Source organism: Erigeron canadensis, chromosome 3 (genome assembly GCF_010389155.1).
Source record: "Erigeron canadensis isolate Cc75 chromosome 3, C_canadensis_v1, whole genome shotgun sequence".
Lineage (NCBI taxonomy): Eukaryota > Viridiplantae > Streptophyta > Magnoliopsida > Asterales > Asteraceae > Erigeron > Erigeron canadensis.
In genome coordinates this window covers 45,895,493-45,967,581 of record NC_057763.1, presented here as the reverse complement: position 1 = coordinate 45,967,581, position 72,089 = coordinate 45,895,493, and the positions used below count along the sequence as shown (strand labels likewise).

General features: G+C 33.1%; 6 protein-coding genes and 1 long non-coding RNA gene across 9 annotated transcripts; 3 read left to right on the top strand and 4 right to left on the bottom strand.

Moving 5' to 3' along the window:
* The first annotated feature begins 16,251 nt into the window (after positions 1-16,251).
* LOC122592873 (ethylene-responsive transcription factor 4-like) lies at positions 16,252-17,360 on the top strand. The gene has a single exon (XM_043765192.1). The coding sequence runs from the start codon at positions 16,319-16,321 to the stop codon at positions 17,063-17,065; it is 747 nt and encodes a 248-aa protein (XP_043621127.1). The 5' UTR covers positions 16,252-16,318; the 3' UTR covers positions 17,066-17,360.
* A 12,043-nt stretch (positions 17,361-29,403) lies between these two features.
* LOC122594394 (MACPF domain-containing protein NSL1) lies at positions 29,404-33,628 on the top strand. Its single transcript, XM_043766859.1, has 7 exons — positions 29,404-29,896; positions 30,026-30,264; positions 30,782-30,983; positions 31,052-31,135; positions 31,524-31,707; positions 31,969-32,135; positions 32,798-33,628. Exons 1-7 carry the CDS (start codon positions 29,624-29,626, stop codon positions 33,482-33,484), a joined length of 1,836 nt encoding a protein of 611 aa, XP_043622794.1. The 5' UTR covers positions 29,404-29,623; the 3' UTR covers positions 33,485-33,628.
* Positions 33,629-34,880: 1,252 nt separating this feature from the next.
* Positions 34,881-38,123, bottom strand: LOC122594393 (pentatricopeptide repeat-containing protein At4g14850-like). Its single transcript, XM_043766858.1, has one exon. It carries the CDS (start codon positions 38,121-38,123, stop codon positions 35,313-35,315), a length of 2,811 nt encoding a protein of 936 aa, XP_043622793.1. The 3' UTR covers positions 34,881-35,312.
* Positions 38,124-47,167: 9,044 nt separating this feature from the next.
* LOC122592242 (AT-hook motif nuclear-localized protein 16-like) lies at positions 47,168-47,512 on the top strand. Its single transcript, XM_043764434.1, has one exon. It carries the CDS (start codon positions 47,168-47,170, stop codon positions 47,510-47,512), a length of 345 nt encoding a protein of 114 aa, XP_043620369.1.
* Positions 47,513-47,591: 79 nt separating this feature from the next.
* On the bottom strand, positions 47,592-51,098 carry LOC122594395 (replication protein A 70 kDa DNA-binding subunit D-like). 3 transcript variants are annotated; one of them, XM_043766860.1, is made up of 7 exons: positions 50,824-51,098; positions 50,457-50,517; positions 49,115-49,293; positions 48,446-48,750; positions 48,280-48,328; positions 47,979-48,112; positions 47,592-47,894 (listed from the first exon to the last, which is right to left on the bottom strand). In XM_043766860.1, exons 4-7 carry the CDS (start codon positions 48,467-48,469, stop codon positions 47,757-47,759), a joined length of 345 nt encoding a protein of 114 aa, XP_043622795.1. In that variant the 5' UTR covers positions 48,470-48,750; positions 49,115-49,293; positions 50,457-50,517; positions 50,824-51,098; the 3' UTR covers positions 47,592-47,756. The 3 variants fall into 3 exon arrangements, with proteins under 3 accessions (XP_043622795.1, XP_043622796.1, XP_043622797.1); XM_043766861.1 differs by having other exon boundaries at positions 48,446-48,697; XM_043766862.1 differs by having other exon boundaries at positions 48,446-48,697; positions 49,164-49,293.
* Positions 51,099-54,056: 2,958 nt separating this feature from the next.
* Positions 54,057-55,017, bottom strand: LOC122594396. Its single transcript, XR_006322979.1, has 2 exons — positions 54,786-55,017; positions 54,057-54,396 (listed from the first exon to the last, which is right to left on the bottom strand). It is a non-coding gene; the product is annotated as an uncharacterized LOC122594396 (long non-coding RNA).
* Positions 55,018-60,116: 5,099 nt separating this feature from the next.
* LOC122593697 lies at positions 60,117-62,157 on the bottom strand. The gene is made up of 3 exons (XM_043766142.1): positions 62,002-62,157; positions 61,150-61,293; positions 60,117-60,632 (listed from the first exon to the last, which is right to left on the bottom strand). Exons 1-3 carry the CDS (start codon positions 62,011-62,013, stop codon positions 60,393-60,395), a joined length of 396 nt encoding a protein of 131 aa, XP_043622077.1. The 5' UTR covers positions 62,014-62,157; the 3' UTR covers positions 60,117-60,392.
* Positions 62,158-72,089: the final 9,932 nt, after the last annotated feature.

Genomic DNA, 72,089 nt, shown 5'->3' with positions numbered 1-72,089 from the left:
ATTTTCTAACCATAGTTGATGATTTCACAAGAGCAGTGTAGACATTTATGATGAAAAATAAAACTGAAGTTTTTCAATTGGTAGACTATTTTATTAATTTACTTGATACTTAGTTTTCTGTCAAAGTAAAAATTGTTAGAAGTGACAATAGTACAGAGTTTGTAAATCATAACTTTCATTCTTTATTTCACTCTAAAGGAATTGTGCATCAAACTACTATTGCTTATACACCTCAACAAAATGGGGTGGCTGAAAGGAAACATAGACACCTTCTTAATGTGGCTAGGTCTCTTATGTTTCAGGGGGGAATTCCTTTGTATTTCTGGTCTGATTGTGTGCTTACTGCTACTTATTTGATTAATAGAACTCCTTCCTCTGTTCTTAAGGGTAAAACTTCTTATGAAATGGTGTATGGTATTGAACCTGATTTAAAACATTTGAGAGTATTTGGTTGTTTGTGTTTTGCTACTAAATTGAATGTAACTGACAAGTTTGAATCTAGGGCTGATAAATGTGTGTTTGTGGGATATTCTAATTCTAAAAAAGGTTATAAATTGTTTTGTATAGAGTCAAGATCTTATGTTTTTTCTAGAGATGTTAAGTTTTATGAAAATTTATTTCCTTATGTTATGAATAATGAAGAGGTTTTAAAATCTATCCAAAATTCCACAAATGAGGATAATTCTTATATAAGTCCCAATGATGAAGAGGAAGACAAAGTAAACAAGATAGAAGTTGGCAGTCAGTCTCATTCATCACTTGGCAGATCTTCAAAATCTACCAGTAATCATTCTCCTTGTAGTACACCTAAATCTACCAGTGTTAATTCACTTGGCAGTACACCTAGGTCTACAGATGATGATATACTTGGCAGTATACCTAGATTTACCAGTGGTAATGAGCAATCTACCACTTCTAGTATGATGCAAAATAATTCTGAGGGCACTTATACTAAACCTTCTAGAAATGCTAAGCTTCCTCAAAGATTAAAAGATTTTCAAATTGAGGGAAAAGTTAAATTTCCTTTAAATAGAGTGGTTAATTATGCTCATTTACCTACTGAATTTTATTGCTTTGCTACTAGTCTTAATAAAACTATTGAACCTACTTCTTATTTTGAGGCTGCAAAGGATTTAAATTGGGCCAATGCTATGAATGAGGAGATGAATGCTTTGAATGAAAATAACACTTGGACTATTACTAGTCTTCCTTCTGATAGGCAACCAATTGATTGCAAATGGATTTATAAAATAAAATATAAGTCTAATGGTGAGATTGAAAGATATAAAGCTAGACTTGTTGCAAAAGGTTTTAGTCAAAGAGCTGGCATTGATTATGATGAGACTTTCTCTCCTGTTGTGAAAATGGTAACTGTTAGGTGTTTATTATCTGTTGCAGTTTCTAATAACTGGTCTTTGTATCAAATGGATGTTAATAATGCATTTTTGTATGGAGATCTTATTGAAGATGTTTATATGAAACTGCTTGAAGGATATTTTAACAAAGATGATAAAATGGTTTGTAAATTAAATAAGTCTTTGTATGGTTTAAAACAAGCACCAAGACAATGGAATGCTAAGTTGTGTAGTTCTTTAATTGAGTTTGGTTTTGTACAAAGTAAATCTGATTATTCTCTTTTCATAAGGAGTAAAAATGATACTTTTGTAGCTATGTTAGTGTATGTGGATGATATTGTTTTAACAGGAAAAATGAAAGTGAGATTGAAAAAGTTAAAGTTTTAATGAATTCTAAATATAAAATTAAGGATTTGGGCAGATTGAAATACTTTCTTGGAATAGAAGTTATAAATTGTGAAAATGGAATTTGTTTATCTCAAAGAAAGTATTGTTTGGAATTATTGAATGAGTTTGGACTTCTTGGTTGTAAGCCTATTAATACTCCTTTAGAACAAAATTTAACTTTCAAAAATGATAGCTCAAAACCTCTTGAAAATATTTCTGCATATCAAAAATTGATTGGTAAATTGATATATTTAACTTTAACAAGACCAGATATTTGCTATACTGTTCAGTGTTTATCTCAGTTTATGCATGCTCCATCTCAGCAACATCTTATTGCTGGTTTCAGAATTTTAAGGTATATTAAGTCTTCCCCACGTAATGGTTTATATATTGTGAAATCTGAAACTCTTAATCTTAGAGGGTATTCTGATGCTGATTGGGCTAGATGTCTTATGACAAGGAGATATGTTTCTGGTTATTCTGTATTCCTTGGGAACTCTTTAATATCTTGGAAATCTAAGAAACAATACACAGTAGCCAAGTCCTCAGCAGAAGCTGAATATAGGGCTTTAGCTGCTGTAACTTGTGAAATTATATGGCTTATGAATCTTTTAAATGATCTTGGTGTCAAAGTTGATTTACCGGTTGATGTTTTTTGTGATAGTAAAGCTGCTTTACAGATTGCAGCCAATCCTGTATATCATGAAAGAACCAAACATTTTGAACTTGATCTTCATTTTATTAGAGAAAAAATCTGTTCAGGAGTTTTAAAAGCTAATAAGATCAAATCTGAGCATAACTTGGCAGATTTGTTTACTAAGAGTCTTGGTTCTAAGCAACATGCTTTTCTAAGTTCACAATTGGGAATGATTGACATGTTTAAACCATAAACTTAAGGGGGGATGTTAAATAAGTTAGTTTATGGTTTATAAAATATTTTTTATAAAGTTCTTATTTTTGGGTTAAGATGTTATTTGTAGGTAAAATGTTTATCAAGAGGATCAAGGACTATGGATATCAAGTTCTAAAGATAAAGAGGCTAAAGATGTAAAGAAGGAAAGAAGAGGGACTAGAAGTATAAAAGTGAAGAGGCTATATAAACGATACATGATCGTGTTTTTAGGGTTAAGAACCCATTCGATCAAATCATTCTGCAGTCATATTATTCTCTTATATTTCTCTCAAATATATCTTTTTGTATTCATATATATATCAATTTGATATATATAATTTATGTTCTTTAATCATCATATTGATGATTAATATTGTGTAATAAAAACTCTATAAACTCTAAATAATAATAATACACTTTCTGATTATTAGATTGAAAATTTGGTGATTTTTACTTTAGATTGTGAAGTTTTTACATAAAGAACGGTAAAATATCAAAAGTAATTATCAGAAGTGGGGGCGGCTATCTTCGTATCAATCGAAAAAAAAAAGAGTAATCCACTTTTTTATATTTATTTTATTATTATAAGTAACTACATTATAACTAGAGTAAAATGCGGGAAAACTATATAAAAATAACTAATTTTGTACCTATAAAAAACTCACAAAAAAAATATATATATATTAAAAGTATAAAAAATAGAAAGAACAAAAAATAAAAATAAGAAAAGTTATTAAAAAAATTATCAAATGGGAGAAAAAAGATTTATGATTATCTTCTTGAATCTTGTATTTTTAGATTTATGTTATATTTTAAATATCTTGTATTTTAGAATTAAAAATAATACATATTAGAGTAAATGACGGAGCAAATTACACAGTAACATATATGAATTTCTCGACAACTTTTATACACTTTTCAAAAAACAGTTTTGCTAATACAAAATAAGAAATTATGAAATTCGTTTTTAGAATGAATTCATAGGGTTTTGTAAATCACTATATGCATGTGGGAAAAAAAAATCATATTAAACAACTTTTTATAAATCACTAATACAAATCAAGTCCTTTGAACTTTAAAAATTCATTTGTTAGATTGTCAGCAATTTTTAATATCTAAATCACTATATACATATATATTACCAAACAATTTTCAAGTGAAAAAATAGTGAAAAATATAATTTTGTACCGGATGGATCTAATTATTATTAAAGATTAGATTTGTAGATAAGATTGTGGAGGCATAAAGGAAAAAAAAAACTATTAAATTATTAAGGATGCATGTAGTTAAGAGTATGTAATTAATATTGTGTTGAAGTTGAAGAGCTTAAAATCGTCTTTGACTAAACTTTAGTCAAAGGTGATGTCAGCATTATGATCCAAGGGTAGAAAATAAAAGATGATATTTAATGGAGGGTCAGGATTTTCTTATTTTTTTATTTAAAGTTTCTGTTTTAATATATATCAAAGATACAAATTTGCAGAGTATAACAATGATTTGCGCTTTGGCCCTTTTTTTTCCGTTTGACTTTTCTGTCCTTCCTGTTTATTTTTTATTATTTCAACCCCCTAAATCTATATACTTTATGGTTTTTTAAACTTTTGTAATATTTTGGTTTTTAACCTTTATTACATTTAACATTTGTTTTTCTTATAACTTCGTCATTTTGGTTTCGTATTCTTTTTTTTTTTTTTTGTCTTTTTGTTTTTTTTTTTTTAATTATTTTGCTCAGTACATTCTTTTTGTGTTTTAACATTTAGTTTTCAAAATTTTTTTGTCGCTCATAAATTTGTTGTTTGTTTTACCATACCAATAAACATAAACGTTTAAAAAACTTACGCCGCCCATCGAGAGACATGTAATTTTCCTAGTTAATTATATTACACCCATCTCATCTTAATCCCAATAACTAATTAATTAACAATAACTAGATGTCAAATAATATAGTTGTCATCTTATTATTATTATTATTATTATTTTTATTATTATTATTTAAATGGTGATTTAGTCAACTTAGTCACCGTTTGGATCACAAAGGTATTTCATTAGTTAATTACATTCCTCTAAGTTGTCAAATACACGACAGTCACAAAAATGTCAAATTTATATATGATAGATATCTGATAATTTAAATTAATTCTAATGGTAACTGTTAGATATATCAAGAAATAATAATAATAACAATATAACTACAACCATTTTTGTTTAAGCTTTATTCAATTAAACTGAACTCCCCTTTATGTTTATTTTTTATGCATTTAAAAACTATATTTTATATAAAATTATTATTACTTTGATAAGTAGGAGTTAGATATTGTAAAATAAGTATTAAATAAAAATAAATATGATAATATCTTGATTCTTATATCAAAGTTAAGTTGATACACGAATATTCACGAGGCAATTGATACATAATAATTTTCATAATGCGCGGTAACTATTGGTGAATATAGACCTATTGTTTTATTTTGTTTTACTTTATTTATAGTTTTATTTTAACTAAAACCTTAATAAGTAATTATACATACGCATACATCATATATGATGTTATAATATATTATTATCTCAATAAACCAAATTTGATAAATACCTTTTTTTTTTATATGACTATAAATGTGACTTGTCTATTTATAATTATCTTTTATCATATACAAATTGCAACTTTTACATATTATTATGTTTCGCGAGACAATGTTCGTGTTAAAAAAAAAACTAGTTATATACGTACTACAGTTTCAATACATTAATTTATTCATATAAGTATTTTGTAAATGTATTTATAAGTCTTTAAATTATTTATTTTTTCTGATGAAAGATAATGATGTATTCTCCTAATAATAAAATTATAATATTTATCATATGATTAATGTAATTCATTCATGTGTTTTTTTAAAACTTTTTATTATGTCAAATGTTATGATTACATTGTTTAATTAAGTTGATTTATTAAGTTTATTTATTAATATATTTTCATTTGATTGTGAGTTTCCCAAAGAAGTGACGTAAAGGTTGAACAGAAGTGGGGGAGTGAAGAAGGATGGTGGCGTGTAAGGTGGGGTTTGGATTGGACTATGGCCTGTGGGCTTTGGTGGTAGGGCCCCTTCTTTTCGCAATACACCGCAGCCACCACTTTTAGTTGTAATCCTCTTGTATCTCATACTCCTACACGTCATCTCCTTCCACGGCCGCTCCTCACATGCCCCACGTCCATTCTCTTATTTTTAATTTTATCTATCTTTTATTATACTAAAATACAGTTGTTCTAAAAACTTATCGATTAATCATAATTTTTGATTTTTTAATATTGACTTTTATTTTTAATTTTGACTTTAATTTAAATTTTTTAGTTTTTCATTACAAATTTACACTATTTACCAATAATTTTAATATAATAAATAAATAATAATAATTAATATATATCCTAATAACTAATGTTTATCCAATATAATAATAACTAATATATATCCAATAATATATTTTATCATATAAATATAAAACTAATTAATTAATAATAAATAAAATTAAATGTAATTATATTAAGATTCTTATTCTTAATATTTTATTATACTAAAACACAGTTGCTCTAATAACTTATCGATCAATCATAGCTCTCGATTTCTTAATGTTGACTTTTGTTTTCAATTTTGACTTTAATTTACACTTTTTTGTTTTCCAACACAAATTTACACTCTTTACCCAATAATTTCGATAAAATAAATATATAATAATATCTAATATATATCCGATAGAATAATAGCTAATATTTATCCAATAAAATAATAACTAATATATATCCAATAACATGTTTAATCTATATATTCTAATAAAATAATAGTCAACATATTTTAATTGAAATATTTGAGATATGTTTCATTTAAAATATATAGATCAACTTTCTATAAAAATAGTAAGCTACTCTCTCCGTCCCATCAAAAGTGCCCACTTTTAAATTTTTAAAGTTTTGTCTCGCAACTTTGACCTTAAATATTTTTATTTCTAATGTATAATATTTGATGAAAGTTATATGAGTTGATAGAGATTTCCATATGTTTTCATTGAGTATAACTTATCAAATATTATATAATGCAATAAAGAATATTTGTAGTCAAAAATACAAAAGAAAGACTTTGACAAAATAAAAGTGGACACTTTTAATAGGATGGAGGGGGTATATTTTAAACCATGAAAAGGTAAAATTGAATATTCATAATGTTGTAACACCCTATATCTACAATATTATATTACACATACATATATATAATGTCTGGTTTAGTCAAATTATCAACGGCAGTGTTTAGAAGGCCGAGTTTAGCTTAGGTGAGTGACAACTTTGAGAACATTAACTTTTAACATTGATCTGCAATTTTGGAGCATGTGGTGATAGAGAAGTTGCACTATATTAAACAAAATAAAATAAATTATCGAAATTAATGATATATAATTTAGCTTGTAAATATGCGTGACCATTGTGATTAATATTATAAAAGAATTTGAAAAAAAATATAACGTTTTTATATACAAATATATCATCAATGTACTGTACATTCACCGGAAAAAAAAACAATTTTCCAACCTGTTTTTTTTTCTTATTCTAATAAAAATCAAAACAACTTAAAAATTTTGTTGGTTTATCTCAAGACTATTGTTTCCAACCAAGTGATGTACTTTTAAAGAAGAGACTTATCACAACAAAGTCAACGTTTGTATGTATTCTTTATTTATTAATATTTTGCCGGAACAAAATTACAAATATACCCTTAAAAAAGTTTACATTGTACAAAAATTGGAGTCAGACTCCATCCATGGTTATATTTCATAAATTTTACAAAGTTATTATACAATAAAATCTAAACTCAATACTAATGCGTTGTTTATGATGGATTCTAACTCGGCAATTCAAAATATATATGATATATTATTTTTCTTTATTTTGATTGATAAAGACCACAATTTCAATTTTTTTTTTGTGGAAGGGGTATGGGAGGAGGGGGAGGGGGGGTCGAACTCGGAAAATGAAATGTAATGGATCTACTGGAAGACAATTGTCAGGTTAAAAAGTGGGTGGCTTAGGTTTTGGTGGTTTAGATACTCTTAATTTAGCATTGATATGTACAAATTGATATATGACATGTGGTTCAAAATATAAATTATGTTAGGTTTAAAATCATCAATGAAATGGTAATAATATATGGGCAAATATATGTTCCTCATTCTTTGAGACACACTCGATTGCTAGCCCCCTTAGGATGTTATTAAAAAACAGTTGGGAGTGAAAATAAGACAAGATTCACCAAATTGGAGTGGGACTCCATCCAAGGTTATATTTCAAAAATTTTGCAAAGTTATTATAGAATAAAATCTAAACTCAATACTAATGCGTTGTCTATGATATATATTCTAACTCGGTAATTCAAAGTATTTAGGATATATTATTTTTCTCTTTTTCGATTGATAAAGATCACAACTTCATTTTTTTTTATGGAAGGGGTAAGGGAGGAGGGGGGGGGGGTCGAACTCGGAAAAGGTAATGGATCTACTAGAAGATAATTGTCAGGTAAAAAAGTGGGTGGTTTAGGCTTTGGTGGTCTGGACACTCTCAATTTAGCATTGATATGTATAAATGAATATGACATGTGGTTTAAAATCTGAATTACGTGAGGTTTAAAATCATCAATGTGATTCGATGTTCTGAGTCTGCGTTCCCGTGTAAACAAATGGTAATAATATATGAAAAATATATGTTCCTCATTCTCTGAGACATACCCGATTGCTAGCCCCCTTAGGATGTTATTAAAGAACAGTTGGGAGTGAAAATAAAACAAGATTTTGGAATGTTCATTGGCTTGATGGTGGCAATCTTGCAATTCGGTTTAGAAGGTTGTATGCCTTGGCACCATCTAAAGAATGTGTCATGTGTGATATTTTTTATGATTTGAAATGAAAATTCGAATGACATTGAGATATTTGTGATGACATGGATAAGCAATAACTTTTGGCATTAAATAATTTATTTAATCAGTAAGACTTAATAAGCAACAAGTGTTTGTGAAATTATCAAGGTAAAAAAAACAAATGTTAATAAAGTAAAATTGAATATTTTAATTTGTTAACTATTAATTAAGAAAATAGTATTTTAGATATATATATAAGTATAAAAATATATTTACCCGCGTATTACGCGGGACAATAATCTAGTATATATATATAACGAGGTCCTAAATTCATTCATAAACAAATAGAAACCCTTGGATAAATTACAACTTTAATTTAGAACCCTTAAATCAAATTTAATTATTTAAACTTTTATTAATGACAATACTAATACTTATATTTTATATGATTTATCAAAATATACCCTTCCTAATTATTAAATACCATAATTAATTAATTAATATATAAATAACATATAATATAATAATAACATATTGTTATTCGAACTCCTTGATGTTTAACGTATTCCACTAGAACATTGTGATGCTATTACAAAATTATCAGAATTATGTTATTTTTATGCTTTTTCTAATTGAGGATTTAGTAATTCAATGAAGATTTTTTATTAATTTTTTTTATTTACACATTTTAAGTATTTATTTAGTTTTTGTTTACAACAATTATAATAATTACTCAGTTAAGTTGGGTGAAAAAATCTTTCACAAACTTTTTTTAAATCATAAAAATCACGGGGGCCAAACATTTATTCAAAATATTAAAATATTAGGATGTGACGGGTTTCTCACCCAAGTTAGGTGCATAACAACCCATACTCACTTTTCTATATATGTATATACTAGTCGTAATACCCGTACGATGTACGGTAGTTATATAGATTGTATCATAAAGAAATTCGAAAGTGTCACATACATGATTCGTGAGTATGAAATAAATTTTAGTTAAACTAAAGTGATGATCAAAGCTAAATTATACGAGTAATAAACAATAATGATAAATATAATATATGTTTAAATTGAATCATAAAGAAATTCGAATGTGCCATATAGTGGATGACGACAAATAGCCTTGTGATTTCAGATGGTAAATTCAAAATTTTGAAGTTTTCATCTTAATAACTTATTGTAAGTAATATAAGTAATACGAGTTGAAGTATTGATAAAGAAAAAGAGACAATTTTATTAATAAGAACACGATCAATCAAATAAGGTTGTAATGCGTTTTGTATCTATAAGTCTAAATTTATAGTTTAATTATAAGTCTAATAAGAAAAATGAATCTATAAACAATTAAAAAAAACTATATTAATAAAATAAATTAATTAATTAAAAAGACATGTGTTGGTTAAGGATTACGCCATGTGTCATTTGAAGAACATATCGATCCTATTTTAGTTTATTGATAGATATAAAATAAAGATCAATAACTTTGATTACAACCTTTAACCTTGTTTACAAATGTAATTCAAGATTTCATACTTTCATGTACAACAATACGTTTTAAAAGGAAAAAAAAAACTTAGAGACAAGAATCGTGTCCATCTATTTCACTAGATAGATGATCTTATACATGTGATATTTATAATAAGAGATAAGTATCCTGGAATGTAACAAACTTTGAACGAATGTCTATAGTAAAAAATAGTTACAGTAGTGTGTATTGTATGTAAACAACTTAAAATTATGTTTATTATATGTAAGAAAAAATGTATCCGACCAATCAAAATCTAACAAGTAGCAACTATATATGGTTGTCACGTATGTTTTTTTACATACAATAAACATAATTTCGAGTTGTTAATATACAATACACACAACTTTAGTTATTTCCCACTATAGACATTCGTCTAAATTTTGTTACTATTTAGGATACTAATTCCTTATAATAATATTAAGTTATGTTCATAAAGTCAAATTTTAGTTTTTTTTTTCTATGGGACTACTAACATTATATACAATTTTGATCATTGAATTATTTTTTTTCCAATATAGTTTAATAGATTTTTATCTTTTATATATCATTAAAAAAAAATTTAAATTGTAATCGTGTTTATAAATCAAGTCGGACTGTGACCATGTAATATACGAGATAGATGGTCTTAAATATATGATTATTATCAACTAATAGAACTAAATCTAAATAGTTATTAAATTAAAAACTATGAAATCATGAGTGACTTTTAATAAATAACATTTCAAACAAAAAATTTAATTGGTTAATAATTAGTTACGAAAATTGTATTTTATTAATTATATATAAAGATAAAAATATATTTACTTGGTGTTTCATTGTAGAAACATTGCAACAATATACAGTTTCGGGATAACAATGCAAAAAGCGAGGACCTATTCTATATTGTATTTGTTTCGTTTATTTGGATTAGCATACGTTGTAACTAATTGTTTTCTTGGACTATGTAGTAAATTAGCATGAGTCATTTGGCGTAATTTTCTAACTCTGGCGCCTTGTTAGAATATGTGTAACAAAGTCAGTTGTTTCAACAAAATTTATTTAAATATTGATACCCTTGTCATTTTAACATCTCTTATTTAGATCCGTCAAAATATTAGTTTATCACACATTAACATTTTAGTAGATTCATAAGTATACCTCGCGTATTACGCGGGAAGATAATCTAGTTATTTAAATAATAGATTATTACTATTTTTTATATGTAAAAAATTTATTTTCATTATTACTATTAATTGTTTCTTATATTTTCTTCTACTAATAATTTATTATAATAGTAATAATATATTAATATATATAAAGGTTAGGGTTTATGTGGCTGTTAAATACCCAAATTTGAGTGTGAAACCCCTCACATCTTGTTTTTTTAAATCCATAACAAGTATGGGGGCAAACATTTATAAATATTTTAAAAATTTAGTATGTGAGGGGTTCCACACCTAAGCTTGGATGTCTAACAACCACATACTTCAGTTTTTCATATATTATACAATGACAATCTAAAAAACTACTACTTTAATAACTATACAAATGTCTATGACATAACTACAAAGTTTTTGAAAAACCTCATCAATCCACCTTTAAGAATGTAAAAATAAGAATTAGAAACCAAACTTACGAATATTCTCTCAAAATCAAAGATTATACTTATAATAGCATTGGCAGATTTAGGAATGAAATCACGTATGTCCAAATTTAGTTAATTTGGATAAAAAAAAATTACCCTTCGTATTCAATAACGGGTCGGGTCTTCACAAAACATCATATATATCAAAATAAAATTCTTTCAAAGAGAGACTTCTTTCACAAAGTACCTATTTACAATTAATCTAAATTCTAATTAGATTTTATAGTTCTATTTTGTCATATCGTTAAGTCAAATTCAATTTAGACCACTATCCTAAATACGAAGAAATAGTTTTTATTATCGTAAAATTTTTTACTATAAGAATTTGTTCTTGGTAAATTTTGTTTGGTTCCTCCTTCTTCTCACGACCACTCTAAAATCTTGCAACATTATGTTACATATCTCAACGATATTTTAACATTGTTAAAATTCAAAAGCATAAACGAATTTAAGATATGAAGTTTATTTATATATCTTTAAAACAACCAATTTTGTGAAAAAAACGTCACGTAAAGAAAACTTACATGACCAAAATATATAAAGATGCATCAATGAGATTTTTTTTACTGTCGTACAAAAGATATGAAGTTTTTTTTTCCCTTCGTTTTTTTCATTCTTGATGGAAATTATATAAAAAATGAATATAGATGTAAAGGATATATATAAGATTCCAAATTTTAAGTTGTAACTAATTAAAAGTAGTAAAGTATAATACTGAATATTAACAGAGCAGGGAATTCCATTAAGCGATCCCGATGTATCTCGCTGGCTAGTTGTCAGGATCACCACTCTTGTCAGGCGATACTGGTAGCGGGCAATTTATCTGGCTCGCGTTCCTTGCGTCTAACATTCCCATATTCTAATAAATAAAGCCATTGGATTTGTTATACCATTTAGAATTGAAATGAATTTAAATATCTTGTATGCGTTATTTTCCTATTTTCCGAAAGTGACGAACTACACGAGGAAGATGAACCAAATTCTTTGAGATTTTCGTTTTAGTCCCTATACTATATGCATTCAAATAGATAACACATGCCTTCTATAAACTGTAGTTTAAACCAATGTTTTAAATACTGGGATTTTAATCATACTGGAGTTTCCTCAGGAGGCCGGTATACCGGTATTACACGGTATTTCTTAAATACCGACCGGTATTTTGTATAGCCTGGATACAATATATTTTCCTTGAAATTTAACATAATACCTGTAACAAACCTGTTGTTCTTAACATGAAATACGTCTACGCTTCTTTTGACCATATAAAAAGGTTTAACAAGATTCATAATTTACTTTAATAAACTAACAAATAAGTATATAAAAAGATCAATAAGATATAACTTAATATAGTCTTATATTCCAACAGAAAATATATGAAATACCCTAATAAGTTTTAAAAAATTTGCTCGAGATTCATACTCAATTTAACGAGATTCTAAAGAAATTCATAAAGAATGAGAATTAATAAAGAAAAATTACCTTAATAAGTTGATAATTTAGATGGTGGTCGTTTACAACTCGGAAGAGGTGGTGGTGGCGATTAAAATTTAGGGAATTAAGGGTTGTATGGTGTGTGTTAATTTAGGTGGTGGCTGATGATATTGTTCACAATTAGGTAGGTTTTTTTAGGGTAGGTTTTTGTATGATGTGTGTTAATTTAGATCGGTGGCTGATGATATATTTATATCCCCTTTCTTTAATTTGTTTTTTATTAAGTAAAGATGTTTACCGCCGGTATTTCGTAAATACTGGCCGATATTTATATACGGTGGTATAATCAAAATACCGTGTGGAAAAATACCGGGGTACCACCCGGTATCCGGTATTCCGGGTAATACCGGCCGGTACGTATCGGTATTTAAAACATTGATTTAACCCCATAAATATGTGTAAGTTTTAAACTAAAAACAATATATATGTAAATTAAACTAGTTACCAATAATGAAACAATATTTGAAAATAAAATTAAAAAAAATGGTATATATTTTTTACGTCATTTTTTAAAGATTATTAATATGTAGTGCATTTATGGTTTTTTATATAGGGGAAAATTCATAAGAAGATAAGCTATTTACATAAATTTGCTATTAAAACCTATTTTTTCCCGTCTATTTAAAGGACCTTATTTCTAATTTTTTTTAAATAATAGGTATCTCGTTATTTTTGACAGATGACTCCCGTTAAGTGTCACATCACCGATGCTACGTCATCAGTTTTGCTAACGTAGTAGTTGACTTTGACCTACTTTTATATAGAACAATTTTATATATCAAACTACATAATTTCATTATTCTGATTCTCTCTCCCAACTTCTTTCTTGCCCCTTATAATCCTTCCTGTCGATCAAAGTCAACAAAATATGTTTTTTGATTTATAAAAACTGTTATATACAAAAGTCAGTCAAAGTCAACTGCCTCGTCAACAAAACTGATGATGTGGCATCGGTGATGTGGCACTTAATGTGCGTCGTCTATCAAAAACTAACGAGATACTCTTTATTATAAATTTTTTGAAAATAGGGTCCTTTAACTAGAAGAAAACAAAATATGTTACCTTTAATAAAAAATTTGTGTAAATATGTTACATATATAATATCTATGTTTCAATCATTAGAAGCTAATGTTTTTATTTACTGTGCCAAATGAGAAAATTTCATTTTCATCAATTTTTTCTAGATTTGTTCCTCCGCCGAGTTTCCGGCCGAGTCGGGTCGGACAAGGTCGCCACGGTTTTGACAAGTGAAGAATAGAGCCTCTTAAACTCGAGAACCGAACCCGTCCAAACTCGACCTGAACCGACCCGTCTAAAGATATAATAGAATGGGTCGCACGTATGATTTTGTTGCTTTGTCGGGTTATGGGTTTGCTCAGATCATGCCGGATCGGGTCGAGCCAAGTTTGACCCATGCATATGCGTAGGTCTACAACTATAAAGTACAATTACAAACCCACATTGATTAAACTATGGTTAATGATATATATATATATATACACACACCTAATTTATAAGCCTAAACATATGCCTAATCGATACATTACATCACACTACCATTTTACTTGGGCAATGCGGCGGCGATGGTGGTAGCATCGATGTGGTAATGGCGGCGGTGTGGTAGTAGCGACGGTGGTTGATAGTCGTGGTGGCGTGACGGGTGTTGGCGGTGTGGTTATTATTGTAGATTTATTAATTTAAAAGGGAGAGATGTTATTTTGGGTGTTAATCTTGTAAATTATTTCATTAAGGCTATTATGGGTATTTTATGTAGATGTGTTTATATTAATGAATAAAAAAAGAATTAATTAATTTATTAAGAGTATAATGGTCATTTTGCATAGAGATATTTTTATGAAAAAGATTGTTGCAAAATGTTATGAGAGAGTATGATAAATTTTTAAAGTAATGAAAATATTTATTCAATAAATTTCTTTGATCATCTTTACTTTTGATTTTGTCACATAATTTAATCTCTTTTTTAGATATATTTTTAAACATACCAATTAACCACATTAATTGTTTTCTTAAAACTATTCTCAATTAATTAAGCATAACAATAGTCGTATGAATCACGACACAACCTTGTAGCGCGTAGGTACCAAACACATATTTTTTATTTGAAAGGTGAACTTTACTTGAAACTTCGTGTAATGATAGTATATCTTGTACCTGAACCGGTGGCCTACATTTCTATGTGTCTGCGACACTTCCATATGGAGAAAGATAGGCTTACCATGTGATTCGACAGCGTAAGGTTTAACATACGGCATCTTAACCAGTTCTGTGCTAGGGAGCTCTCTCGAAGTAGAAATGCCTATTTTAAATATCCGATGTGAGAAAAACCTGCTACTAATCTGCCCGAAGGCACGACGTTTAATAGGGGTAAACCCTGCTCTCTTAGACTTAAGTCTGGTTGTACCCAAGTCAAACCTCATAAAGAAACATAATTCCTATATCCTCTCCAAAGCTTGAACTTAAAACCTCATATAAGGAAGATAGTCATACAACTAGGGATGTGCACGGGTTGAAACCCGGCCCGGACCCGCAAAAGCATGAAAACGGAACCGTGACCCGCCCGTGAAGGTCCGAGTCGAGTTACGGGTTTCCTTCATAATTTTTAAGTTTTTTACTTTACCCGATCCGTTCAACCCATAACTTACAAATGCACTAAAAATATGACCCGCGACCCGTTTGTTAGTGTTTCAGGCAGGTCGGGTTACGTATTACAGTCCAAATGCTCATTCATTCGTACACACATTGAGGTAAAACTCTAGGATATACCAAACACGTATCTGGTCTTACATTTCTTAATTCAGCCGCTTCAGACAGCAGAAATAATATAATAATTAGTATTAATTTATTAATAAATACGTTTATAAAACAAAAAAAAAGTAATATAATATATCGAGAAACACAATGCCGCCATGCCACGTAACACCCCACTCCTTTATGGGCGGCTGCCCCTGTTTACGCTCCTCTTTTCGTTGACCACTTCTTCCCTCCTCACATCTCTTTCCTTCCCCCCTATATAACCTCACTAACCAACCCATTCATTCATTCTCCCCTTTTATCCCTAAACTGCCGTCCTTTTTTTTTTTTTTTAAATTATTTTTTAATCATTATTATTTATATCATTATATCTAAATGTCTCCTAAAAATATGACATCAACTCATGTTTCCGTTAATAACAATAAACTTAACGGAAACAACAACAACGTAGTAAAAGAAGCTCATTTTAGAGGCGTTAGGAAACGGCCATGGGGAAGATACGCCGCCGAGATTCGTGATCCCGGCAAAAAAAGCCGCGTCTGGTTAGGTACCTTCGACACGGCGGAAGAAGCCGCCAGAGCTTACGACACGGCGGCGCGTGAGTTCCGTGGTGCCAAAGCCAAAACCAATTTCCCTCTCTATCATGATATTAACAACAACAACAACAATAATAATGACCAGAGTTTGTTATTGAAGATGCAAACTCAGAATGTCAACATTAATAAAAGTAGTCAACAAATTAGTACCACCAGTCAAGGAAGCACCGTCGAATCAGCGAGTATTATTGATTACGAATCAATTATTCCTCCGCCTTCATTAGATCTGAAACTCGGCGTAACCACCGCTCCGGCGCTTCCTTTTCATCAGAATAACACGAATATGTACCGGTATCCCACCGGGTTTTTTCCTGCTCAGTCGAACCAGATCTTTTATATCGACGGTGTTTTTTTCTCCGGTCAACCTCAGGCGCCTCATCATTTCAACCGCTGTGCCGCCCCTGTTTTCCGTCAAACAGTTAGCGATGATGATTCGAATTCATCCTCTGTTGTTGACATGAGGCCGGTAGTTACGCCGGCACCGCAACTTTTCGATCTTAATTTTCCGCCGCCAGCTGAAACATGATCTGGATACGTATATAAATATAGATATAAATCTCTATCTATATGAGAAATAGTATATAGATGATATGATGAGATCGGAGAGTAGGATTAGCTATAATCATGAATTGATTACAAATACATCTTTATTTCGTCGGGTGGGTTGTTCGACTGTAAATACTGAATCGGATCTTTAATTTTTTTTTGTTATAGTTATTTTTAGCAACATTTAGAGAAGTTTTTAATGTGTAATTTCTCTCTGTATTGTTTGGCAAATGTAATCGCATTTTGTAGAATTGTTTTGTTAATTAACCAGAAAATATTGCATCCATCCTTTTACATATTCTGTGGTTAACTTTTTATTTGAAAAGTTTGTTGCTAATTTGGCAATGAAACTGAAGTCCATATCTTTGTCAAAGATCAAATATTTACCGGTATATATTACAGTATATAACGAAGAAAGTTAACTTATATATAATGGCCTCTGGTGGTAAAGTTAACTACTAAAGAACATAAAGGGAAGCAATAATCACCATTTTCGTGTTAAGTCATAAGAACAAAATTTTACGAAGATGGACATCGCATCGATCAGTTGTCGAACAAAGCTAGGCACCCGTTAACTCTAAATATGTGTATGTGGAGGATTAAAACATTGAGAAAGAGGAAGCGAAGGAGGCCGATGTCGACACACATTGAACGTGCCAACATAGTTGTCTATTGATACCCAACTACGAGTAGTGTTAATACAAGAATAAATGGCCAAGATAAAATTTATTGTTAGATATAACCATATATTAGTGGTAAAATACATCATCATAACATAGTTACTCGTATAATTTATAAACATAGCTAGATAATGTAAATCTCAGTTGTTGCAAGTTGCAACATACAAGGGGTTCAAATGTGTAATTGGTTTAGTTTTGTGTTTAATGCTGGTACGAAATATGAAATACTACTATATAGTTGTAACAGATCACGTGTGATACGTGTAAAAGAAAGCGTGTGAAAAATGAAGTTATGGAGGGGTCCAGTGGAGAAGCTGTCGTAGGGTGTGGGCGTTGGAATAGCGAATGAAAATTAAACACGTATTTAAGAAATGGAGATGATGGGGGGCGGACATAAATTAGCATGGAGGACCCCTGTCCGACAGCTTCCCCTAAGGTAGTGAACAAATTTTGGTTGGTCCTACATCTACATTTGTTTATTTATTTGTCTTTAATGTCACGTATTCTGTATTCTTTTATTTGTTTGCCGATATGACTATTACTCGAATCATAATTTAAATTTTGAAATTGATAAACGTTTTTAATTTTTTCTTTTATTATAACACTTTTAGAATAATAAGAAAATATGTTACGAAAATAATATCAATAACAGAATAAGACATGACAATAAAATAATTTTAATATTAGTTACCAGATTTCGATAACGATGTGATAATGCGTTACAAATATGTATACAATAAAAGTTTTGTGTGAAAGTGAAATTAGTTCAAATAAAAGTTTAGTGTTAAAAGTGTAAGAGGCTAAACTGTTGTGGTGAAATTAAAGTTAAATAAAAAAAATATAAAAGTATAACGCTAAACGTGTAAATGGTTAAAATGTAGTGAAAATAATTTTAAAAAAATGTTACTATTATTTCGATTTTCTGTACCTTCATTAGAATAAAAGAAAATCAAAAAGTATAAAAGGTTAATGATTAAAGTGTAAAGAGTTGAAAAATTGTGGTAAAAATATAAGAATTAAAAGTTTGTGGCGAAAATAAAAGAATAAAAGTACAAAAGTTTAGTGCTAAACGTGTTAAAGAATTAAACTATTGTGGTGAAAATAAAAAGACTAAGATGATTACTATTTTTTAATATATATATTAATATGTGATGAATTCATGATTAGAAAAAAAAAATTAATAAAACACACATGACGTTTTGAAGTTTTAAAAGGATTTTACGAGAATTAATCATTTCTTTTCAAATTTGCCAAATATAGTAAAACTAAAATGAAATGAAATGATATCTCTCCCTAAGTTATAATTAATCTTTCTAAATATCTTCTTTAACTATAAAATTATAACAAGTATCAAAATCAAAAAATGAAATATGGGAGAACCATGTTCAAGTCCTAATAGACAAGATTTTCCCTAATATATTGTCGTGCATTTGTGCAGATTATTAGAGGTTTTTATTTTGTATTAAGTATTAGGTGAGTGGCTATCTAACGTATATTCAGTTAAAACAACATAGTTTAGACAATTCGTTGTGATATTCTATTTGTATCTTAAAAAATAAATTAAGATTACGAAACCGGCTAATAAAATTTCAGACATTATATTTTAATAGCTTTAAAGAATATTTAGGACTAATCTAAAAAGGTTCCTCTCATATCTTATGCTAAACTTGTTATGATAGATTGATGCCAAAATGACTATTATGGTAGAATTTTTCTTATTCATTTATTTTACATTGATCGTAGTGGCCATCTAAGAAGAACACCGATGATATATCAATTACTTGATGTCATATTATACATTTTTATTTTAACTACCTTATAAAAATTTGACTTTTTTTATTTTTTTCAAAATAGAACTTGAGAAATTACCCTCCCATTTATACACTAATTTAAATATCTGTACCTAATATATTTATAATACCATCAATAGAATTATTTATAACATACATTCCTTAACATTACCTTTTTTTTTATATCAATACTTTTATATTTATAACCACGACACTACCGGCGCCGCCACCATCACCATATCGTCGCATCGCACGAGCATACGACTAGTACAAACCTATGTTTATGGGCTATGGTCGAGGACTCGAGGCCAGACGCCGGTTGTTGAACGCTCCTTTTTGACCAATATCATGTTAATGAACCATCCCATTTAAATGTGCCATACATATACAATCTTCCCGTTGGTCGACATCTTATATCTTTTTCGGAAGTTGACTTGTAAGTTTGTGAGTGAATATTGCTTGAATTGTCATTTATATTAATATATATCATAATAATATTTTTCTTTTCCAGAAAATCTTATAGCTTACGTAAGTTTGAAACCCAAATCGAAAGGTTAGTGCTCTGTCTAATACTATCTTTTTTTTTTTTTTTTTGTGTGCAACTGTACCATGGGTTGAACTTTTTATACATTCAGCTACACCATCTATAACATTCATAACATGATGCTTTTTAGTTTTACTTTTAGTAGGTGACCTTTTAACATCAAAATGTTGGGTAAGAGCTAAGAAGTAAGATATTTCTTTTCGAGTTTTTATGTAAAATTGTGAGGCCCAACTTAATGTGTATCCGTTATTCTGGATTATATCCTTAAAGCCCAACTTAACGGGCCTAATTAATTGTAGGGACATCTACCACTACCAATATAACAAAACATGATTGTGTATTTATTTAATCAACACTTAGCGTATTTCTTACCCGACATGTCTCACTTTTGATGTTATTAGAAAAAGATTTTTAATTCATAATGACATAATTGTAATCAAATACTAATTATAGTTTTAATATAAAAATGTTTTTCATCGACACTTGACGCATTCTTTATACGACATGTGTCACTTTAGTGTAACTTAAAAATGTTTCCTAATTCATAATTACCTAATTATAATCAAATACTATGTATTATTATTATTATTATTATTATAGTTTCCATATATATGATTTATAAAAAAAATTAATAATGTTAATTACTAATATATCAATACGGAATACAACTATCTTAAAAAATAAGATATATGATAAGTTTTAAACATCGAATTAAATAAATATATTATATAATTCACGAGGTTTAATATATAATATGTGAAGGGAAATATATCCAAATTTAGGTATTTAGCAACCACATATTCTCTATTCTCTATTCTCTATATAAGTATAACTTTATCATCATATATTAAATAATCCGTACATCGTACGCGCATTGAGACTAGTTATATATATATATATATATATATAACAATTCACATTCTCTTTGACTACAGTACCACCCTTAGCTACAACTGACGTAAGCAATTTTTTCTTTTTCTTGATTATTTTTATTTATTTTTATTTTTTACCATAGTATACTTTTAAAGTTTCTTATTTTTATTACTTAACTTTTAGTTTTTTTAACTTTAGTCTGACATTTTTATACAAACTTAAGTAACAAAGTTTTTAATTTTTGCCAAATGACTTTTGGGTTTTTAACTTTAATCATCAAATCTTTATTTTTTTACGTTTTATCTCTTATTATAAGGTTTCTAACTTTTACCATCGAACTCTCGGTTTTTTCAACTTTAGCTATCCATTACTTTCTACTTCTTATATTAAACTTTAAGTGTTTAAACTTTTGGGTAATGTTAGATGTATGTTTGCATGATGCGGCGACAATATGTCTCTCGTGACAACCCCGGGTTAAAATTCCTGTTTTAAAATAAAGTAAAAAATAAGATATGTAACAGAATGACAAGTCGAAAGAAACGTTCTTACACCGGAAGGCCTCATACTTGTAATGTGAAAGACAGCCATGAACCATTAAGGCTAACCAACACAAACCTTAAACACTCAAATACGAACAAAATCGATCATTAATTATAATCAAAACTGTCAAGTCTTAAATGAACAGAATGTTTTTGGCATTATTTTAACCAAAGCAAATTTTAACTGCCCAAGTTAAAAGGTTTGAAACTGGAATCATATCTTGAGTAACGGCGATATTATTAAGTCGTATGATCTTGGAAGAAGATGATTCAAAAAAGTAAAACATATGATGGATTATTTTTTGTATGAACAATTTTTTTTATTGAAATTTATAACTTTTTATAAGAGATATATGTAACACCCCGCTAAAGCGGAATATACGGGATGCACAGATGAGCACAAGCACGCACAGTACAAGTTCAAACACAGCCAATAACATTAAAAGATAGTAAGTATCATAAGTTATTACAGAACATGGGATATACCCCAGAATAGTCAATATCAAGAAAGACAGAACAATTGTCTTCACAGACCCGAGTCTTGAACTGAAATGAGCAAAAGGAAGTCTTCACAGCTACTGATCTTGAACGTACGGACAATCACCAAAGGAATGAGCTGAGAGAAGGAAGACTCCTATGCTAAAGGATCTAATAGCCTAGCCTGAAAAACATGTAAGTTCAAAAGGGTCAACTACGAAAGTAGTTGGTGAGATTCACATGAAGTACTTAACAGGAATACATGATAATAATAATATGTATAATAAGAACGAGTCGTAAGATCAGTACGTTTATCAAAAGTACTTTGTAAGTGTAAGAACAGTTTAAGAACAGGTATTGCACTTTGTATGTATGTATATAATCACTGCTAACCCGATTGGCCAATGATGAACAATAAGATACCAGTAAGCTCACTTAATCAAGTAAGCTAAATATGATCTAGATCAGAACAAGTACAGATAATATACATTCTCCAGAACTGTAGAGAATGAGGGTGGACCTACCCTAACAGCACTGTCCATAATTACCTACGGTTCATTCCCTGAACTGTGGGGCATGAATTGATAGAAGTAAAAATAGAACTCATACATTGAACAGTAAGTACATAATAACGACATGTAAATCAATATGAATGTATTCTAGATCCTGCCCATTCAAGATCTAAAAACACTTTAGAAGATAATTCAGAATCATTTCATAAGTATTTTCATACGATCATATAATAGTACGTAGAACAGTTCATGAACGTATTTATATATATTTATATATATATATATAAGTACAAAATAGTTTTCATGCTTTTCAGTCCCCGATAAAGAACTTTGAACAAAATGTACGAAAAGGGAATAAGTGAACTCACAGTGATCTGGTATACGCACAGTTATCGAGCACAGAGAACAAGCACAGAGATAGATAAGATATATCTATCGAGATCCAAGCACACCTTGACAGAATCCTAAGTACACGTTGTTGATCACATAATACGTACATATATTAGTCTTGGTGATTATTTAATCACAGAAATGTTCTTGATGATCCGATGATTTGGTCTTAAATGAACTGAAGACGTTTTGACTCGAACCGAACTGTAAGTACTCGAATTGAACTCGTTTTGTACGCCTTGGAACACACACAATCATGATTATAACCAATCAATTGTTCACAACTTTGTTAGAGAACTCAATTAGGGTTGTACAATGGACGTTGTCTTAGATCGTTTCGATAACCAGTTCTAATACTCATGAACAGTCTAGATTGAAGAATATTTTAAGTTAGGGACCCCCTTCATAAGTTGTGTACAATATTATGTCGATTTTTTAGGGATCGAATACAAGAGTAGGTTGTTTATAAGTCGAAACATGACGAGTTATGGATCAAGGTCGTCTTCAAGTTAGGCTCAGATTAACATAGCTGCTTGAATCAAAGTCGTTTCTAGGTTCCAAGATTGTTCTAAGTTTAATATATATCCAAGGTTGTTTTCAAGATGTTGTAATTCAGGTTGTTTCGAGATCCAGGCAAAAGGTTATTTTACATTTCCTAGGATGAGATCGTTCCGCCTCATGCTATTTAAATCGTTTTGGTACCATGCCAATTAGATCGTTTCCTGTGAACTCCATTCAAATCGTTTCAAGTGAGCTTCATTTAGGTCGTTTCAAGTGAGCTTCATTTAGATCGTTTCATGTGAGCTTCATTTAGATCGTTTCACTTCTAGCTTCAAAGGGATCGTCTTACTATCCTTCCATTCAGATCGTTTTGGTGCTTACTAAATAGATCGTTTTACATTTTAAATCGTCCTAGCCTCTTTGAACAAAGCAGATTATCTTGGTTCCAAGGTTAATGGTCGTTCTATAACCTTAACAGTTTAGGTAGTTCTAGGGACTTAGAAATTTTAGACCGTTCCATCATTCTGATCGTTCTAGCATTCCATAATCATGACTAAAGTCGATTCAACATTAGATTGAGTGAAACCGATTGTATGATCAGTTGCCTAGAATGTGAATCAACGTCAAGCTAACACAAACACGATTCAATCTTCCAATCCCACGTTCTAGTGAAGAATAACAGCAACTCAAGAACTTTACATGAACCCAACAGCCATGGTTTCAATCCATGATGGCCTAGGTCGATTTCGGGATGAGTTAGAACGTTGTACTAGTACTTTATTAACACAATAACACTTTTTCTTAACACCTTAACAGTTTTCAGGATCAAAATATCACATGAGCCCTTGGTGGCCTCAAGAACAAGTTATGTTCATATTTGAAAATGGGTTTTGTAAATTAAATCATGTTATGACCCAAATTTGTTCACCAAAATGATGTTAAACACATTTAGACACAAACCCATTGATTATAAACATGATTTTCAAACAAAAATCGGACCAAATCATCAAGAACAAGAACATAAAAAAGTACACTTTTGTTTTGATCAAATTCTCAAAAGATGTTGTTATTACCTGTGATTTGTTGTTAGAAACGTGTTTTGATCGTCACAAGGAACCCGAAAGTACAAATGATTTCAATCAAACAACCCAAAATCAAGATGGTGATTTTTAGTGTGTGAAAATGGTGGTGGAGATGTTCCTGACTATGTGTTTTTTAGAGAGAGAGAGAGGTGTTTGGAGGTGATGAATGAATAGTGAATTTTCTCACACTACAACATTCTCTTTATACCTTTTCCAAATGGATGCACTAGGTATTTCCAAGGGACTATTTGTGAACATTTTGCACTAGAACAATTATGGACATGAACATTTATGAACCGAACCTTCATATTTTATCGAATTAATTCATAATCCGTCACATAAATCAAGATTTAAGATCTAATTGACCTTCAAATAAGCACATATTTTACGTCTAAAGTACGTCAAGAACTTAATCAAATTGAACTGTCTGGCTGTTCAATTTGCGAAAGTACGATTTAAGAAACTTAATTAGAATATTTATAAGGCGGTTGTTACAATATATATATGAGAAAATGGAGTATGTGGCTGTTAGAGAGAACAAAGTTGGGCATCTAACAGCCACATACTCTATACCCTCTATATATATATATACTAGGTCTTTTACCCGCACGATGTGCGGTTATTTAAAAATGTTGTTTTAGTTATATGAATATTTATAATAACTTTTAACAACTATACATTATTTAGGCATGTACATATAAATCTATATTATCATTAAATGGAAACTTTTACATTTATTGAAATAGATAAATTCAAAATATAACTCTTATTACTTATGAAAATCTTTGCATTTATATAAAAACATACGTTATCAAATATTCATATTAACTATCACATATTATACTTCATGCAATACTAATGAACATAAAATGAAGTTAAAATGTAAATATAATGTAAAATCATAACGATTTTTTATTTTTTGCAAAGTGATATGTGACTTATTAGAATTTCATCACACTCTTTCAAAGAAAATAGTTTCATAAAAGTTACTTCATCAAATAATAAAATTCGTAAAAGTTGAAAAGCTTTAATTAGATATAGTTAGAAACCAAATTCAAATTATAATTAGATTACAAAGAACAAACCTATGATTCAAATTACGTTGAATTCACCTAGTAATTGATAATAGTTTTTATAAAACGTAAAATCACCACCACGAAAAGGATAAAAAACTATATTACAATGTGATATATAATATTGGTTATATTGGATAGTAAAATTAAGAATTAAATAATTTGAAAACCAAATATTTTCCAATTTTAAAATTAGATTTTAAATTCATACGGTTTCTATTATAATATGGAATGTGATTTTTTACATTTATTTTTGTAAGATTTTGTTTATATATAGATTTTATTTTTATTTAATTTAATAGTTTTAGATAATATAATTTTGTAGCTTTATATATTGTAAAAAAAATATAGAGATGCCACATAGGATAAAGATCTATGTGACAATTTTTAAAAATAGCTTTAAATTATAGAAGGCTTTAAAATGCTAAAATAACTATTGTTTTAATATTTATATAGATATATATATATATATATATTAAAGTTATTTTGAGAACCCTTTTTTTGGAAGAACCTTTGAGAACTTTTCAAATCAAGCACAACCGATGATTGTTCTTTACATGAAAATTATTTTTTTTGATTGTTTTCCGAATAACTTATGTGTAATTTTGAAGTTTATAATTGTGTGGAGTCATGAATTATCATCCGTTATACAATTATGTGGAGATTTGGATTCTTGATCACATGTGCACGAATATTGCTATGATCACATGTATGCAAGTCGATCACATGTAATCATAGCAATATTCGTGCACATGTGATCAAGAATCCAAATCTCCACATAATTGTATAACGAATGATAATCCATGCTTCCACACAATTATAAACTTCAAAATTATAAATAAGTTATTCAGAAAAACAATCAAAAAACAATTTTCATGTAAATAATAAGCACCAGTTGGGCTTGATTTAAAAAGTTCTAAAAGGTCTCGCAAAAAAAAAGGTTCTCAAAATAACTTCTCAATATATATATATATATATATAGGGGTTAGGTATTGTAAAACAACTATTAAAGTAAAACAAATAAGATAAGATCTTGACCCTTAGATCATAGTTAAATTGATGCACGAAGATTCACGAAGCAATTGATGTACGATGATATTTATGATGCACGGTGATTTCTACTAATGTAAAGCCTATTGTTTTATTTGTTTTACTTTAATATTTGTTTTATTTTATTTAAAACCTATATATATATATATATATATATAAAAGTAGAGAGAACAAAACATGGTTTGTTGTACCAGTGTATCCAATTAGTTGTAACCAAATGTCATTTAGTTTCACAAGCTAGAAGACTCTCGTTAGCTAAAATATTGAAAAGAACACTCATTAAATAACATGAGACGATAATAGAATCGTTGATCTAAGTTTCGTGTCAAAGGCATAGCAAATCTAGATATATTGGGTTTAATCTGGTGAACTCGATACGAGTTAACTAAATAACTAAAAAGACAATGATATTTGTATAAACCTATATATATACGAGTTTTTTTTTGATGGCTAGAACCCTCCCTGTTCCCTTCATAATTCCACTATTAACTAAAAATGACACCTTTCTTATCAAGGAGAGGAGCTTCCCCCTTGATTGGACCCCAATGTGCTTTGGAAATGTTTGTACATCCGATTAGGTTATGTGAGGAGAAGGGGTGTTGAGTAATTTGACGGCGATTCCCAGTTGGTAGGAGTTTTTATCTTTTGCACGCCGATTGATATGTGTTTTAGATATTTAGGGTTTTCCCCATGATATGTGTTTAGGGTTTCCCCCAAGATGATGATGTTGATGATAATCCTCCTCTCTCCTTTTTTCCTTCTCCGTTTATAGTGTAGATATGACTTGGAAGAGAGGAAATAGGATGAGAACGAATCTCCTATTGCTGGTGGAGATTTCCTTTAATTTAGGAAGTGATATGACAACCTTTATTCGTGCTTATCCTTTCAGCTAAGGCTCTGTGCAATCTGGGTGCAGTCTGCGTGTGGTACCCTGCGTGTAGTCTGCGTCTTGACGTCTTCCTGGGTACTGATGGTCTAGGTGGATTCGTCATTAGGAAACATTAGTATATATATACCCAAAACAACTGTATGCAACTTAGCGTTTGTTATCCATGCCGTTTTGAGTGTTGTTTGAACCAAACATTAATAAACAAGGATTTTAGTGCTAAATTAAGCTCTCTGTTGTTTTTATAATTATGTTTCTTTTAATTAGATCAAACAAGAGTACATGAGGTTTCCTTGGGTTTTGGTCTAAGGTAAGCAGGAAGCAAAAGGGCATCATTTGGATCTCACTAAATAATCAAGTGCATGTATACTTGGTTCGGGTTCTAGGTAAAGTCTGACTTCTTGACATAATTATGAAAACTAACAAGGTTCAACTTAGTCTAGGGAGAAGATTTCGATCAACCAAAGATGATGTTTGGTTTCTTATCATCTTCGACATTTTCATTCAAGGAGATGGGGCTGAAACTTGATATGGTTTTGGTGTATATTGAAAGAGTTCAAGTAAACCACGGAGGTTAAAATTCTAACAATAACAAATGAATGAATCATATCTAAAGACCAAAGCAATGTAACCTAAAAATGAAAGCATCATTATATTATAACATTAAATGGTTTATTGACTTGGACGCCAGTTAAAAATTTTTGGCGCCATCTAACCGAGTACAATTAGAGGTCCACAAATTCGATACATGATTCGAAGTACACCACCAGTTCAGGAGGCTAGAAAATACCCAACCCGATTTTTTCAGGGTCGGACAATCGGTTCTAGTTGAGTTAAGTATTGACAACCCTAGTAACAATACATCGGTTCATGTTGGTTTCCTCAAAAGTAACTCAAAGATCTAGTTTTCATATCTTTTTCATCCTATTCAAGCATTAAGATGGTTTTCAAGGTCATGATGTGGATTCACTTTCAAATGTGTTACAATTTACTTATAAATGCAATAAAAACCGCTTTAATGTGTTAATGTAACTCCCACAGTAGTCTAGTAGACGTATAGTTCAGAGTTACGTTATGAACCATACAAGGGTTTAGAGTGTGGGATGGCTAGGCAAAAAAGGTAACCACCCGTAATCAACCTTTTGCCACAAATTAAATCACTCCTAAATGAGTTGGCTATGACCTTCATTTGATGGTTGCTAAAGCAGGTATAAAAACAAGAAGTTAAAATTAGACATTCATAAATAAGGCATGGATATAATAGCCTATAGGACATCATGAGACAAAACAGTTGATATAAAGCCATAAAAGAAACGATGACGAGATTCAATGGAACAATGAAAAGGAAGCTAATAAGAAACATGATAGTATTGGAAGTCAAATGTGTAAAGACTTTGTAAACCCGTATCACCGAAGCAATTCAATTCGAACACAAAATATTAACTGTCATTCATAAAGCTAGTTGCATTATTTTAGACAAGTAAACAACAACCAAAGTAGCTTTCATTGATCAATTCAAACTTAAAAGACACTCATCAAAGTCAACTCTTTCAAGTTTCAACCAAATAACAAAATTTTCCACGTGGCACCAACCCATTTCACCCATTTGGCCGCCATTGTTCACCACCTCCATTCACACTGTCCAAACCAACGAACTAAAGCAACCCCACAATCCACTAAATTTCCAATTCCCTAAATACAAGTATTTCCCTAATTTTTATTTGACCAATCCAACTGTCAAAATTTCATTCTCTTTTTTGTCGAAAATCTTGTTATTTTCATCATCAAGATTCATCCTTTCTCAAATCTCATTAAAAACCCATTATTAATTCATACTCATTTTGAAACCCCATTAAGCAATTTTGTCAAAACATAGTTTTTTCTACTTTCTAGCTGTATCAGCTTCACCTTTATAACCCAGTCAAAGGTTCAATTTGTAGTCATATTCCTCGTAATGTTAGTTTAGTTAGAACGAGTAGAAAAAAATATCTTGATTATCAAAAAATATCCTTTTTGCAGATTCATTAACAACCTTATTGTTTTTCATCAAGATTCAATCTTTTTCAAGATTTATCAAAAACCCATTACTAATCTATACTTGGTTTTAAATCCCAGAAGCAGAATTCTACTTAAAAGAATAGATGTCAATTTACAAGACAAATTTCTTTGATCCCCAATCAGCTGCTGAAAAAGCTGTATCTGTGATTGGGTATGGATATGATCTCACTTGTGATATCCGGTTAACCGGGTGTAAACCCGGTCCATCCGGGTCATCCTTGATCGAGCTTGATGGAACTTTAACTAAGGATCTGGTGGTTCCTGGTGGTGTAGTTGTTCCCAATGTTTCTCCGGCGATTAAGTGCGATAAAGGCGAACGCACCAGGTTTCATTCAGATGTTCTTTCTTTTAATCAAGTAAGTTAATTAATTCCATAGTTTAGCTTTAAATTCTTACAGAGTTGACTTTATTAGCCAATGCCAAGTAGATAGTTATTTAGTTACTGCTACTTACATTTGTTTTATGTGTATGTGTGTTTATATCAGATGTCTGAACAATTTAATCAAGACTTATCTTTATCGGGTAAGATACCTTCAGGGTATTTCAATTCGATGTTTGGTTATAAAGGCTGTTGGCAAAAAGACGCGCCTAGCACGAAGAATCTAGCTTTTGATGGTTGGTTTATTACATTATACAATATTGAGTTAGCTAAAGCACATATTGAATTATCCGAGAAGGTGAAGCAAGAAGTGCCGGCTTCCTGGGATCCTACTGCTCTTGCTGAGTATGACCCTTTACTCATCCTGCAAAAGTTATTTATCTAATGTCTTATAAAGAATGTGTTGCTAAAAAGACATGAAAATGTACCAAGACCATGTATAACATGAGATCATAGAAACGTGGATAACTAACTTACGCTATTATGCTAGTGTACTAATATTGTTAGGGCAAGCTACACAATCCAAATTTACTCTTTTACTATTGTATGTATTGAACAAAAAATGTCCTTTGTATATGTTTCAAACTTTGAAATGGAGTATTGCTGTTGTATGTATCTAATATCCAGTTACATAAACTGGTGATGTGGCACCTTTTATGATGACATGGTAATGACATGACAATTTATGTGGCCGTATATATCGCTGCCACTTTGTTAAACAATGAAGAGGTCACCAGGTTTAAACAATAGCTTTTGGAAGTTTAACACGTACTAAAGGACCCTAATACAATACAACGGTAAAAGGTCATTGTTGTATGGCTAATTATGCAAATTCTAAAACCATGTATCCTTGTTTTACCAGGTTTATAGATAAATATGGTACTCATATCGTCGTGGGAGTTAAGATGGGGGGTAAGGATGTAATATACCTAAAGCAGCTACAAAGTTCAAATCTTGACTCAACAGAAGTGCAGAATTTGTTAAAGCAATTAGCAGATGAAGAATTGTCTGAACATGTAGCAGAAGCTTCTGTTTCGGGCTCTGATAAATCACTAAAGCAAAAGGTATGGATTCCAGTCAGAGTATAAACATTAGAACAGTGTGTTCTTACCGCATTCATGGTGTCATACAGGATGAACGATCTGTCGCTTGGGATCTCCCTCCAATGCTAGCAAATCCTCTACGCCCCACTGTTGTTTCCCGATCTAAGAAGGATGTAAGCTCCTTTTTTGTAACTTTCTTTCTTCTTTTCTATGTATATGAGAACGAATGGTATAGCTGGAACGTTTTGGCTCGTTTACTTATGGTGAGTCGACTTTCAGTCATATTTATTTGTAATGAAAATTATAGCTAAAAATTCAACATGTTAAATGGGTAATGTACTTGGTTGTAAAACCTTATAAATCACCTTATTCAAAATATCACTTTTGTAATCTTTTTTGATACAGTAATTATTTATAGAATGAAATCACACTCTCAATGGACCGTGTTTTGGGTCAAACCAAACGTGTTTTGATTTCTCACCCAACCTACCAGCCCCACACCTTTTTAACCGATAGCAAATAGGTATTCTAATTTATAGGCTTTTGACTGTTGTCCTTCAGGATCTACTAAGCATTCATGTTCGTCGGGGAGGTATTGATAAAGGTCAAAGCCACAAAAGTTGGATTTCAACGGTATCACAAGCACCAAATGTCATTTCTATGGCCTTTGTTCCAATCGTTGCGCTTTTAAGTGGTGTTCGTGGTAGCGGATTTCTGAGCCACGCAATCAATTTGTACCTTCGATGTGAGTATGCTTCTTGTAACAATCCTTTTTACATTGGTAGAAGACTAATACTCTTAAGTGGGCCTCCATCCAACATTGGTAGAAGATAGAAATTTGGATATTGGGCTACTATATGTGTTTGTGCATTTTGGTTTTGAGGTGTTATACTTGACTTTTCTATATATATGGATGTAGATTGTAGAAAGTGCAGTCGTTTGTCAAAGATGTAGACTGAATTTGTTGAAACCTGATTTATTCTTTGATCTGCTTTACATATTGCAGATAAACCACCAATCGAGGAACTTGACCAATTTCTTGAGTTCCAATTGCCACGACAGTGGGCACCAGCATATGGCGATCTTCCACTTGCTGCACGTCGAAAGAAAAATCCTACTCCATCACTCCAGTTCACATTCTTGGGTCCCCGGCTTTATGTCAACACTGTCAAGGTAATACCTTGTCAATTTTCTCCAATAAAGCTAGAAGGGGCACTTTCGACCCAATTACCTGTATGGGCTGTTATGGGCTATGACTACGTATTTATATCTGACTGGTCAAACTGGTAAAGCATAAAATAGCTTATAGGGAACATATCAAAAGGTTTAAATGGGCCCAATGATGTCCATAACACTATTGATATGTATAGACAAATGGATTGAAAGTGTCGGGTCAACCTAAAATGACACATAGATGCCCTATATTGCCCACTGCCCCATTTTGCCACCTATGTTATAAAGGAAGCTGATACTGAATTGAGAATGTGCTACAAAAGTTTTAAAAGTATTGATGGTTGTGTATATGGATTGGCATGGGCTATGACTACATTTTTATATCTGATTGGTCAAACTGGTAAAGCATAAAATAGCTCATAGGGAACATATCAAAAGGTTTAAATGGGTCGATGATGTCCTTAATTAGTATAACACTATTGATATGTATACTGTATAGATAAATGGACTGAAAGTGTCGGGTCAACCTGAAATGACACATCCAAAGATACCCTATATTGACCCACTGCCCCATTTTACCACCTATGTTATAAAGGAAGCTGATACTGAATTGAGAATGTGCTACAGAAGTTTTGAAAGTATTGATGGTTGTGTTCTTACAGGTTGATTCTGAGCACAGGCCTGTCACAGGGGTACGTTTGTACTTAGAAGGACGAAAGAGTGATCGGCTAGCCATCCACCTGCAGCACCTGTCTTCGGTTCCTAAGATGCTTGAACTCTCGGACGATTCTAGCTACAAACCTAATGAAGAGCCAATTGGAAAAGGTTATCTCGAGCCCGTCAAGTGGAGCATATTCTCTCATGTATGCACAGTGCCAGTAGAGTATAATGAGACTCGAATCGATGACTCAGCTTCCATCGTCACCAAGGCATGGTTTGATGTCAAAGGCGTAGGTATGAAAAAGGTCCTCTTCCTTCGATTAGGTTACTCAATGGTCGGATCTGCAAAGATACGGCGGTCAGAATGGGACGGGCCCTCCATGCATTCTCGGAAATCGGGATTAATGTCAACATTGATGAGCACACCCTTTAGCATGGGTCTTGCTACGCCAGAACAAAAGCCTGTGAAAGTGGATTTGAATTCCGCCGTCTATCCTGATGGTCCACCTTTAAGAGTGCCAAAAATGTCCCATTTTGTTGACACTAGGGAAATGGTGAGGGGGCCAGAAGACCCGCCGGGATATTGGGTGGTCACTGGAGCAAAGCTATGTGTGGAGGGTGGTAGAATCAGGGTGAAGGTCAAGTATTCTCTGTTGACAATAATGTCAGAGGACTCTATGTTTATGTAAAAAAGTTGTATAGCAGTTCAAGGATTAGGTCATTTTGTATTATCAATCATCCTTTGTACATGCTGCATAACCAATTGTACATCTTATATCTCACCTATGATCACAGAGCATCAATTCATAAGGTACATGTTTTTCCTGCAAAAACGCTGCAAGTCTGAACTCTTTAAAAGAAACCCAAAGTGTATTTTGATACATATAATACGACATTTAAAAAAAAATGAATTCCTAATTCATTTTATAACATATTACGATTCATAGGAAATTAACTACGTTTTGCCAGGTCTTTCCAAGATCTGCCATCCAAAACTTACAAAACATACAAATGTAGAGCTCTATATATCTTTTTTTGAAAAACTTGGATTGAAACTGAGATGTTCTGGTTTTAGTTTCCATAAGAAAACCCCCAAGGCTGTAAAGTATTTCAAAAAAGAGCCATATCTATGAGCAAATCTTTACTACAACCCAACTTTACTCCAACTACCATAGTAACAACGGGTGACTTGTTTAGTTGATATGACAACCAAAAAGATTTGAAGGAAACTAGTCAGCGGCTCACCCGGAGAGTGCAGCAAAGTGAAAACTGTTGAAAAGCACTCAATCCTCCCTTGCCCATCTTCCTAAAAGAACTTCAAAAACCCCTAAACTTAACAAGAAAAGCAGGAAACAAAAAACAAACAAAAACAAAGTTACAACAGAAGATCTCACGATGATAAAAATCAAAGTGCAGGGAAAGAATAGTACATTAGTTAAAAGTTAAAACTCACAGTAAGTGTAAACATATTACCAGAAGAAAAACAGGTCATGATTTAATACTTATGGCCTTTAATGAGAGAACAAGGACAGCCTATTCGTTACTAATGGTATCTAAACCCAGAAGAGCCAGTTTTGAGAAAACAAGAACAGCATGTTCATCATGTACACTTTATAGAACCTTCCATAAAAGAAAAAAGAAAATATCGAACCCATGACTGCAACAAAACACATGTACGAATAAGGCCAGGAAAAGGTATAAAAAGAACCAAGCAATGGTGAAGATGATGCTACTCAAACTGAAGAACAATTTGTTCAATTTTAAGCTCACATGCCATTTAGAAATATCAACTAAAAAAAAACTTGCCTTACTTCACCACTGCAACAATAAAAGCAAAAAATAGCTGTAAGTAAAAGCACAGAATCATACAATGTAGTGTGACAGTTACTAATAGAGTAATAGGCATTAGAAATTAGAAGATCTGAACCTACAGACGCATAAATTGTTCGTAGACGGGATGCTTTTCGGTATGTTTTTATCTGTAATGGACCACACAGGTAAAAGTAAAATTTTAACTCAAAGAGAAACGTATAAAATTGGTCAAACAGTTCAAAAGATGAATATAAGATAATTTACTAAATTATGTTTGACACAATAATGATTTATTAAATACCTTCAAAAAAATGCAGACAAAAGTGTTAGGGGCCAATCTAGCCAATACATAATTTACAAGTTAGATCTGACTATCCAAATACATTTTGATTTGTTACCTGAGCTGCCCATATGGCAACTTTCAACTACCATGGAAAACTTGCACTTCTCATCAAATAGAGATTTGCATCATCATTGTGTACCATAAGTAGATAAAAAGAGGTCACCCTCAAACAACCATCCCAGGATGTCACATCGTCAACTCCCCTCTACTTGGAATGATCACCTGATATATAAGAATAGAAAATAAAATAAGCAAACCCCTGCACAACCATATCCAGGGGATGTGTTTTTTCCTGATCCGTAATTAACCATTAGCGGAGGGGGCCAGATTCTCTTAAGAAATAGGTAAGGTTTGTGAAAAATTTACCAATAATCCCCACAAGAACAAGATCCATCTCTGAAATGATGGAATCTCATGATGTCTCTGATAATTATCTCTCTTTTGACAACTTTACTAACATATTTGAAAAATTTATGGCAGTCTTTGCAGATTCGAAGATTTTTTTTCACCCTTATAGGAGCTTTTGGAGGCGTGGATATAAGCCCAAAAGCAACTGCAAGTTTCTCACTATGAAAGGACAAAAGACGCTCCTTTTCACTTCTTTCAACGTTGTGGAAATCATTGTCTAAATCAGGAACATACCCTTCTTCACCAACTAACTCCAATAATTCGTTCAGTTTTGTATATATTTCCTTGGTCATCGAATGACTTCTATCTTCTACTATGAACGTGTATACCTTATCTTTAATTTCAAGCCAACTCATACCAGGCTCCTTCTTTACCTTACCATGTTTCATAAACCTCCTTATGTCTATAACGTTTTCCCACAAACCAACAGAGGCATATATATTTGCAAGAAGAACATGAGTTCCTGATTTCTCTGGTTGAATAAGCATCAACTCATGGAAAGCTCTTTGACCAAGGTCAACATTTTTATGTGTTTTGGCAGCACCAAGAAGTGCCCCCCAAACAGAAGCATTAGCCTCAAATGGCATCTTATTTACAAGATCCATTGCCTCGTCTAATTTCCCAGCACGGCCAAGAATATCAACCATGCAAGCATAATGCTCTTGTGTCCGTTTAATTCCATATACACCCTCCATTAATTCAAAGTATCTTTTTGCTTGAGTCACCAGCCCGGCATGGTTACATGCACATAGGACACTAACTAGAGTGACATTGTTAGGAGTGACACCGTCTTTTAGCATATCATCAAACAAAGAAAGGGCTTCTTTCCCATGCCCATGTTGAGCAAGTCCTCCAATCATTGCTGACCACGACACTATACTCTTTTCTGGAAGCTCAGCGAATGCACGACTTGCATCATCTATACTTCCGCACCTTGCATACATGTTGACAAGAGAATTGGCAGTAAAAGTGTCGGACAAAAGTCCAAACTTTAAGGTATGAACGTGGATTTGCTTACCTTGTTCGTAAGCAGATAGACTGGCTGAAGTATTTAGAAGAGAACTACAGATGAATGAATCTGGTTTAAGCTCCAAATTTTGCATTTTTAAGTAAAGTTTTATAGCTTCTTCACCATGACCTGATTGAGCATAAGCGGATATCAAAGATGTAAAAGTTGCTAAATCCCCAACAGGTGATTCATCAAAAACCGCTGTTGCTTTCTCAACATAACCACATTTTGCATATGAATCCACGAGACTGTTTATGACAAAAGGGTCAGACTGGTATCCTGTTTTTAAAGAAAGCCCATGAATCTGTTCACTAACATTAATATCTTGCAAACTGGCTGCAGCATTGAGTATTGCAAGTAAAGTGGTCTCATTAAATCCAATTCCATCCCTATATTTCTCTGTGAAAATTGATAGAGCTTCAATGTCATTATTGTTCTGTGTGTGTCCACATAACAGAGCATTTAGTGCAATCAACTCTTTTTCTGGCATCAGATTATATACCTTTGTAGCATCATCCATTTCACCACATTTGGAATATATGTCTATAAGTCCACAACAAAGATATGCATCCAATTCTATGTCAGACTTTATCAAAACGGAATGAAACTGTTGGCCTAAATCTTGGCGAACTAATCCAGAGCAAGCTTTAAGAACACTAGAAAATGTAAACATATTTGGTGTTATCCCTGACCGTCTCATCTTTAGCATCAAGTCCAAAGCCATATCGTTGTATTCATGAAGAACACAACCAGAAATCACAGCATTCCAAGAAACAATATCAGGTTTTGGGATATGCTCAAACACTACTTTAGCATCTTCAAACTCTCCACCTTTTGAGTACATATCAACAAGTGCATTACACGAGAATGGATCAGAACCATACCCAAGTTTCATCAAATACCCATGAATCTTCCTCCCTTGGTTTATATCATGTAAACCTGTACAAGCATTAATAATAGTCGACAAACTAAACTCATCTGGCCTCATCCCACTACCAACCATATCTTGAAACAACCCAATCGCTTCTTCAAACAAATCACCTTGCGTGTAACAAGAAAACAAAGCATTCCACGAAACTATATTCCGCTCAGGAATCTCATCAAAAAGCCTCCTCGAATCAACAAACTCACCACATTTTGCATACACAACCACCAAAGTATTCGCCACAAAAACATCTGATTCAAAACCAGTCATAACCACAATCTTATGTATCTGCTTCCCACCAACAATATCCTTTTTCATCGAGCAAGCCTTAAGCACGCTAGGAAACGTAAACTCATTACACCTAATACCCTGCCTGTGCATTTCAACAAACCCCAAAATCGCCTCATCACCAAACCCATTTTGTGCATACCCAGATATCAAAGCAGACCAACCAACCATATCCGGTTCAGGACTTTCATCAAGCAACTTGCGTGCAGACCCAAAAACCCCGCATTTAGAATACAAGTTAATCAAATGGTTCCGATGTTTCGGGTCATTTTCCAATGCTAGTTTGATCAAATGAGAATGGATCTGTAGTCCTGCACTGAGAGACTTTGATTGGCAGCATTGGGATAGTAGTTTTGAGTACGAAATTGAGCCCGGGGTCCATTCGACGTCGTGGGTTAAGTTTAAATTAGAGATAGCTTGTGGGTTTTCGGTGATTATAGCAAGAGCTTGGATGGATTTAGAGAAGATGATTGGAAAATTGTGACGTTTTTCAAAATGTGGTTGGAGTGAATTGTGGAGGGAAAATAACCGCCTGAGAGACATATGGGTTATTGGGTCGGGTCGATATGATTTAATTCAAGGGAAACAATTGTTTTCGTTCTTCCTTTTTATTTAAAAAAAAGTCTCGATGTTAGAAACTTAAAACCTTGGGGGCTTGCTCAATCTCTGAAGCTAATTTGAAAACTTTGGAATGGGAGTAAAGCCCGACGAATCAATTTGTATAATTAAGTCAAGATATTATATTTTTTTGTGAAATACATTAGAAAATCGTTTATAGTGTTTGAGATTTATCAAACGATATATAAAATCAAAGTTAAATATATATATCTACCAATGGTTAAACATTCATTTGCAAACTCTTTTTTTTTGTGAAAACTAAAAAACTAATCCTAGCCATTCATCCATCATGATCTATGGTCCAGATTGAAAGTTGATCCCTACATACAATTTTAAACACGGATGGGTATATCCGTCATTTTATCACTTGAACAAAACCCCCGAAACACAAAGTGTTTCACATCTTTCTCATATCTCACCCACTTTCACCCTAATTTCTCTCTCGCTCTTCCTCTTTCTCCGCCGTGCCGCCCTTTTTTCTCCGGCCACCGCCTATTATCCGGCCGAATTCGCGATTAATAATGTTTAATCGATTCTTATCTCCGGCCGCCGTTTATTTTCACGCGAACTCAATCAAATCAAAACCTAGGGTTTGCTATCAAATTTCTTAGAACCCTAAAATATCAACAGAAATTGAATCGAATTGAATGAATCCTATCGAAGACGGCGGTCACATTGGAAGCTAAGACGACAGAAGAAGATGAAGAAACCACTAATCATCTCCATGATCGTTTTCGCCTTTCCACTATCTCTATTGCTCAATCTGAAGGTATATATATATACAGTATATTATTTTATTTATATTTAGTTGAATCCATTTTGTTTATCTTTGAATGAAGTAAATGATTACTAGTTGTGTGTGTGTGTGTGCGTGCGTGCGTGCTTGGATACAACTAAACAGAATATCATGGAGATATCGGAATCGGTTTTTGTTTGCGTATTGGATTTAGCCTTCAAGTTTGCCGGTATTGCTTCCTTTTGATCTTTTTTGTTTAATCAGACGTGCGTTACCAGTTGAAATGAGTTTGTATGAGCTATCATTAGTTATGTGAAATGAAGTTTGTATATATAGTTAGGAACAAAACCTGTTTAGTGTTGTTATTGTAATAACTATATTGATTTGAGGTTGATCAGTGATGGATTTAGTTGCAATTATTAATGCTAATTGATCATTTCTTTGACGATTGGAAATAGTACTAAATTAGTGGAATTTAGGGGTTATCGGTTTTGGAAGCTGCAAGAGAAATGAACATGTCAAATAATTGTACTTTGCTCATTTTTTTGCACATATGTTGGTTGATTTGTAATGAGGTGTTAAAGAAAATGAGATGACTCATAATACTGCTGACATCAACGAGAACGTGAGAGAAAAGACAAGCCAATCTGGGCATGTATTTCTGTACACAAATAACCATGGTAAGTATAATAATTTCGATAAAAAAATGTAAGGCAAATTTCTAAGTAAATTTGTAGAAAGATTATATAGAAAGTGGAAACAAGCTGAATAAATTTAGCATTTTGTTTGTGATTTGGCAAAAGCGGTCTTAAAAGAGCTTCAGAATTAACTGGATAAAATTTTCTAAGAACATATTTATCGCATGGTAGAGAGATAATAGTGCCTAAAACCCACATATCTCATAAGTTCCCGATGTCCACAAAGGTGGCAAAATAGGCAGGTCGGTGGGTTCAGTAACAAGCTGGATTTGGTTGCATCGCCTACTCGCCTAGAGACATTTGTTGTTGTCTTTTAAATAGATAATAGGTATCATTTCGCTTGACCTGTTCCTTGTTAACCATCTTTCAGTTAGCTTATCACACGTTTACAAACGTTTTCCGTTTTATAGCAAAGGTATTTGTTGGTTTATTTTCTCAGTGATATGTCTGGATTTCTTATAGGCTTTGAGGCTTGAAGAGTTTGGTGTAACTGGATCAGATGCTGAAAATGTATGTTATCTACGTGACGTGGCTGATTCAACTAGGCTTGTGGATGTATGCAAACTCGTATTGGTGGAAATGCGGTGGTCATTGGTGGTGGCTACAAAACTGTTTATGCAAAAAAAAGTTCATCAAATGTGTACGTGTACCACCAATACACTGTTAACTAATACACAGTTGGGTCCATAAAGAGTTTATCATAACAGCTGCATTATGTATTATTATCTACACATATGATTAATGCCAGTTGCATTTAACAAAATTAGGTAGTGACTTCTTTATTGTATTTAATTGTTCCTAATTTACCAAGTGGCCTTTAGGTTGTGAACTTAAATCTTTAGGTTGCAATTTGGGTGGGTCGTATGGGCTGGGTATGGGTCAAGCGACGCTTTTTGACTGATGAATAGAGGAAGGTTCTAAAAACTACAATATACGTGTGTAGAAAATAAACGAAAACGAGCAAAATCAATAAGGACTGCAAATAAAAAGAGCGGTTCGTTAGTTCCTTCTCATATGCTCCTGATGTTTCTCAAATTAAAAGGGAGACAAATATTATCAAATATGATTTTTTGTAACCTTCTATCAAATTTATATAATAATCTTGTTAATATTTAAGGTACCATGGAGGGTAGTTATGTTTGGAATTCCCGACACATATTAGACTTTGCTAATGCACCTTCGACACATACGTTGGATTAATTGCACAAAATGGTCCTTTTTTAATGGATTTGAATAATGCAGTTACTTATTGTATTGCTTGCTGCATAAAGTAAATGGATCAAGTCTCAAGCTGCTAAGTGTCATGACGATGTCATTCATTACTCATAGCAATGTTTCAGTAGGCAAATTGATATTGACGGGGAAGTAAGTACCAAGTCCATTCGTCTTCGAACCAAGCAAGCAATGTTTCAGCATATACCAGAAGCTGAGTATTACAAATACAGTTTGAACTCTATGAAGAACATTTTGTATTGATTGGTTTATGGAATGAAGTTGCAGTACCAATTATAGTAGAGCACATTTTAGGTGTTTGTGGTATCATGAAGTTTAAGTTGACCTGGTTGATAATGTTTGGGTTCATAATTAGCATAGAAATTGTTGTTTTTTTGTGGTACAATGATGAGCCTGTGTTAAGGGTTAATATAAACGTTATGATTTATTTCAACTTAGACATGGGTATTATGTTAATAGTTTAGAGAAATTGATTGCATAGACTCGATGTTTTGCCTGTTATTGATTTGGGTGTTAGGAAAGGTGTCCAGCTGTTGTATATGTTGGATGATTTGCCTAAGCTGTCGCAAATGGAACAGCTTTATGAGAAATGGAGACTGTATAAGTCGGTTGGGGCTTGGTATATGTGGCGATTTGTTGAAGAGAAGGGTTCTCCGGCTGGTGGGGGGCCTGCGGTTGGGTTGTTGAGCGATGGTACGAATGAGCAGCAGAATCAGCAGTTAGAGCATTCTGAACAGGAACAGCAGCAACAACAGCAACAGCATCAACAACTTCAGTTGCAGCTGTTGGAACCTATCAATAGCATTGGAAATCTCGGTTAGCGTTTTACTTTACTAATTGTTGATTATATATGTGAATAGATTGATTTGTTGGTTGTGTTTGGATGCTTCCGCAAATTATGTTTCATGTGTTTGATTCTAAACTAGTTAATTAGATATCAGATTTAGCACGCACTCCATCTTACAAGTAAAAATCTATCTGGTTTGTCATGAATCTGATGTTTATACTTATGTAGAAAGATAAAATATTATATAGTAGTTTGTAGGTAGTTCCTTTCAGCAAATCTTTGCTATATTTGGGACACACAAGTATATAAGTAATCAACTAAGTTACTTGAGACTAGCTAGGCTAAGTGATAATCGATCCCTTGAGGGGCAGGCTAACTAGGGTAAGAGATGTCACGGCTTGTTGGATGTAAAAGGTTGATTTCTTAAAATGATTGGACCTATAAAACTCAATTGAGAAAGTTTTCCATTTCAGGATATTGTAATGCTCTTTAGTATCAAAATTAAGGTATAGCAAGCAACACACTAAAATGATTATTTGATCACTAACTAAAGCTTATATGTGGTTTATAGGTAGCGGCCACGACAAATAGAATTGCATCAACGCAAGTTCCGAACTATCCGAACCTTCCTTCTCAGCCATTGTGCAAGTTCTAAACACCACACTACATGTATTTCATCTAAATTTGCATGAAAAACTGCTTGTTTCTTTTTTCAACTTGTTTTTGGCACTAAGTTATCTTTTCTTCGAAATAGGCAGACAAAGACACGGATGAACTTTATGCAGAAATGAGCCTTTAACTCTGAACACTGTAAGGTTTTCCAAGTTTCTATTGGTATGTGGCTTGAGAGTTGCCTTATCGTATTTCTGTAACATCTAATGTGTTGCAGAAATGAGCCTTCAACCTATGAACATTGTAAGGTTTTCCAAGTTTTTTTCAATTGTGATAAAGATGTTATACATATAGAAAGGCAGTACAACTGCATGATAAAGATGTTTGCACAACCTGACCTGAACCATTTCTCACTATACTATGTATTATTTATCTTGACCTGTTGCCCAAGTTGCCTATGTAATAACGTAAAGCTTTATTTGGCTCATTTTGACAGTTGGAAGTTCATCAAGGAGGTCTCTGGTACTGGAAGTGTTTGTCATCGGAATTACTTGAAGAGACAAACACATTTCGCACATGTATTCGACATTGCCGTTGTAGATTTCTTGCTATCTTGACTCATTGTGTTGTAGTAATAACTAACAAGAAAGTAATGTATTTGATAACATGTCAGGATGCATACCAAGAGTTTCTGTCTTTTTCTTTTGATCGATGTAGCTCTTTGTTTTCTCCTTTGGAATATTGTAACTTTTCAGGCTATACTTAATAAACGAAAGTGTTGCCATAGTTTGTTTCAAGTGTTGCCATAATTGTTCCAATCCTTTCATTTGAGCATCCAAAGTGTATGGCCATGTTATGAATGTGTTTTGGATTTGAAACATTTTGTGTATGGCCATTTATGAATTCTCAAAACAAAAACACAATGTGTTTTGTATAACACAATGTGTTTTCGATTTGAAACATTGTGTATGGCCATTTATGAATTCTCGAAACCAAAACACAATGCGTACCGTGACTTCCGTCCCCCTCCTGTAGTCTTTAGCATGCTAGGGTTTAGCCTTTGGGGTTTAGATCTTTCCAATCGGTTTTAATGGGTAGCTTAGGGTTTAGGGTTTGAAGCTGTATACGGCTTCAAACCATAAACCCTTAAGCGTACCGTGACTTCCGTCCCCCTCCTGTAGCCTTTAGCATGCTAGGGTTTAGATCTTTCCAATCGGTTTTTAATGGGTAGCTTAGGGTTTAGGGTTTGAAGCTGTAGGAACCCTATGGCTTCAAACCATAAACCCTTAAGCGTACTGTGACTTCCGTCCCCCTCTTGTAGCCTTTAGCATGCTAGGGTTTAGCCTTTAGGGTTTAGATCTTTCCAATCGGTTTTTAATGGGTAGCTTAGGGTTTAGGGTTTGAAGATGTAGGTTTAGCCGTTAGGCTAACCCTACGGCTTCAAACCATAAACCCTTAAGCGTACCGTGACTTCCGTCACCCACCTACAGCCTTTAGCATGCTAGGGTTTAGCCTTTAGGGTTTAGATCTTTCCAGTCGGTTTTTAATGGGTAGCTTAGGGTTTAGGGTTTGAAGTTGTAGGGTTAGCCGTTACCCTACGGCTTCAAACCATAAACCCTTAAGCGTACGTGACTTCCGTCCCCCTCCTATATCCTTTAGCATGATAGGGTTTAGCCTTTTAGATCTTTCCAATCGGTTTTTAATGGGTAGCTTAGGGTTTAGGGTTTGAAGCTGTAGGGTTAGCCGGCTAACCCTAATACTTCAAACCATAAACCCTTAAGCGTACCGTGACTTCCGTCCCTCTCCTGTAGCCTTTAGCATGCTAGGGTTTAGATCTTTCCAATCGGTTTTTAATGGGTAGCTTAGGGTTTAGGGCTTGAAGCTTTAGGGTAAACCCTAAACCCTAGACATTAGGCTAACCCTACGGCTTCAAAACATAAACCCTTAAGCGTACCGTGACTTCCGTCCCCCTCCTGTAGCCTTTAGCATGCTAGGGTTTAGATCTTTCCAATCGGTTTGTTAATGGGTAGCTTAGGGTTTAGGGTTTGAAGCTGTAGGGTTAGACGTTAGGCTAACCCTACGGCTTCAAACCATAAACCCTTAAGCGTACTGTGACTTCCGTCCCCCTCTTGTAGCCTTTAGCATGCTAGGGTTTAGATCTTTCCAATCGGTTTTTAATGGGTAGCTTAGTGTTTAGGCTTTGAAGCTGTAGGGTTACGGCTTCAAACCATAAACCCCTAAGCGTAACGTGACTTCCATCGCCCTCCTGTAGCTTTTAGCATGCTAGGGTTTAGATCTTTCCAATCGGTTTTTAATGGGTAGCTTAGGGTTTAGGGTTTGAAGCTGTAGGGTTAGCGTCTTCAAACCATAAACCCTTAAGCGTACCGTGACTTCCGTCCCCCTCCTGCAGCCTTTAGCATGCTAGGGTTTAGCCTTTAGGGTTTAGATCTTTCCAATCGGTTTTTAATGGGTAGCTTAGGGTTTAGGGTTTGAAGCTGTAGGGTTAGCCGTTACCCTACGGCTTCAAACCATACACCCTTAAGCGTACCGTGACTTCCGTCCCCCTCCTATATCCTTTAGCTTGCTAGGGTTTAGCCTTTTAGATCTTTCCAATTGGTTTTTAATGTGTAGCTTAGGGTTTAGGGTTTGAAGCTGTAGGGTTAGCCGGCTAACCCTACGACTTCAAACCATAAACCCTTAAGCGTACCGTGACTTCCGTCCCTCTCCTGTAACCTTTAGAATGCAAGGGTTTAGATCTTTCCAATCGGTTTTTAATGGGTAGCTTAGGGTTTAGGGCTTGAAGCTGTAGGGTAAACCCTAAACCCTAGCCGTTAGGCTAACCCTACGGCTTTGAACCATAAACCCTTAAGCGTACCATGACTTTCGTCCCCCTCCTGTAGCCTTTAGCATGCTTGGGTTAGATCTTTCCAATCGGTTTTTTAATGGGTAGCTTAGGGTTTGAAGCTATAAGGTTAGCCTAGCTTCAAACCCTAAACCTTTAAGCACACTGTGACTTCCGTCCCCCTCCTATAGCCTTTAGCATGCTAGGGTTTAGCCTTTAGGGTTTAGATCTTTCCAATCGGTTTTTAAAGGGTAGCTTAGGGTTTAGGGTTTGAAGTTGTAGGGTTAGCCGGCTTCAAACCATAAACCCTTAAGCGTACCGTGACTTCCGTCCCCTCTCTTGTAGCCTTTAGCATGCTAGGGTTTAGATCTTTCCAATCGGTTTTTAATGGGTAGCTTAGTGTTTAGGGTTTGAAGCTGCAGGCTTAGCCGTTAGGCTAACCCTACGGCTTCAAACCATAAACCCTTAAGCGTACCGTGACTTCCGTCCCCCTCCTGTAGCCTTTAGCATGCTAGGGTTTAGCCTTTATGGTTTAGATCTTTCCAATCGGTTTTTAATGGGTAGCTTAGGGTTTAGGGTTTGAAGCTGTAGGGTTAGCCTACGCCTTCAAACCATAAACCCTTAAGCGTACCGTTACTTTCGTCCCCCTCCTACAGCCTTTAGCATGCTAGGGTTTAGCCTTTAGGGTTTAGATCTTTCCAATCGGTTTTTAATGGGTAGCTTAGGGTTTAGGGTTTGAAGCTGTAGGGTTAGCCGTTAGGCTAACCCTATGGCTTCAAACCCTAAACCCTTAAGTGTACCGTGACTTCCGTCCCCCTCCTGTAGCCTTTAGCATGCTAGGGTTTAGCCTTTAGGGTTTAGATCTTTCCAATCGGTTTTTAATGGGTAACTTAGGGTTTAGGGTTTGGCTAACCCTACGGCTTCAAACCATAAACCCTTAAGCGTACCGTGACTTCCGTCCCCCTCTTGTAGTCTTTAGCATGCTAGGGTTTAGATCTTTCCAATCGTTTTTAATGGGTAGCTTAGGGTTAGGGTTTGAAGCTGTAGGGTTAGCCGGCTAACCCTATGGCTTCAAAACATAAACCCTTAAGCGTACCGTGACTTCCGTCCCCCTCCTGTAGCCTTTAGCATGCTAGGTTTAGATCTTTCCAATCGGTTTTTTAATGGGTAGCTTAGGGTTTAGGGTTTGAAGCTGTAGGGTTAGCCGTTAGGCTAGCCTTACGGCTTCAAACCATAAACCCTTAAGCGTACCGTGACTTCCGTCCCTCTCCTGTAGCCTTTAGCATGCTAGGGTTTAGCCTTTAGGGTTTAGATCTTTCCAATCGGTTTTTAATGGGTAACTTAGGGTTTAGGGTTTGGCTAACCCTACGGCTTCAAACCATAAACCCTTAAGCGTACCGTGACTTCCGTCCCCCTCTTGTAGTCTTTAGCATGCTAGGGTTTAGATCTTTCCAATCGGTTTTTAATGGGTAGCTTAGGGTTTAGGGTTTGAAGCTGTAGGGTTAGCCGGCTAACCCTATGGCTTCAAAACATAAACCCTTAAGCGTACCGTGACTTCCGTCCCCCTCCTGTAGCCTTTAGCATGCTAGGGTTTAGATCTTTCCAATCGGTTTTTTAATGGGTAGCTTAGGGTTTAGGGTTTGAAGCTGTAGGGTTAGCCGTTAGGCTAGCCTTACGGCTTCAAACCATAAACCCTTAAGCGTACCGTGACTTCCGTCCCTCTCCTGTAGCCTTTAGCATGCTAGGGTTTAGCCTTAAGGGTTTAGATCTTTCCAATCGGTTTTTAATGGGTAGCTTAGGGTTTAGGTTTTGAAGCTGTAGGGTTAGCCGTTAAGCCTACGGTTTCAAACCATAAACCCTTAAGCGTACCGTGACTTCCGTTCCCCTAAAGATTGGCCATTTTATGAATTTTCGAAACCAAAACACAATGTGCTTTCGATTTGAAGCATCTTGTGTTTGGCCATTTATGAATTCTCGAAACCAAAACACAATGTGTTTTGGACTTGAAGCATCTTGTGTTCTGTAGTAGTACTTCATGGCCAGTATGAGATTTTGTCGTTGATGGGTTCAGTCTTGTCGCCACCCGCCCCGCCGGGTGTTACTGGCTTAGACATATACTTAGCTAGTCCACAAGGCCAGCTAGTAGGTGGAGCCATTTCAGGTCCACTTATAGCATCAAGTCCCGTTGTCATTATGGCAGCTACTTTTATGAACGCAACATTTGATAGACTGTCGATTGACAAAAATGAAACTGAAGCAGTCACTACAGCCCAACAAAATCAACATATGATCGGTTTATCAGATATGTATGGAATTCCACAAAACTTTAGCGGCTGGCCAGCCACCCTACCATCAACCGATATGTACACTTGGACAGTTGCACAACCACTTTCGAAAAAGATTTAAGCCTATCATGTATATCTAGTAGAAATGTTGTTTAACTTGCGATTTAAACAAAGATAATAAGTAAACTAGATACTTCATGTACTTCAAAAATTAGCCATTAAAATACTTTTTCATATGAAAAGGTGCAATGCACATAGATCCAACATAATAAGCCTAACCAAACTATAACCTTCACCAAAAACTAAGTTTACGTAGATACATCTTTTAAGGACATGGAACTGACTCAATGTAGAGACCAATAATATTAAACTTTCATTGAAGATATCTCATCCAGCAAAAACTTGGATTCCGCTGCAAAATCAACTGGAGCAACCATTACACGGAAAAGATGAGGCACCCATGTTACCTTTTTAAGTTGTGTTTGGAATTCTGTCAAGTCATCCTGCAAGTACCAAAGAAACAACAAGTCTTAAAAATTATCAAAAGTTTATGGGTCTAATTTGTGTATGCAGATTATGGTTTTTACCTGTGACTTCATTTTATCAAGCTCATCAACCGACCAGTCAATTATTTTCTCAGCTTCTTCACTAAAAACCGAAAACCAAGCTTCGCCACTTGCTTCAGAAAAATTTGCACTCAATATATACCTGATCGATCCACCTGTTTGACCATCTCTAGGTGGATGTTTAAAGAAAATTTTGGATTTGGATAGACAGTGAAACAAAAGGTGACCCTAAGGAAGTTAACCAATGTATATATTAAACATAACAAACTCTCAAAAAATATTGAAGACACTAATGGACTCTTGAATATAATAGTGAAGTTACCAATGTATTTAAGTGTAATTGACATGTTGCTCTTTCTTGCGAAGTGATCCTGCAATACAAGACATTACTTTCATTTTCAAAGTTCATGAGAAGAAATTGTAAATGTCTAAATCTAATAAATAACCAGTGATAACTTTGTTTTATCAAGTGTAAGCAACATTAATACCTTAATATTGTCAGAAAGCCACATTCCAACATCTTTAAGTCATTTGTTTCCTGAAACAACTTTTGCGGTTGAACAATTATTGCTTTCTGCAACAAGCTCTTGACCGACTCCTTCAGCTACAACAATAACCATGTGTCCGTGTTCCTTGACCAGTTTCTTTACATATTCGAAAAGCCCACCTTCACCTTCTAGAAAGAAAGGTGATTCAAGTATCAAGCATAAGTGTACATCGCGGCTTGCAAGAGTTGCATACTGAGACAACAATTCAAGACAGAAGATTCAGAGAGGCAACCGGTATGTTGCAGCTGGAGGTAGACAATGGGCGGGTTGCAAAAAATTAGTTATGAAATACTTTGGTCCAAAACTTGTAATAAGTTCAATACAATTAGTATGCCAAAGAAAATCCAAGTTATATTTTAGTTCTAACCGTTCAAAATGGGAAAAATCAAAAGGAATTATCTTAAAATGAGACAGGGTCCAATACAGGGCGAGAGACTTTCAAAGTGAAATTAAATGTATAGATCCGAATAATTAATTTCATTTAGAAAGTTAGCTTCTAATTATTGAAATTATAAATCCCTTATAATCATATTTGACACGATAATTATTGATTAGAAAACTAAAATTTGTAGACAAAAGGTGTTTTGGGTATCCCTTGACTTGACCCACCCATTTTGCCACCTCTAAAATTTCCACATCGATTGGAGGTTAAGTTAACCGTTGTAGCGCCCCATTAGTTTGACTACCCCTATGCCGTTTTTTGCACTCTCTGCTTTGACATGTGCAGCGTTAATAGCACGTTGGGCTTCTTCAACAGCAGTATTAAAACCAAATGACTTATCAATGACCTGAAACAAGAAAATAATGAGTTGAGGTATGCATATAAAAATGCAACTGCATTCCAAAGTTCCAAACCAATAAACTAGAACAAAACCCAAAATTAATTTAATCATATAAGGTGATGCCCAAACCAATAATACCTAGTAGGACCGAGTCTAGTGAAAACTTTCATTAAACTTTTACCAACTGAACATCAATATGTCAGTAATTCGTTCATGTATGCTTGTCTATGATTTCAATAATGAAGGTGACGTAATGTGACTGGTGTAGAATAAAAATATGTGTACTTATTGATATTCATTCTAAGTGAGCAGGCCAAAGTAATTGACGTGATAGAAATAGTAAGCAGGGAAACAGAAGCAAAGGTTCTTCAAAGAACTCTCGAGTTAAAAAATAGAAATCAGCTTTGCAACTGATTGCTTTGATTAGGCTTCTTTTCTGTGTGTGATAGAATATGGGATTTGAAAGTTATTGTAGAGGCTATATTTAGTCACTTCTCCACTAATATCAGTGGTTAATAAGATAGAAATATGAGCCTTGAACGAGATTCGAAGTACTGAGTATTGCTTTGAAAGAAACTAACTTACATACAAAGACACTAACAATTAGTATATAGTCATCATTCAGATTAGTAGCTAGTTGATGTAGTGGTAACTAACAAACCAAACAACAAAAATAAACACGATACCTAAGTGTCAATGGCATGTCCCAAACTGAGCCATTCTGTTTTGACTCAAACCCTACCCTCCAGTCTCGTCTGACTTATCATACAGTTAAAGGAGTAGGTTGCAATAATGAACTTACTCGTAAACACTCCATCATCTCGTAGTAAGCCCTACCATGCAATGGGGTATGGCCTTGTCGAGACTCTGAGAAATATCTTGTTCAGTATACAACATAGGCAAAATCATTGATAAGGGACACCAGTCCTTTATAGCTTGGTTAGAATATCTTCTAGCAATTTTAAGTGGTAGCCATGGACAGTTTGAGTTACGCTTACTTTTACATTAAGATGGCGTTTTCTAAGTTATCATAACAATGTAGTTATCTATGGTAGTAGTACATTCGTCATAACTTGAAATTAACTGTAAATATTAACAACTAATGCAAATGAGCATATAACAAAGAAAAGACAAACATACTGGAAGATATATGAAGGAGAAAAAAAAACCTTTGAACTGATGAAAACGTTAAAGCGAAGAAGCGAAAGGAGCGGCAGCGTATCCTGAGTACTAAAGGCAAGTATAGATTAGTATTTTAATAATATGGATACATGTAAATTGTACAAAAATTAACCAATACAGTAGTAGCATTACAACAATATAAAGAACTTTGAGTAAGACATTAATACAAACATCTGGTGTGCAAATTAAATATCAGTCAGTTTGATTCAAACCTACAATAATCACAATTACATGAAATCTAATAGTTATTAAGCAACACAAACACCTAGTGATTCAGATTAATCAACAATTTTGTGATTCGATAAACTGAAACCATAAACAGATACAAACAACTTGTGTTTAAGATTAAATTACCTTTTATTATTTGTTCGATTTCCTCATCACTTATCACATCGTCTTCCTCCATTGATTAAGAAAACGAAATCATTTACTGTTCTAATTGACGGCGGCGAGGTTAATTGAACTTGAATTTCGGTAGCGAATGATAATACGAATCGGACAAATTAGATCGAAGGAAGATGAAGAGGAAGTCGGGGAGAGTGTTTGACGTTGATTACCGACGTCGAGGAACAGTTTTGGATGATGAAGATGTCCAGTGGTGGTTTGTGGCGGTCTAGGGTTTTGGATCGCCGGAGGGAAACGTGAGTGAAGGAGGAGTGGGGTGTTTTTTTTTGTTTATATATGGCGTGCAAAATGACCTTTTTGCCCCTCCGTGTTTTTTTTTTAAAATGATCCTGGCCTTAGATTACATCTGATCCAATGGTCTAGATTAGTTTCCTGGTTTTCACAAAAATCATTGTTTTTAAATGAATACAACTCATCTACCAATAACTAAAACAGAGTAAATGGTTCTTTAAATAACACATGACGTAATCTTTCTTTGATATTATGTATTTTATTTATAGGGAAAATTACACTTTTGGTCATTGAACTTGACACGTTTTTCATTTTTAGTCACTAAACTTCAAAAATTGCAAATTATACACTGAACTTGTCACTTTTTTCCACTTTTGGTCACTGCGCCCAGTTTCGTTAATTTTGCTCCGTTAAGTTGCACAGATTCGTTAGTTTTTTTTTCACTTTTCGTCCTTCCAATTATTCCATAACTAAAATCGATAATCGACAAACTTCAGTGATGAAAAGTGTAATTTACCTAATTTGTTTTTATATATACCTCATTCGTCCAATTTTTATTTTGATTTTTTCTTAATATCTTTATTTTTAACTTTGACTCTAAACATTTTTATTTATAACATATAGTAGTTGGTGTAAAATTTATCAATGAAAAATATATTTAAAAATTAGTTCATTATTATATGTTTTATAACAAATTTATATAACATAGACAAAAATACTTATGGTTAAATCATAAAGCGTTATAGATTATCAGAAAAACCTACAACATGTTACTTTAGATAAACGTTACAATATCTTATTTTTATTTTCGTTTATTAATAGTTAATAAAATGAAATAAGAAAAACTATATAAGTTTATATAACACAAAAAAAAATTACGGTTAAAGTAGACATAAGAAGACTCTAAATTCAAACATAGTCACTAAATATATCTATCTTTATAAATAAAAATTTCCATAACAATTATTTCATCGTCGTTAAAAAAAAAACAATTATTTCATCTAATCAAACTACTGTATAACAAATAGATAGTAACTGTAAAAATAAAAAATTTGTTTCAAAACATAATAAATGAATATGTATTTTTACTAATCGGCCAAAACAATATATAAAACCTGAAGTTGGACCGATTATCGATTTTAGTTATGAAATAATGGGAAGGATGAAAAGTGAATGAAAATTAATGAATCTGGGCAAGTTAACGGGAAAAAACTAACAAAGTTGACGCAGTGACCAAAAGTGAAAAAAAGTGACAAGTTCAGTGTATAATTTGCAAATTTTGAAGTTTAGTGACTAAAAGTGAAAAACGTGTCAAATTTAGGGACCAAAAATGTAATTTTCCCTTATTTATATAATAATTAAAATATACTTTGAATTTTTATGATAATTTGTACCTAACATAAATGTAATCTTTCATTGATATGTGTATTTCATGATATGTGACTTATTATATCACCACCACCAATCTCCGCCGGCTTGCCGCCACCCCCGCCGCTACCACCGTTCGCTGCCACCACCACCCGTCACTGCCATCGCCACCACCTCCATCTGCGGGTACCGTTCTCGTCTCCAATAAGAGAGGTATATAGTTGGGTTATTTAAACTTGGTGGCAAAAGGATGGAAGAAATTACCAAAGTATCACATTTAGCTAGTCAATTATACCGATTATCATTTGGCTTCTATTGTTTTTTCGGAATATAATTGACTTCGGTTTTGATTAGAATACCATCTTTAAGGAAGAGTAATACGGAATGTAACTTCTTTCTAGCAACATTTTGAAAAAACCATAATTAAGAGCTTCAAGTTTGAAATTTTTTTGGGTAAAGGGTTATCCCGACGACTTTGTATTATAACAACTATCAAAATGGTTCATTATAAGTAGCATGGTGGACTTACCATACTAATTCATACTATATATATGTTAACAAATAAAACCTAGTGAATCAAAGCCAAACACCAATCTACCTTTATGCTAATACCAATTGACATAGCATACACATTGGATTAAACCAAAAGGTAAAGCAGACCATCAGTCATTGATAAAGACAGAATCACCACAGATACCCCACGCCTCAAGCATATGGATCACCCGATAGTCTTTTGGAACTTGAATGTCATAAGCTTTAACCGAACAGTAGATGTAATTATTTCACAAAGCAGATCAGGAGGGCGAGCTTGGTCATTGAACATCCTATTATTTCTTTCTTGCCATAAGAAATTAGCCGTTGAAGCAACAAGGAGTCTCCCCACCACATTTGCAATCAATCTTGATTTTGCACGAAGATTCATCCAGTCCATTATAACGTCTAGGAGGGGTGGAAGGTGTTGCAATCCACCCATATCCCTAACTTTTAACCAAACCTGCGTTGAAAAAAGACATTCAAAAAACAAGTGGTTATGTGAATCATAATTAGCTTTACACAATGCACAACACATCATATTCATGTTATTTCTTCTTGTCGATGCCCATTTGATGATTCTGTCTTGTGTCAAAAGTTTCCTACGCATTATTAACCACAAATGAAATGAATGCCTCGGTATATTGTGAGGAGACCAAACAAAATCCATCCATGCCACCTTCAGCTCATTACTTCGTATGGAGTTCCATACAATAGTTGTTGTGTATGGTTCAACTTTTGCATTGTCTATCCAAATAACTTCATCGTTTTTATTTTGATCAAGTTTGAAATTTATACAATGCATGCAACAATACTTTTCCATGAGCCCCATTGGATTATCATTAACCCACACCATCCACAATACTATATGATTATAGCCTTATAGGCTAGTTTAAGTTATCGGTTACGAGCATGGTACTCGTGCAATGTGGCGGGAGTAGTAGGGAAAATGGTCTGCTTTATTAGGGATTTTGGGTAGTTATGTAAAAAAAAAAAAAAGTCTAAGGCAAATAAGGTATTTCAAAGACAAAAATATTTAATTGGGGGACGGATTTGCTTTATTAAGGAGTAGAGATTAAACTTTTTGTCACAAAAATTCTTCCAATGCGACAATACATGAAATGAAAATAAGTCAATAAACAGAAATCGCTATTTGATCATCTGCCTACTCAATCATTGTCATTGCCATGATAATTAGGAGCAAGACTTTCGTCCTTTTGTAACATACTAACAACCATCAATCATACTCATACCGAACTCCATCATTTATTGTCTACAACTTATACAAAAATATTTACAGTTTACATTCCAATTAAAATAAAATAAAATAAAAATCCTCATATCCGATAACTCATCCGCTCATTTGTATGTCACCAAACACATCCCAAAAAACTGCAAAATTGTAACAATAACAACAAAATGTCAAAATATAACAAGTTTAGAGAATAATATTAACAACTACTATTTCATAGAGAATTGAACATGAATTACGAGTAGTTATGTGTGTACACAACAAAAATTTAACATCTATATATGTAAGGCCTGGCTGTTGTGTTAAGGTTGATCTATATATGAAGTACGAACTAGGTTCAGATCAAAAGTTATATATGTAATATGTCGTTACACATTATATATATACGATTATTAAATTAAATGGTTTTAGACTTTTATATGGAACTATGAAAAGAAAGTCAATATCAACGATATATATCCAGTTTCATTACGAGCAAAGTCGATGAAAAGAAATAGGAGTATTAGTTTATAATAATCAATTAACGTACCTAAGAGATCGAATGGAGATTTGATGAGCAAGAAGAGCATGGAAAACGTAATTAGCCCCATGAAAAAACATCACAATTCCTGTGCATCCCAACATAAAGAACTCAACCACTGCCATCACCCTTTTTTTTTCCCTTTTGGTTTCTTGATGTTAGAGTGAATGAAGAATGTCAATTGGTCAAAAGGTTTAGGATGGTTGTATGGGGTTATATAATTAAAGAGAATAGTGAAAGGTGGGTTTTTGGTTGTAACATCCACGTCAATATCTATCCGTTGTGTTAATCCTTATACAACCATTATTGGTAGACCATTCCCATCATTAATTAGTTTTTAATTAATTTTGATTAATATTATGTTTTTGTGAATATTCCATTTGGACGACCAATTAAACAAGTAAAATGATAAATCCTCATAACCAAATAGCCTAATAATCCTCCTAATGCATTAAAAAAGATGATATGTGGTTTCTACTAATCCTCTTTCCTAATTTTGTCCTTGATTTTTTCACATGTCATCATCTCATAATTAGAAGGATTATTAGACTATTTGATTAGAATGATTTATCATTTCCCATTAAACAATGGTTAGGATGTTATTTATCTTTTCATTAATTTAAGATTTGAATTATTATATGAACTAGCTAATTGTATAGATGATGAAAACCTAAAACACCATATATGAGTTATTGGAGTTTTGTAAAGAGAATAGAAATATCTTTTTTTATAGAATTATGACATCATAATTAAATAAGTGAAAAGCAAATAATTTTAGATAGAAGATTTGGAGTTTCCATGTAAGCAATTTTTATAAATTGTTATGTCATCACAATCTTGTTTTATTTAATATAGAGATAAAGATGAGTCGTTTAAGTTATCTATAATATAACTAAAAGAGGAGGTTGGGGTTACACTTAACACCCCTAATCCCCCTCTTTTAGTCTAAAACTCTCTTCTCATTAATCTTTTATTTTTTAATTATTAAATTTAAAGGCTGACCTTATTATTAATAAAACAATTTTTTTTATCCTTAAAAGTCTCCCAAAAATTATATTATATATATATATACAACCTAAAAAAAAATCCTCACATATTCTCAACTAAAAAAAACCTACGACCAAACAAAAAAAAAAAGTCAACTATTAAAAGGTTCGACCTCCTCCTATACCATGAAACATGTTTTTAATTTTTAAAGATCATCACTTTTATAAAATTCTGTATATTATGAACTTAAATTATTATTATCATTATTAATATTATTATTATTTCCAAATTTAGTTTGTTGTCATTATGGTTTCTTCTTCAACAACAAAAGATAAGACCACATTAGTTCATCTTGAAGATCTTAAGCCAACACATGTTAACCATCATCCACGACTCCGTGTGTGCATGTATGGACTGTTTCGGAGTGGAACAACCCGAAGAAAATCAAATCGTTCGAGATGGTTTTTATTGATGAATAGGTATGTATTTTACAAATTATATATTGTACACTTTTTGTTTCTTTTTTTGTTGAGCTTAACTCTAAAACGTTTAGTCTAAAAATTGTTGTTTGTGTCTATAGTAAGTTTATATATAACAAACTGCAAATTTTTTATTTAACTAAAGTTGAAAAAAAAAAGGTAAACTAGAATCAATATTTATACGGAGTTAATTTTCATATGTTTCCTTCTTTAGTTTTCGTATTGATTAAATTGTGATATTGATCATAGGGATTTAATATACTTGAATTTCAACTTTTTAGTTTTGATTAATATATTTTGAGACTATCCGTTTATTCATTTATTGTACGACCCTGAGCACTAATATATTGAATATAAAATCAACCAACTTGCGTTACTGAATTTAATAATCGATCAACATAATTACGCTCACTCTAAAACAACAACGGCGGTTTGCACTTTCTACCTGACTAAGAAACACTTGATTTGAATTATACATTCATGAAATAACACGGTTCGCTACTTAACCAGTGTTTTATTCTTATGCCCCGCCGCATCGCGCGGGTACAAAGCTATCTATAATTAATATGTCGAATCTTAGAATGTTGAAAATTTGACAAAATAAACATTGTATAAAAGTGTTGATTACTTATAAGATGTATTGTATTTATATGTTACGTTTTTATTGAGTGATAATCATAAGGTGTTATTTTACTTATGGAAAGTGTTAAATAAGCCGATAAGGCTTTACTTAACATGCACAAAAAAATTTATACTTTTTATATCAAAAGTCCACTGTTGAATTTTATGGTAAGTGTACAAATATTTAATACACTTTAATAAAAACCTTTAAGGTTTTATTTAGCAAAACCCTTTACTTACTTACTTATTACTGAGACTTGGAGTCAGGGATGTGCAAATGGTCCGACCCGGCCCGACCCGTGACCCGCGAATGCATGAAAATCGAAACCGTGACCCGGCCCGTGAAGGTCCGGGCCGGTTCGGTTCGGGTCGGGTACGGGCGGGTCGCGGGCGGGTTACGGGTTTCCTTTACTTTTTTTCGGGTTTTGCCTTCACTCGACCCGGCCCGACCTGACCCGCGTGACCCGTGACCCGCAAAAACCACAAATGCGTGACCCGTGACCCGGCCCGTTTGGGCTTCGGGCGGGTCGGTTCCGGGTCGGGCGCGGGTCAACGGTTTTTTTGCTTATCCCTACTTGGAGTATCACAATATACAAAAAAGACATATATATATATGTGTGTGTGTGTGTTGAAGGAAGGGAATATGAGGTTATGAGGCACTTAAGTTGAGTGAAAAACCATTCACATACCTTTTTTAAAAACGTAAAAATCATGGGGGCCAAATATTTATTCAAAATATTAAAATATAAGTATGTAAGGGGTTTTTCACCAAAATTAAATGCATAACAGCTCCATACTTACTTTTCTCTATATGTGTTATATAATAATAAATGTGAGATAATCATAAGCTACAAAATATGTAAACATCTAATGTATGCACGCTTGTAAAACTCTCCTAAGTTAGTCGAATTTCCAAAATAAACTTTTGACTCCCCACCTCGCCGAGTCGAGTCTGAGTCACAAGTTGTCCAACTTTGATGCGAACAAGATGATGATGAAGCGTGATCTTATCAACTAATCTAACGTTTAATTTTCAAGTTTGAATTATTATGTTAATGTTTTTAAACAATTATGTTTAAATTTGAAGTTTGGAATATATTTTTAAAGTTTTATTACATATAATTTCAAAAATACTTATGTTTCCATATAAAATTTCAATCCGAGTTCTCCCCGAGTCGAGTCCAATTCTCCAAAAACTCTGAGTCCTGACTCCCCCTTCACCAACTCGAGTCCGAGTTACGAGCTCTCCGACCTTGTATGTATGGATCGATATGTTGTAATTAATTAATGTACATATTAGTGGTTTTCTCTGAAGAAAGGTTTATGGTTTGGTACTTTGGTGGGCAAGTGTAGGACCAAGTCTTCACTTACTTTTATATCAATTCATGGATGGCCTTTTCTTCATCAACAATTCAACATCACCACCGTCCACTAATAAGTATTTGTGGTCATCTTCTAATTCTGTATGGGACGGCTACTGAATCACTAACAAACTACTCGTACTTGTCAACAATATTTGACATTATTATATGTACTTTAATTTATTTTTGCTCGGTACAACTTGTTACTCTGTGATTTATATATTTGTTTGCACCAACTGGATGATGGATACCACAAGGGAAGTGATAAATGTACACCATAAGTAATTAATCTACCACACATACGTAATACTGACTTGTACTATATGCTGAAAATTTTGTATCTTTGTGGTTGATTAATAAAAAATGATGGTACTATTATCATTTCTCATACCACAATGACAACTGATCTAGGTCGATAAGTCATCTTACAAAGGACATTTAATACCATTTTTCCAGTTTCATTTATTAGAAAATTGTACAAATGCACACAAATTTATGATAATATATAATAATCTTAGAACTTCACCAAACAACCTATATATAAGCTAATAGATTATTACACGTTCTAATAAAAACATTTCATTTTGCTTTTAACTTAAATACTTATCCATGTATACCACTTAAACTTTAACAAACTTGAAAGAGAGAATCTGATAAATTATTTGCATTGAATTGAATCAATGAATACGACGCATGATCAAAATGCTTATAGTAATTATGAGACGTGGCCAAAATCCGGTTCTTTTGCAGGAACCGGTCCAGTCAACGTTGACTGGAAACGGTTTTTTAAGAACCGGAACCGGTTCTTGGTCAACGTTTGACCAATTTTTTCCCGGCTTTTTTTCGTTTTTTTACTAAGAACCAATTCCGAGCTGTTTCGTTGATTGGAACTGTTTCTTGGTCAACGTTTGACCAAATTTTTCGGTTTTTTTTACTAAGAACCGGTTCTTCTGAACCACTTTGGAACCGGTCGGGAACCGATTTTTGGATACAAGTGGAACCGGTTCCAAACCGATCGGTTCTTGAGGATACAAACCGGCTTTTTTTTTTGAACCGTTTTTTTTCCAGTCCAGATTTCAGTTTATCCGAACCGAATTTTTTAGAACCGTTTTTTTTGCCATGTCTATTTATAGATGGTTAATCTTTTGTATGAGTTTTGAAGATACAAATACATGTTTGGGCTTCTTGATGGACAGATTAGGAATACTTGGAAAGGTTCTGTATGTTAACGGGCTTCTATATCTGGGCTGGTTATTGACATTGGGCTATTAGTAGATGAGTTTCACATTAGAAGAAAACTTATGGAGTAATAAAGAGCGTTGTTTGACAAGTTGGCTTGTTTTTCAGTTTACATTTCAAGAAGATCTTTTAGTCAAGGAAAGTTGCTAGGAATTAATGTCGTATACTTTACTTATTCATAAATTCAAGTTTAATGTTTCGTATTATTGATTACTCATAAAAGGTCATTCCTAAATTTTAGGACGAGCTAGCCAAGCCGAGCTCCAGTAGCCCACAAGTAGCTTGACTAATTTATACCCTTACTAAATTTTAAGAAATATAGTAACTTAAAAGGTAAAGTTTCCTCAAGTTACTTTTACTTGAGGGGTTAAGTTAAGAGTCTCTTGACTCTTGGATGAAAATTAAAAGTCAAGATTTAAAGATAATTGTTGAATCCTAGCTCTTGATTTTCATTCAAAGGTCAAAATTTTTCCAACTTGACTCAAGTTAATGTAACGGCTTAAGAGAATCCTCACCCTAACTTGAAACGTTTTTTGAACAAACTTTTAGAAAGGGTTTACGTTTACTTCTATTATTATTGAACATATATAATGTAAATACTAACAAAGGAGTAATATCAAAACAAAACTTTGGTAGTTGAAGTGGTTGTGATATATAGAAAGAGGATAATCATCTTATTACTTTATCTATTATCAATCACACAACACCATAGTAGCATTCAATCTTTATTATGTTGTGAACACACTCTATATATTATCGCCCATGAAAGTGACAAGATACATTTCTTTATGTCATATTCATGATTCGTGTTATGGACTTATTATTATTATTATTTTTTGGTCGTATCATCAGCTATACAGACAAAAACATAAACCTCAACTAAATCAATTTTTCAAGTAGACAAAGTATTAAATCTTTAAATCAATCCTTCACTGTCTCGAGTGACTTCTACTTCTGCTGATCTTGCCTAAAATGTTCAACAAGTTCGGAACACAAACCCCTCTAGACGTGTCGGTTTGATGAGTGTTATAGGATTCCTGGGAGCGGCGGGATGTTTGCTCCTGTATGCATACGGGTCTTGGAAAGTATAAGGTACCGTTGTCTTGAGGTCTGATTCCAATTAGTCTGCCTAGAGAGACACTGTTGTCTTGGAAGAACGATGCTGTCGACTGCTTCACAAAAGACACATTTTTGTTTAAGAAATAACTACAATCAAAATCTGATAAATGGGATGAACAATCTGATGTAATATATAATGGTATATTAGATACTGTTTGGAATTTGGCTCAGTTATTTGAAGTTGAAAAGAAAAGTTGCGAAATGACCATTTTACCCTTAATGAATTAATTTCTACCATGATTCTCTTATTATCAAAAATATATTTCTACCACCACCTTTACATCAGTTAAATTTACACCATCTACATCACTCAATACCGTCACCACTATGACACCAGAAGGAATTTTTCAATCCTTTCTCGTTGACGACACCACTAGATCGTTCTCATTGCCACCGCCGCCGCATTGTGCGGGTACCGTGTTATTAATGTAAAGGAAAAAAGATTCAAAACAAAATGAAATGGGTGTTCGTCCAAACATGAAAAAGTTATGATTTCAAAAGTCCCAAACCAAACAAACCCATACATTGAATGAACTAGGAATATGAATTTTGTTGCGACCATATTACCTCTGTATCAAAGTTGGATGATGAGAACGAAGAAAAGCTTGAAGAAGGACCATGGAAAGAATTTGGTTGTCTTGCAGCCTCGAGACTAAGTCTCGTGTTCATATTACCCAGCCCAAACGGCCATCCGTTTGGCACCTCACATGCCTGGTTCAAGAAAATTTCCCAATTAAAGCTCAAAACTTAAATGAACAACACTCATCCATCGAAATTTCATTCTTTGAATTAAATAAAAGTTCGTTCCAAGTCTTGGTTGAAACATAAGTATTTACGCGAGTCTAATATTCACAAATTGGTTCTACATTTGACATGAACCCGCAATGTCTTGGTTGTTAAAACCCAACTGTTTGGCCTCTTATACACAAAAAAATTTCATTAATTGATCTTCTAAAACACATTCAGTCACGTGACGACTCAATTATTCCATATACAAGTTTCAAATAATAAAAAGTTCATATTAAGGTTTAATTCACTCAACAAACTAATATAATCATCGGTCACTCTCACACTTACACATTGACCAATTGAATTGAATCCATGATCCTAAAAACCAGGAACATAAAGGACTATTCCCAAATAAAAAACAAAATACGGGGAAAAAATAAATCACGTAATATTATGGTTTAAGGGACATGAGGTATGATCTGATCGAACCCCGACCTTTGCTTTTATACTGCATGACTAACCTCTAGCCATCAGGCTACATATCGCAGGGACAAACGTTCCCAAACATCCCCAAAAGCACCCAAAAACTTGTGAAAATAGGAATTACAAACATGTAATTAATTATAATCAAGAATATAGGTCGAAAATACATTAAAAAGTGTAATTGAGAAAAAAAAATGGTATAATTACCTGAACGACCATGCTTCAAATGAAAAGAATGATAAAAGTAGAGAATTTGCAGTAATTTTTCCAGGAAGGGAGCCTAAAATTGTGAGTATTTTTATTCATATAATCATATATTAGGAGAGAACAGAAACAGAACGCAAGTGAAGATTAAGAACAAGTCATCGGCCTCCCAAATTTTGTGCTACTAAAAACTACGTCTATATAACAAGTGGCGGTTTTCATGGGTCCCATGCCTTAATTTCATATTGTCCCACATACATATCATATCAATATAGCTCAAATGTCAGATTAAACTTTATGTACGTACTTTGCCATTATTATTATTATTTATTTTAATTAACGAATTTCTGAAGGTCTAGACATACATTGTTTTAATCGAGTCTACGCTAAGACACCTCAGAACCTATGCATCAGGACCACATGGGGTAAAAATCCCAATTAAATCATCTGAAGATACGACATTTAAATTAGAGTAAACCCTGCTCTTTCAGAATTCAAACCATGGTCTCCCAAGATCAAAGTCGATGAGATTCCAATGTCAGTGGACTGTAGACCCAATGACTGCCTTTATTATTTTAGAGAACAAAAACTTGTTAGTTGTGGAATCTCAATTTTAAAATTTCCATAAGCTTTTTCAACTTGGCTAGGTAAATTAAAAGATGATCAAGAGTCAAATTAAGATAAAAATTAAAACTCAAAAATAAAGTTCGATTCTTGACTTTCAATTTTATAAAAATGAAAGATTTGACTAATCAAGTAGAATGAAAATTGGGTTTTTTTTTTCTTTTTTTCTTTCTATTGAGCAGGTCCCTTTTTATATTATTAGTTGCATCTGTATATTGTAAGAGAATATAGATCGAAGATTTCATTTTTAAGTATCTCATGCATTACATAAGTATTTTAATATGATAAATGTGTAGATTAAATTATGAATTATATTAAAGGAATTTGTCGCGATTCGACAGCGGAATGTCTAGCATACGTTGTCTTAACTGGGTCTGCGCTAAAGAGCTCGCTCGAAGTAGAAATGCTTATTTCATATGTCGTATGTATTAGTGTTATTTATTTACAGTAGAGAATTAGAAAAGAAAAATAAACATTATCGGTGACTGATTCATTGGTTGGGAGAGATTGACTAGAAAAATAAATAGATAAAGTGTTTGAGCATTAGTTCAATGATTGAAATACCATCCCTTACCTATGAGGTCTTGAGTTTAAGACTTAGGAAGTACATAAGGAAGTCCCTTTATGAGGGCTTCGCTTGGGTATACTCATGTTCAAGTCTGAGAGGGCAAGGTTTACCCCTATTGATCGTCGTGCCTTCGGACGGATTAGTAGAGGGTTTCCCCCCATTGGGTATTTGAAATAAACATTTCTACTTCGAGCGAGCTCTCTAGCGCGGACCCAGTTAAGACAATGTATACTAGACATTTCGCTGTCGAATCGTGACAAAAAGTTTCCAACGAAATTCGCCTTTTAAAAAAAAAAGATAGAAATAATAAACAAGTGAACCCATATTAACGATGGCTGATTGTTTGATTAGATACATCGAAAGTTGGGCTTGTTCGAGGAATAGAAGCCAAGCACCTTTTACTTCCTAGATCTGCCTCTAATTTTAAGTCACATAATCTTAAAGATGACATTGAAATGGTCAAAACACGTACGTCCTCACAAAGTCACAATCACTACGTTGTCTTTTGATATTAACACATGTATGATCGATGGTTGAGATACACCAACAGATAATCCTATTTAGAAATTAGAACTCCACGGATACGAGTATTTGGACAAAAGTAATACTAGAATTTAAAGAATGACCCACTACTATACTCATGTTTCTACCCTCTCATCTTATATATATATATATATATATATGGAAAAATAAGTATGAGGCTGTTATGCACTCAATTTGGGTGAAAAATCCTTCACATACTAATATTTTAATATTTTAAATAAATACATGGCCCCCCATGATTTTTACCTTTTAAAAAAAGATATGTGAGGGGTTTTTCATCCAACTTGAATGCCTAACAGCCTCATATTCCCTTCCCCCATATATATATATACTAGTCCTAATATCCGCACGATGTACGGTAGTTATATAGATTGTATCATAAAGAAATTCAAATATGTCTAATACATGATTCATGAGTATGAAATAAATTATGGTTAAAGTAAATCGATGACCGAATCTAACTATATTATATATTTAGTTAGAGTTTTGGATTTACTATAAGTTTTTATAATCACATCAAAATCAGAACTTATAAGCATGGTAGAACGACAGATAGTCTTGCGGTTTCGGATCGTAAACTCAAACTTTTAAAGTTTTCATGTTTATAACATATTGTAAATGATATAAGTAATAAAAGTTGAAGAATTGAGAAAGAAAAAGTGACAATTTGTTAATGATAAAACGATTAATCAAATAAGGTTATAATTTCTTTTGTATTAATAAGCCAAGAATAAGAGTTTAATTTTAAGTCCAATAAGGAAATTGAATCAATATACAATTAAAACTAATTTAATAGAATAAATAAATTAAAGCACACGTGTCAATAAAAAATTACGCCACGTGTCGTTTCAAGTATATCTCAACCCTGATTTAGTTTATTGGTAGATTACAAATTACAAACTATGATTAAAATATATCACATAATAATAAAAATATTATGTAACAATCGATTGTTTAGCTTCTAAGTAGGAAAAGCAATAATAAACGATGATACAAACACATAGTTTGACATGCATCCACTAATTTTTATGTATAAGTGTATAACAAACATAATGTAACAATGTAAACAACACAAAAAAAACGGAGTAATATTGATCCTATACAAATATTAGTAAATCTATATGCATGTATAATCAAATTGAAATTAACAATATGAAATTATAAATTATAATTAAGTCTTGAATATCAAATAAACAAACATACATTATGTACTATGTCTAAAACGTAATATAATGAAAATAATAATAAAAAAAAACACACAAAGATGTAAGTATATATGCAATTAAATTAGGGTTAAATCCATAAAAAGGTAACATATTTACACGAATTTTCTATTAAAGGTAATCTATTTTGTTTTCGCCTATTTAAAGGATCCTATTTTCAAAAAATTACTAATAAAGGGTATCTCGTTAGTTTTTGGCAGACGAAACTCGTTAAGTGCCACATCATTGATGTCACGTCATCAGTTTTGCTGACGTGGCACTTGACTTTGACCGATTAAAGTCAAGTCAAGTGCCACGTCAAAGTCAAGTGTCACGTCAGCAAAACTGATGACGTGGCATCGAAAATGTGACACTTAACAAGCTTCGTCTGTCAAAAACTAACGAGATATCCTTTATTATGAATTTTTTGAAAATATGATCCTTTAAATAGACGAAAATAAAATAGGTTACCTTTAATAAAAAATTCATGTAAATAAGTTACCTCTTTATGAATTTTTTCCATTAAATTAATATACTTAGTTACTTACAACATACGTAAAATCGATCAATATGCAAAGTGGATTAATGATTCAATGATATGCCATACATAAATATATATTGGAAAAAAAGGTTAGGTTATATGAATTGGAGAAGGTGAAGGATTGACAGGATTTCTAAATCTAACTAATATCAAAGAAATTTTATTTAATAATTTAAAAGGAACACATGTCGCTAAGGTTTGTGCCAAGTATTGTTTAAATAATGATTCAATCATGTTTTAATTTATTGGTAGATAATTGATTGATGCGAGTTATATATACGAGTAGTTTGCTGCCTTAAAAAATCCACATGTATGCCATGTGCATTCGTGTGCATGCATACACACACATATATAGAGATTCATATGCATATACAATGAACACACATTGCGGGTCTACACTATAACTAAATGCATCATCTCCTCGGCCCGCCCCGGCCTAGATTAATCCAAAAAACACTCGTGTGTAGTGTTTGCTTAATGTAGTACACGAAAACTATCCGATTCAAGTAATTAATTAATGGACCACTTTGTATTACATGCCAGAGTTAACTTGAAGCATTTTTATTTTTAAAGATCGAAAAGATAGATTTTAAGACTGACATTTTTTTGTGACGAATTGTCGTCGCCATAAAGAATCAGTAAATAGCAGATGCCACACTTAACGACGACATCCGTTGTTGCTAAAAGGTGTTTTTCTTAATTTTCGTTAATTAAAGTGTCAAAAACCGATATCATTTCATCGACAAGACCTTTGAAGCTACATGTCGCACTTCCACACGCAATAATAGAAATGACATGGAATTAAAGATAGACAAAGAAAGTACAAAATAATTGGTAACTGCTTTAATCACAATATATTACATCAGAAAGGTCATCATTTTCTTTGCTTTTACTATTATCATTATTATTTTGTAATATGAATTGAATCTTGATGAATTTATGATACTATGATTGGCAAATTGGTCTAAGAAGCCACATATGAAGTATTTTATGATAGACTCCATATTACAAAATCTTGATGAATAGATGCATAACACTGCTTATAAACTTTTTAAAACCATTCGTTACCGAACAAGTCCCGAGATTAGTATATAGACTCTCTAATGCGAAATTTGGAATCGAAATCGAACTTTTTGAGATGCTTTTATAGCTTAGTTGATATTGCTGTCAACATTTATATAGGTACATATTTTATGACATGCATTGTGAACCACGCAAATATCATAAATTGATGTTTATATTTTGAATATGTCCTTGATAACACACAAGAGAGAGTGAACGAGCGTAGATCGATTATAAAAAGTGTTGGAGTGTGATCATTTTATTATAAATCGTATTTCCGGGAATAATTTAAGCTACACGAAATGACACGGTAACTCGATAATATTAATTGATATATTAAAGTAATATATTAATTAGTTTGATCACGAAATAATTAATTAAACATAATTAAAGGGTTAATTATATTTAATTAGTTAAAAAGGAGGATTAAAATATGAAAATTGGAAAATGGATTTGGGCCCTAAAACTAAAGGGGCCGGCCATGACAAAGGCCTTGTAAGCCTTTGTCTAACTTGTTTTCCAAGATTGTTTAACCTAATTAACCCCTATATATAGAGGGCTTAATTCTAGGTTTTGGTGGTTAGACATACTTTTTCACATAAGCAAATTCTCTCTTTTTTCTTCCTTGCTTTGAAGTGGCCGAAATTCCTTCTTCTAAGAGGGGTTTCGACTTTGAAGTTGAAGGTTCAAACAAAAGGTTTGTTTGGTTTGTGATCGAGTACTAGCATACGTTATTCGGGGTGTCTAGTGTGCGATCGTAGAGGGGTTTTGCTTTAAACACTAAGCATTAATAATAATCTTATTATTATTATCTTTATTGGAGTTTTGCATAAGATCCACAACTCATATATAGTTAAATAATTAAAAGCATTAATAATAATCTTGAAGGGGGGTTTAAGGGTTGGTTGATTTTAATTAATTGTTAAATAATTAAAATGTTGTTTTTCTTATTTTTTTAATTAATTAAATCGGATCTTGATTGAATAAAAATTAGTTTTTTGTTTAATTAAAGTTTTAACCTTGTTCAATGGATATTGAAACCCTCAAACAAGTTTTGAATTGTGAATTGACATGATTTATGTGATGAATTGCATGATTATGTGTATCTTAATTATTTAAAGTTGTTAAATAATAGTAAAATCATAAGAAATTCATGCAAAATTTATTGTGATTTTACTGGATATATAGAGATATATTTTGCAAAGCATGATGATCCAATAATTAGGGTTGATTATTAGATTATTATGTGACAATGTGAATTTTTCGTGTAAATTTCCTGATGTGCGACAGTTTACTAAAAAATTCATATCTATTAATCGGTAATGAGTTAGAAGCCCAAATTCGGACTGAAGATTTTCGACTCATAGGGCTACAACTTTTTAGTTCTGGTCGAAAGCTGAATCGGACCAGAAACAGGCTTAAACTGGTCGTGAAGCTACTAGAAATTTCCAGTCAGCATGTTTTATGTGTTTATGTGCTAATTGTTAGTTATTTTGTTTAAAGGCTTACGCAATCAAGGTAACTTGATGCATGTGGTCCTCTTTTTCGGAAGGGGGAGCCGGGTTTAAACATATGCATGAACCATAGTGACCATGTTTAGGTGACCTACCTTAACTTGTTACTTGATTAAGTAGTTCAGAAATTAGTAAGTTTATTAATTTTTGTATTGTTTATAAGTTGTATAAAGGTGATGCAAAAATTGGTTTTTGAAATAAACTTGACTAAGAACTAACGAAATAAAGATTTCATTAATAAAATTGGAGTCTTGCAACCTTGAGATACACCGGCTCACCCATTTGAACAAACTCTAAGAGAGGTATAAGTCGGAGTGCACTAGCCTTCTAAAAGGGCGGGTTTTTAATTGCGTTCATCGCAAACCTTTGCCCTTGCGCTTCTTTGTGCGTTCAAATGGAGCTGCCGAGCTCTCTTGTGTTGTTAAAACTATACAAATAATTTTATTAAATATTATGTTTCGAAGATTATGCATGAGTCTTCAAACATAAACTTTTGATTCAAATCAAATGCATTACCCATTTAAAGTTAAGTCAATGCCACCCACTTTGCTAAGAATACTTGCCAGTGCTTTTTGCTCTACGTGAGACGTAGGTGAATTGTATCTCTTCAAGGTGGATTACCACTCGTTGTGAGACAGCGGTGGACTATCTACATGTTCTTAATTGGGCGACTTAAAACGAGTTAAGAGGTGAGACCTTAACCCGTGGCATAAGATGGGACAAAACATGTTTACAAAACACTTAATACCCCTTTACAGTGTTGTTGTAAGTCCCATAATTCTAGGAGTTGCATGAATGCAATTATCGATTTTCGATTACCTTTTGAATACCGTCATTTCTAGCAGATCAACTGATGAAATGATTGTATGTCAAGTTGGATCCTAGCCTTAGTGAAAGTAATTTGTTAGATGAATTTAACAAGGGTAAATTACATTTCTTAAGGATTAATTATCAAAAATACCGATAATTGAACTTTTGTCTGTTTTGAAGATGGCAACAACAAATCCTTCTCAAAACATACACCAATCGGCTTTCAGGTCGATGCTAGAAAGGAAAAGACTTTCTGGAACCAAACTTCAATGACTGGTTTCAAGTCATTGATGAGCAGACACCGTTGTTCCGGGAGCGAATGCTTCAACTTGAAAGTTGGTTGCATACAATGCTCGGTATGATAGACACAATGAGGTTGCTTGTTTAATGTTGGAAAGCATGAATGCCGATCTTCAAAAGCAATTTGAGCATTCATTTCCATGTTATATGCTCACTGAACTCAAGTCTTTGTACTAAAAGCAAGCCGGAGTGGAGTTGTTCGACCTAGTTGATCAACTTCATGACTTGCGACACGAGCATGGAACATCGGTTAGTCCTCAAGTACTCTAGTTGAAGAGGTACTCATGGGCAATTGGATAGGTTAAACTATGCTGATCATCTGCATATTACTATTGGCATGAACCTAAAAAGCGGATTTTTTAGGAGTTCGTGCGCAATTGTAATATGCATAGCATTAGTAAAACCACAGCTAAACTTCATGTCATGTTAATTGAGTATGAGAAAGAGCTTCCAAGGAAATCTGCTACATCCCGAGTTCTTATGATCAAGGGGGGAAAGGTTCAGAAAGCAAAACAATCGTAAGCTAAGGGCAAGATTTTTGGTAAGAGAAAACAAGTTGTGTTTGTCTCAAAACCTTAAAAGTCCCTTTTGGCAAAAGGAGCATACGGCTAAAGTATCTAGCTAAGTTGAATGTGAAGAAGAAGCAAGTTGGTTCGGCAAGTGCTTCAAGTATCTTCAAAATTGAATTATATGCGTTGTTATACAAATAATAATTCAATAGCAAAGAGTCAAGTTTAACTTGGACTCTAATTATCTTTGACATAGTCATCTTGTTTAAATTTTGTCAAGAAAGGCATTTAAAGACTTCAAAGGGACGGTGTCTTACAATCAAATGATGAATCATTTGATAAATGCATGGATTTGACATTATCATTAGCAAGAAACACATTGGAAATCTTCATTATGAAGAGATCTTGCAATCAAATGATGAATCATTTGATAAATTGCGTGTTTTTTGGGATTGTCGTTAGCAAGAAACACATTGGAAATCTTCATAATGAAGGGATCTTGAAATCAAATGATGAATCATTTGATAAATGTGTTAGCAAGAAATGCATACTTCAAATTGAAGAGATCTTAAAATCAAATGATAAATCATTTGACAAGAGATCGTTAAATTAAATGATGAATCATTTGACAAATGCATGCCTTGTGGTTTCGGCAAGATGACAAGAATACCTTTTCCGCATAAAACCGGAGAGGGCTAAGGAATTACTTGGACTAATACATTCAGGTGTATGTAGCCCATTTAGGCATGTGTCGAGGAAAGGCTAGCTACTTCATCATTTTTATGAATGATTTCAGTCATTATGGTTATGTTTAATTGCTTAAACATAAACATGAAGTCTTCGAAATATTCAATGAACTTAAAAGTGAAGTAGAGAATCAACTCAATAGAACCATCAAGATTCTTCGTTCGGATCGCGATGAAGAATACTTAAGCCAAAAGTTTAAGGATCATCTAAAAGCTTGTGGATGTATCCAAGAGCTTACTCCTATATAAGGGTATATGTGAAAAGAGAAATCGAACCTTGTTGAACATGGTAAGATAAACGATGAACCTTAAGACTCTCCCATTTCATTTTGGGATTATGCTCTAGAGATTGCTGCATGCATTCTCAATATGGTTCCAACCAAGAAGGTTGACAAGACACCGCATGAATTGTGGCATGGAAAGTGTTCCTAAGTTGTCTTACTTAAAGGTCTGGGGATGTGAGGCATTCGTGAAACGAGACACGCCTGACAAACTTGAATCCAGATCTGTCAAGTGCATCTTTGTAGGACACCCAAAGGAAACGATGGGTTACTACTTCTACTTTACTACCGGAAACATTGTCAAAGTTTTTTTTTATTTGCTGAGTTCCTTGAAAGGAGACTCATATCTCAAGAGGACAGTGGGAGGATTGTTGAACTTGATGAAACTCAAGAAGATGAGTCAACTTCTGTAAGTACTGGCAAATCTTCAACTTGGGGGGGAAATGTTCAAAGAGATGAATCTCTAGGTGAACTACAAGTTGAAGATAAAGCGATTCCAGTTCGTAGGTCCTCAAGGACAATACGTGCTCGTGAAAGGTTAAATCTTATGATTGAGTCTGAAGAACACGTAGTAGGAGATTTGAATGAACGTCCTAATTTCAATGTTGCATTATCAGATCTGAAATCTGACAAATGGCTTGAAGCTGCGAATGTGGAAATGAAATCCATGAAAGACAATCAAGTCTAGAGCTTGGTTGACCTTCCACCAAATGGTAGAACCGTTGGGTGCAAGTGGATCTTCAAGAAGAAGACCGACATGGATGGAAATATACACACCTATAAAGCTCGTCTTGTGGCGAAAGGTTATACTCAACTCTTTGGAGTTGATTATGAGGAAACCTTTTCTCCGGTATTAGGATCATCTTAGCCATAGCAGCGTACTATGACTTTGAGATATGGCAAATGGATGTCAAAACTGCTTTCTTGAATGGTTTTCTAGACGAGGAAGTCTATATGGTACAACCAGAAGGTTTTGTCGATCCTAAATATCCCAACAAAGTATGCAAGCTTCAAAGGTCCATTTATGGACTAAAGCAAACATCAAGGAGTTGGAATAAAAGGTTTGATGAAGAGATCAAAAGGTTTGATTTTGTTCAGAATCCTGATGAGCCATGTATATATTGCAAAGCTAGTGGGAGTAATGTTACTTTCCTTGTCTTGTATGTCGATGACATATTGATAATAGGAAATCACATTCCAATGTTGAAAGACGTTAAATCTTATCTTGGAAAGTGTTTCTCTATGAAAGACTTGGGTGAAGCAGCATTCATACTTGGAATCAAAATCTATAGAGATAGAAGTAAACGGTTGGTCGGATTAAGTCAAAGTGCGTATATAGATAAGATCTCGAAGAGATTCAAGATGGAAAATTCTAAGCGCGAGAATTTGCC

What these genes read in the sequence shown, in the direction of transcription:
- LOC122592873 (XM_043765192.1), top strand. Translation starts at nt 16,319, where the DNA reads ATGTCTCCTAAAAATATGACATCAACTCATGTTTCCGTTAATAACAAT.
- LOC122594394 (XM_043766859.1), top strand. Translation starts at nt 29,624, where the DNA reads ATGTCAATTTACAAGACAAATTTCTTTGATCCCCAATCAGCTGCTGAA. An exon ending in ATGTTCTTTCTTTTAATCAA is followed by an intron (nt 29,897 to 30,025) that starts GTAAGTTAATTA and finishes TGTTTATATCAG; the next exon opens with ATGTCTGAACAATTTAATCA. An exon ending in TTTCCCGATCTAAGAAGGAT is followed by an intron (nt 31,136 to 31,523) that starts GTAAGCTCCTTT and finishes GTTGTCCTTCAG; the next exon opens with GATCTACTAAGCATTCATGT.
- LOC122594393 (XM_043766858.1), bottom strand. Translation starts at nt 38,123, where the DNA reads ATGTCTCTCAGGCGGTTATTTTCCCTCCACAATTCACTCCAACCACAT.
- LOC122592242 (XM_043764434.1), top strand. Translation starts at nt 47,168, where the DNA reads ATGGGTTCAGTCTTGTCGCCACCCGCCCCGCCGGGTGTTACTGGCTTA.
- LOC122594395 (XM_043766860.1), bottom strand. Translation starts at nt 48,469, where the DNA reads ATGTGGCTTTCTGACAATATTAAG. An exon ending in GGCTTTCTGACAATATTAAG is followed by an intron (nt 48,329 to 48,445) that starts GTATTAATGTTG and finishes CTTGTATTGCAG; the next exon opens with GATCACTTCGCAAGAAAGAG. An exon ending in AATTACACTTAAATACATTG is followed by an intron (nt 48,113 to 48,279) that starts GTAACTTCACTA and finishes ATGGTCAAACAG; the next exon opens with GTGGATCGATCAGGTATATA.
- LOC122593697 (XM_043766142.1), bottom strand. An exon ending in CATCCAACTTTGATACAGAG is followed by an intron (nt 60,633 to 61,149) that starts GTAATATGGTCG and finishes TTTGTGAAGCAG; the next exon opens with TCGACAGCATCGTTCTTCCA.